This window comes from Onychomys torridus, chromosome 16, assembly GCF_903995425.1.
Source record: "Onychomys torridus chromosome 16, mOncTor1.1, whole genome shotgun sequence".
In the NCBI taxonomy this organism is placed as follows: Eukaryota; Metazoa; Chordata; class Mammalia; order Rodentia; family Cricetidae; genus Onychomys; species Onychomys torridus.
This window is the reverse complement of record NC_050458.1, coordinates 43,160,546-43,220,255: the sequence shown is the minus strand read 5'-3', so window position 1 is coordinate 43,220,255 and position 59,710 is coordinate 43,160,546. Positions and strand designations below refer to the sequence as shown.

General features: G+C 50.8%; 2 protein-coding genes across 4 annotated transcripts; both read left to right on the top strand.

Annotated features, from left to right (window-relative positions):
• The first annotated feature begins 27,569 nt into the window (after positions 1–27,569).
• Positions 27,570–40,132, top strand: Eif3d (eukaryotic translation initiation factor 3 subunit D). Of its 3 annotated transcripts, none has more exons than XM_036208226.1 (15): positions 27,570–27,906; positions 30,178–30,310; positions 30,566–30,611; positions 31,342–31,478; positions 31,985–32,070; positions 32,555–32,627; positions 34,031–34,143; positions 34,817–34,949; positions 35,654–35,801; positions 36,410–36,540; positions 36,954–37,039; positions 37,159–37,288; positions 39,130–39,272; positions 39,373–39,656; positions 40,004–40,132. In XM_036208226.1, exons 2-15 carry the CDS (start codon positions 30,188–30,190, stop codon positions 40,015–40,017), a joined length of 1,647 nt encoding a protein of 548 aa, XP_036064119.1. In that variant the 5' UTR covers positions 27,570–27,906; positions 30,178–30,187; the 3' UTR covers positions 40,018–40,132. The 3 variants fall into 3 exon arrangements, with proteins under 3 accessions (XP_036064119.1, XP_036064120.1, XP_036064122.1); XM_036208227.1 differs by lacking the exon at positions 27,570–27,906 and adding an exon at positions 27,913–28,081; XM_036208229.1 differs by lacking the exon at positions 27,570–27,906 and adding an exon at positions 28,947–29,267.
• A 2,081-nt stretch (positions 40,133–42,213) lies between these two features.
• Foxred2 (FAD dependent oxidoreductase domain containing 2) lies at positions 42,214–59,246 on the top strand. The gene is made up of 9 exons (XM_036208863.1): positions 42,214–42,395; positions 42,805–43,368; positions 45,140–45,391; positions 46,119–46,388; positions 46,541–46,707; positions 50,198–50,363; positions 51,441–51,682; positions 52,955–53,125; positions 57,257–59,246. Exons 2-9 carry the CDS (start codon positions 42,869–42,871, stop codon positions 57,487–57,489), a joined length of 2,001 nt encoding a protein of 666 aa, XP_036064756.1. The 5' UTR covers positions 42,214–42,395; positions 42,805–42,868; the 3' UTR covers positions 57,490–59,246.
• The last annotated feature ends 464 nt before the right edge of the window (positions 59,247–59,710 follow it).

The window sequence follows — 59,710 nt, the reverse complement described above, 5'->3', positions numbered from 1 at the left end:
GGATTAGTGGCTTTACCATGTGCTGCGCAGGGGCCAGTGGGCAGAGACCTCACCATCCTTCCCAGCTGTCTCTGACTGTCACCCCTGCTAACCCACTTGCGGGTCTCTTTAGCAGAAGTCATTGGTTCGAAAGAGCTGTCTTGTGGAAGAGCATGGGCCTTCCTGAACCCTGTAGGAGATAGCTGAGGCAGGAGAGAGGCCAGCTAGTAGAACAGGACTTGGGCTGCAGGCGGGGAGGGGCTGTGAGCTGAGGTCCAGCAGAGGTGAGCAGAGATGAGTGGACATGACTTGAGAGCCGGAGGCAAGCAAGGGGGCAAGGAGCCCTCTCCTGGAGAAGTGTGGTCTCCTGTGACCCAGGAAGGCTGATGCCCTATGAAGATGTAAGCTCCAGACTGGATTATTATTACAGGGCCACCATTCTCTTGCTGTGTGACCTGGACATGTAGCCTAACCTCTCTGACCTTCATTTAAAAAATGGGAGCAGTATTAAGAGCTATTGTGGAACATGGCTATCAGAGCAGACACTTGAAGTGGTTAAATCTGTGCCTGGCACAGGGCACAGTGCAGCAGTTTTGTGCTATAGTATCCCCCCTCCCTCCTGCCCACCCTCTCTCCCTCTTTCCTTTCCATAGGGTCTCCTATAGCCCAGGCTGGCCTCCAACCCTCTACATAGCTGAAGATAAACTTGAACATCTGGGTATTGGTATCACAGATGTGTGGCACCATGTCCAGTTTATATAGTGCCAGAGATCAAGTTCAGGGCCTTGTGCATGCTGGGTAAGGTCTCTGTGCTCTGAGCCATGTTCTCAGTGCCAAGCACTGAACTGGGAATGTTCTTTCACTTGTGGTGTCTCCTCTGAGCATCTGGGCTCCTAATGCTGTATGAGGATTATTGAACCACAGGAAAGGAAGGCTCAGACTGGCTGTCCTGTGTGGACATCACACAGTGCTCTCTCTCTCTCTCTCTCTCTCTCTCTCTCTCTCTCTCTCTCTCTCTCTGTCTCTCTGTCTCTCTGTTTCTGTCTCTCTGTCTTTCTCTGTTCTCTCTCTCTCTCTCTCTCTCTCTCTCTCTCTCTCTGTGTCTGTTGGATCACAGACAGACATTTCTTCTCCATTTCCTTCTCTTTCTTGAATTTTCAAAAGCCAAGAAATTGCTGCTTCTCAAGGACTCAGTTCTCTGAGATGCAAAGACCCTGAGGTGGCCATCAGATGGCTATCTGGGGCCCTCTCTGGGCTTTCTTTGTTTTGGTTTTTGTTACCCTGAATAGTTTCCTCAGGACAAGTTGAAACTTTTGCATCAACGGTCTTGTATACATATAAGAAAATGGTTATTTTCTGTGTTTTCTCTCTTTTGCAGAAAGCTCAACCAGACCGCTGAAAAGTCAGCTTTGATGGTGAACGCGGCAGAGGTCATGCTGCTTCTCCCCCTTCGCCTCTCCTGCTAGGAAGCTTGTACCTTGTCGTGTTGTTTTTCCTGCTTCTGGACGGCTTGTGTTTTCTCCCTTATGATTTATGTGTCCTTTGCTGTGAGCTCTTGCACTCACAGAGGAGGGGAGTGGGCAGAGGCTGAACCGAAGATGGACGATTATAAATCACAAGGAAATGCTTTCAGCGAAACTGTGAGTTGCAGGCACGGGATGTGAGTGTGTCTGCCCTTCCCTCTCTCAAAGTCTGGCTCTGCCTCTGGCTTGCTGAGTCTGCATGGACGCCCCATGGTGCTTTTCTCTGTGGTGTTGTGGGCAACGGCTCTTTTAAGTTTAGTTATATTATTTACTTAGTGTGCGTGAATGTGTGTGTGTGGTATGTGTGGATGGTGTATGTGCATGTGTGTGTGAGGGATGGTGTGCACCCTCATGTGCATGTATGGAGGCCGGAGGAGGATGTTGGGTGTCCTGCTCTATCGCTGTCTACCTTATTTCCCACAGACAGGGTCTCTCACCAAACTTGCAGCTAGGCTGGCAGCTCGTAAACCCCAGTGATCCTTATCTCGACACCCCTCCCAGTGATAGGGTTTATAGGTGCATGTGAGGCCACATGTAGCTGTTCAGTTATATGTACATGTGCTTGCATGTCTGTGGGTCTGGGCATATAAGTGTGGTGCTTGTGAAGGACAGAAGAGTGACAGAAGGCAGGCGGATCTCTGTGAGTTTGAGGCCAGCCTGGGCTACCAAGTGAGATCCAGGACAGGCACAAAGCTACACGAGAAACCCTGTCTCAAAAAATCAAAAAAAAAAAAGAAGAAGAAGAAGGAGGAGGAGGAGGAGGAGAAGAAGAGGAGGAAGAAGAAGAAGAGGAAGAAGAGGAAGAAGGAGGAGAAGGAGAAGGAGGAGGAGGAGGAGGAGGAGGAGGAGGAGGAGGAGGAGGAGGAGGAGGAGGAGGAGAAGGAGAGTGCCCGATGCCCTGGAGCTGGACTTAGAGTTGCTTGTGAGCCTGCTGTGGGTCCTGGGGACGGGCCTGGCCCTCTGGAGGAGCAGTGCTCTTAACTGTGGAGGTCACTTCTCTTGTCCTTATATCCAGCCTTTTATGTGGGTGCTGAGGATTCGGATCCTGATGCTTGCACACTGCCCACTCTTACAGCCCATGTCCTCTCCATCTTGAATCCTCCACACCACCCACACCCTGCTTTGTTCTGGATTGTCTTCCTGACCTTCAACTCTCAGTGGATGGCCAGCAGTTCAGAGCACACCTCGGGTTTCCCCAGCCCCACTGACTGCTCTGCCTTGTGTCCCACATGCAGCTGCTCCTCCCATCCAAAGAGGGGATCTTTTTCTCACCTTCACGGAAGCAGCATCAAACTCTTGATCCTCCTGCTTCGGCTTCCTGGGTGCAGGACTGCAGATGTGTGCCACCATGCTTAGATATGGAGTGGCCTGGCCTGAACTCTGACAGAGGGCTCCAGAATCCACCTTAACCATCCTGTCACTTGGCTTCCTGTAGACTCAGTTTTCTTCTCTGTAAAGGGGTACTAGTGTCCACTTCCCAGAACCATGACTGTAGGTAGTTTGACAATACCTGGCAAGGTGTAGCTCCCAGTAAATCCCAGCTTACTGTGAGTGGGGCTGGACATGGGATCACAATACTGCAATCTCAGCATGTGGAAAACAAGGCAGGTTCAAAGCCAGCCTGAGCTACACAGGAAGAGCCTGTTGCATTAAAAACAAAACAGAGCAAACCCGACACGGGCCGAGGATGTAGCGCTTGCCTAGCACGTGTGAGGCTCTGGGTTTGATCCGATAAAAACAAGGAACTAGTGGTAGAGTGGCAAAGGGGAAGCTTCGAAGGCTGAGCTGCTAGGACACCGGGGGAGCTGCTGCATGCTTTGGAGTGAGACAGGAACTACGGTTTAGTTCAAATCCCACCCTGTTCACTTCCTCCTCATCACCACATCCATCTGCCTAATACTGCTGTGTGTATAACACCCTCACACCCTGTATCTCAGCTCCGGGGCTGTCACAGGAGACCCCTGATGTGTGTGTGTGGGGGCGGGCAGGCAGGAGAGCTGATCTTGGTTGTCTGTCCACTTGACTGGATTTGGAATCAACTAAGAGATCCTTTGCCGGTCCGTCTGTGAAGGGTCTTCTCCAGAGGGCTATCTGAGTAGGGACACCCACCCTCAATGCAGCAGCCCAGACACGGGAGGGAGGTAGCTTGCTCTTGTCTCCTTGCCTTTGCGTTTTGCTGCGAGTTTGCTTTTCCTCTACCATGTCATAGCTGCCTGCTCGACATCTGTTCCCAGCTTCCTCCCACTTCTAATATGGGCTGAATGAGAAGTGGGTTTTGTTTTGTTTTTAGACAGAGTCTCACTGTATAGCTCTGGCTGGACCAGAGCTCTCTATGTAGACCAGGCTGGCCTTGAAGCCACCAAGATCCACTTGCCTCTGCCCCTGGAGTGCTAGGATTAAAGACATCTATTGCAACACCCAGCCCAACATAGACTGAAGACCAGCAGCTCTCCAGGAATTCTCCAAGCCTTCATCATCAGTTTGGGACTACTGGGGCACCCAGCCTCATGAACTGGCCTTTTACTGGCTTCTCGGCCTCTCCAGTGTGAAGACAGCCATTGTTTAACTATTCAGACTGCCACGGAAGCTGATCTAATAAATCCTCTTTCAGTGTGTGTTACTGTATCTTTTCTGTCCTTCTGGGTAACACAGGAGAGGGAGACTGAGAAAGAGGAGTCTCTCTCTCTCTCTCTCTCTCTCTCTCTCTCTCTCTCTCACACACACACACACACACACACACACACACACACACACACACACACACACACGACAGAGAGAGAGAGACAAAGACAGAGAGACAGAGAGAGAGAGACAAAGACAGAGAGACAGAGAGAGAGAAGAAACTAAGAGACAGGTTTCAGCCATCTGCCCTCACGCTGCACACCTCTGTCCTGACAGATTCTAGGAGTGCAACACACATAGCCACATGCCCTTGATGGATGTCCTGTGATCCAGACCTCTGTGACATAGTGAGGTCTCCATGCCTGCCCCCACACACCAGTGTATAGGTGACCTGGGCCACAGAGATGAGGAGTGCTGGGAATCACTAGTGGGGGCCAGGCACACCCTCTGTCCCATGCTAGTCTCCCCTCCTCTCCTTGCCACAGTAAGGGATCCTATGGAGTGAGATCAAGTCTTGCAGTCTGAACAAACAGGCTTCTATGAATGGATCAAATCCCAGAAGTGTGTGTGCATGTATGTGTGTGTAGGTGTAGGATGTACATGCACCATTGCAGGCATGGGTGCACATACATGTACATGTGCTTTAGGGGCATAGTTGTATCTCTAAGGTATATACAACTGAGCCCATATGCAAACATGCCCCTATGGATTTTGGCAGTGATATTCAGGTAAATGTTTAACAACTGGTTCTTCATTAAAAAAAACAAAACAACTCTACTCTTTGGCCTTTGTGGTGTGAACATTTCCATGGGGTCACATTAAGCCGCCAAGGGTGTGTAGTACCTTCTCAGCTGGGAAGGGGAAGGAGATGTACATGTTTGGACTGCAGAGGCTGTGTAAGACTGCTGAATACCTGAGGACTGGATTTGCATCTGTGATGGCCAGTGTAGGCGGGGCCCAGTCCTGTTTGTGGCTGGCAGAGAAGTCTACATGCTGGCCAGGAGATGAAGAACCTCTGTGCTATTGGGGCAGGAGGGAGGTGGCCGTGTACCAGCCAGCTTTTTACTTGTCATTTGGAAGCTGGTCCAGACTGATACTCCTTGTTAGGCTGGCCTCAACACTCTGCCTCTCTGAATTCCTGCCTGAAAGGGCCTGTAAAACTAGCTTATATCTGTACTCTGAAAGGTGAGCTGTTTTAGAAGGGGCTGTTCTGAGAGAGTGTCCCTCAGTGGGAGGTCTCCTGCTCCTGTTGGGTGGAGACGGGGGAACTGGAGGGAGGGGCAGGCTGGGGGTGGAGAAGCTGGGTTTAAGGACTACCCCTGCTGTTACTGAGGCACAGGACCAGGCAGTGTAAGAATTCTCCAAATGAACCTTGAGTTTCCCTTGCCACGAAGATGTGTGGTCAGGACAGAAGAGAACATGTTGCCAGGTTCCCAGTTTGATTTGTAGCTATTGGCATTTGGCTTATGATGATCCCTGAACCTTTTTTTTTTCCCCTGAAGCTGAGGACTGAACCCAGGCCCTTTCGCTTGCTAGGCAAGCGCTCTACCACTGAGCTAAATCCCAGCCCCGATCCTTGAACCTTCTTTGGTGAGCTTGCCTTGAGTCCCATGCTCATTCAGGGTGAACCTCAAAGAGCCCGGGATTTATGGGGGTGGGGCTTGACAATGTGTCCCCTAGGGGCTGAATTGACAGGTCATTCTGAATAGTAGATCTTCCTGTAGACCTTTCTGGGCCTCTGGGTGTGCACCTGGCTCCACTTGCATTGGTGTGGCCCCCATTTCATCCTTTTCCTCTCCAGTCCTGGGAGCTGGATGCTGGCTCAGCTCTCTCCTCTAACATTAGACAGTAGCTTGCCCCACAAAGACCTCTTGGTACTCCAGGCAGTCAGCCACCCCATTCATGTCAGCCTTGGGACCGTAGCATCTGGCACCCTATAGTCCCCAGAGCTGGGTGATGGATGGACTGTGGCTTGTCTACAGTGACTTCTGTCCCCTTTCTCTGCCTCATCTTGACCTTCTAAATGATAATATTAAAATAACCAGGTAGGGCTTGAGAGATGGCTCAGTGGGTAAGACACTGGCCACACAAACATGAAGACCTGAGTTTGAATCCCCAGACCCATGTAAAAGCTGGGCTTGTGGTGTGCTTGCCCCCTTCCAATGATACCAATAAAACAGGCTGGTGAATGCCACCCATTTTAACAAAGGAGTGCTCATGTGTCTCCAGTGATGATGGCTGTCAGTGAGGTAGCTGGAGCTCCAGCTGGCAAGCTAATGGCTCCACTAGAAACCAACTTGGCTCTGTTTTCCTTTTTTGTCACTGTATTCACGGCACATCCATCTGACCCCTAGGTCAAGGGCAACAGATTCAGAGAGGTGACAGACAGGCAGGTGGGTCAAACTGGTGATCAGGTTGGGAGATAGCTTAGTTGATAGAGTGCATTTGGTCCCCAGCACTGAGTAAAAGGGATATGATGAAAGAATGTCCCCAAACCCCAATTGTGTACTAGATGAGCATTTTGGTTTTTTCCAGACAGGATTTCTCTGTGTAGTTTTGGTGCCTGTCCTGGATCTTGCTCTGTAGACCAGGCTGGCCTCGAACTCACAGAGATCTGCCTGGCTGGGATTAAAGGTGTGGGCCACCACCACGTGTCCCAGATGAGTGGTTTTTTTGTTTGTTTGTTTGTTTGTTTGTTTACTTTTTAAGTCTTGATATGATATGAAACCCCTGCTTTCTTCTAAACCTGTCTGGCATCACAGACTTTAATGTTAGAAGTGAACCAAAATGAAACACTCAATTCACATTTGGAAGTGTTAAAGTCCCTCCTTTCATGAGCTGACCAGCCAGGGCTGGATGCTGGGCTCTGTCCTTCACCAACCATCAGACCGGGCCTCTCTCCAAGGTCAAGACCAAACTCTGGGCTGTTTTCCCTCTTAATTTTTTCCACTTCATCAAGTTGAGGGTCATTTACAAGACCCTCCCCATTCTTGTGGCAGCCCCTGGCTCCCTCCAAAGACTCTAGGCTATAGGAAGCCTTCAGAACATGTGTCCCAGCATCATGTCTATTCCAGGCTGCACAGATGGGGGAGGGAGTGGCATGGTGAGTTGGGAGCTGGCTTGTTAAGAGGAGGGGAGAGCTCAAAGATGGTATAAGCTCTGCTTTCAAAGATAGGGCACAGTCATGTTGGAAAGGACCAGTGTTGCTGGAGCATGAAGGGAATGGATGGAGGGTGAGAGCAGGGACTTGCCGGAGAGCTGCTTAGCGCTGGCCTCCGCCACCTTTTGGGGGGGGGGTGCTGCTATCACAGGAGGCATGCCTTGTCACTGAGGAATGCTGAAGAGAGGGGGGTTCCTGACTTTGGAAGTTGGGACACCCCTACTGCATGCCATCTAACCCCTCAACTCCGAAAGTTCATAGCCACTCTGAGAACTGCTTCAAATGGGATGCGAGGAGTTAAAGGAATTCATGGACATGAGGACCAAGCTATACAAAAAATCTTTATTTCATGTACCAGGATTTTTTGTTTTTCTGTCATTTCGTTTTGTTTTTAGGTTTCTTCTTTTTAAAATTTTTTTTTTTTTTTCTGTTAACAGTCTGGAAAAAAAATAAAAGGACCCACCAAGAAAATAAAATGGAAATTGGTTTCTTGAATTGAGCAGAGCTGGGTATGAGCTGTCAGTCATCACAGGAAACATCGTCCCTTCCCTACAGGCCCCCTAGCCCTTTCTTGGTCAGCCAAGCTGACGGTACCTCTCACCCGCAAGTCTTTGGGTGGCCTGACCCCAGGTCTCACTGCCTGGGAACAAGTCCAAATGCTGCTCAAATACTTGGCCAGAGCTCAGGGAGCTGGGGCCACAGTTCCTCCGCAGAGAGGTGCTTACTTGGATGGCCTTCTCCTGTGTCTCTAGGCCTTGATCTGGGGTGGTTTGGAACCTGCTGGGGCTTGGGCAGGGCTGAGTAAGGAGGGATAAGGTGCTGTTTTTGCCCAGTTTGGAAGGTGCTCTGACCTCCCTGCATGTTAATGGGCCCACATATCTGAGCCATGGGCCCGTGGCCTCTCCTGAACTTCTGGGCTGGACTAGCGGGTGGTCTGCCTTGTGTGGACCTGAGAGGAGAATGTTCCTCTTCCAGACACAAGACAGGAAGCTATAGAAGCCTTCCTCAGCATGCCCTCCAATTCTAGAGAGTTCTATCAGGGAACACTCAGAGCAGGCTGTTGTCAGCATAGCAAAGACAAGCAGGAAGTGGTTAATGCTGGAGGAGCAGGACTCTCACTTGGGGTGGGGGGTAGTCTCTCACTGGGGCTGCTAGGAAATGGTTAGCCTGGTTCTCATTGTCTGATCTGGCCCTTGCCACTTAGGAAAGGAGAAGGGGGAACCTGAGTGCTCCCTCAATTCACTCTGGAGTGCAAGCCTAACTGGGCTGACATTTGCCTGGGAGAATGTTCTGCAAACAATTTCCATACAGGGAGATCTTTCACCCCAGGAGACCCGCTTTTTCACTGACCCCAAAGACAGCAGGGGACCCGTCTTTCAAAGAAGCCTCCCCCACTCACTGGGGTTATCACATTCAAAAAAGGAAGAAGGTAAATGAGGAACTTTGGGGACAGTGCGTCTCCCTCTGTCTTCATGGCAGGATAGGTTGCTCACATATGTGAATTTTTGCTTTGACACTGGATGTAGGGGTGGGGGCTGGGGAACACAGTGAGGAGGCACATGGTGTGTGTGTGTGTGTGTGTGTGAGAGAGAGAGAGAGAGAGAGAGAGAGAGAGAGAGAGAGAGAGAGAGAGAGAGAGAAATGCTCTCAGTGTCATCAGAAGTTCTTTGATTTGCCTCTGGCCATTTTTCACTGGATTGGGCTAGTGGCAGATCTTAAAAGTCACATGCAAATTAAGAACAGGCCTTTGGAGTTCAAGCCAGCCTGTGCATGAGCTGACAGTGAGACACACCAAGGCCCAGAGAAGCCACACAGCGATGAAGTCTAGAATACAAATGGGAGCCCTTCCATGTACGAGAATGTGGTGTGTTCATGTGTTGGAGTGTATGCAAGGTACAGTGGGGGTGTGTGTGTGGGGGCGCACAGGAGCACAGAGGCCAATGATGGAGTTGTTGGGCTGGTTTCCATGGCTTTGGAGGGCATAAGTCAGCTGCCTTGAGCCACACCCCTGACTGTGTGTTGGATGGGAAGGGATTTCACTGAGTGTGGACATGAGTGGTTGGGAAAGCACTGAGCCTAGGGGACAGGGACTGTGGGTGGAAGCAGGGGAGTGGTGGTGGTGTCTCCTCTCTCCATCAGCTGCCACACCTCCCTGCAGGCAAGAAGAGAGACCTCTTCTGCAGGCCCCAGGAAGATGGTAGGCCCTTTCTCCTTTCTCTCTGGCTCTGTGCCCAGCTCACATCTCTCCCAATGGGTTTTATTTATTTGTTTTAATGGATTTCTATATTTGTTTTCTGTTTTGACTTTACAAGTTCCCTGCTAAATTTTAAGTCCCCCACCCTACCCCGATTTTTGTTTTCACAGTTTAAAGCTGGAAAAAGAATTAAAAGAAAAAAATACTACTTGATTTTCTTGCAAGTAAATTCACTTATTATATATTTACATTTATTTATAGTCTGTGGTTTTTTTTATTAAAAAAAAAATCACCACTTGTTTTTTCCTTTTTCTTTTGTAAAAAGAAACCTTTTTGCAATGTCATTGTTCGATTCACTGAGCCCCCAGAGGGGCATCAGTGAGTCCGCAGACCCCCAAAGGGTCAAAGAGCCCCCTTCCCAGGGGACTGGGGGCCTGTGAGTGTGGGGGTCCACCATCGCCCCAGGGTCATCTAGTGGCCCTGGGGTGAGGGGTGAGAAGGGATGGCTGCTCTATATCCTTTGGGGGTGGGCGTCTCCTGCCTCCAAGGACAGGAGCTCAAGTTACTGACCCCCAAAAGCTCCCCCCTGAGGATTCCAGGGATCTGGCTTCTCCGGGAGCCTCCCCGCAGACATCCTTTCTCCTGGGGGCAGATTTGATGGCCACACCTGGTAAGGAATTTGGTGACTGCAGGTAAAGCTGCCTGAGACATTTGGGAACCAGGACTTCTGGCTGGGAGATGAACTCACATTCCCTCTGGAGAAAGGCAGTGAGGGTACTTCCAAGTTGTGTACTCGGTGGGAAGCTGAGGGCAAAGAGGGGTTAACAGCAGGATGGCTCCCCAGCCAGCTGTGCTCAGGGAGACACTGACAGATCACAGCGCATCTTTGTACTAATAGCACTGCGGCATCCTCCTCCTGCTGCTCCAACCCCAGTGGATCAATACCAAGAGCCAGTGGATGCAGAAGGGAGGGGCCTGGGGATCAGCTCATTGCCTGGAACTGGTGTTCCTTGGGACCAGAGCTCTGTCCCATCTGCCTTGTGGTGCCATCACAGTGCCCAGCAAGGAAATCCTCTCCAAAAGTCTGCTGGATAAAAGAGCTGACCTCCTGGCCGATGCGGAGACCTCACAAGGTTGTCTACATGGCACCTGTCTCTGTAGCCTCAGGCCCGCATCTCTCCAGGCCCCAGGAAGACCTTGCACGTCCCCCACCCACCCACCAGAAGCCAGAGGTGCTGGTTTAAATCACCGTTTTGACTAAATCCCATCTCTTTTGCTTGTCCTTGGCCTTCTGCTTCCCAATCTCTTCCTCATTGCCTGTTCCTGACCATCCAGTAACCCGAGCCTCACCAGAGAAGCCAAGCCTCACCCTCTGAGCTCTGCCTTAATCCTCATGAGCATCCCTTAAGGGGCCTCTACTATCCTCCTCTCAGAGATGAGGAGCTAGGGCTCAGAGAGTTCAGACAACATGCTCAGAGTCACACAGAGTCAGAGACAGCTTGGACCCCATAGATCTGCCTTCAGGTCCCAAGTGCTGGGACTACAGGCACACACCATCACACTCAGTTTTATGTGCTGCCAGGGATGGCCTTTTGCACATTAGGCAAGTATGCTACCAACTGGGCTACAGCCCTCCCATATCATCTATCTCAGCCTCGGATCTTTCCAGAAAGGACTTAATGGGTCTTCTATGGTTCCATACCCAAGGGAAGCAAAGGACTGGTTCAAGGCCACTAGACCCCAGGGACTGCCTAGATCTGGTATCCTCCTCTTTGGTCACCAGATAGCCTCCTAAGCTGTATCACTCATGGGTAAAACCCAGGACTCACTGGAAACCAGAGAACCATTGGGCAAGGGCTGGGCCGTATCTCTTGTGTCAGGAAAAATAGGAGGGCATTGGGGGAGCAATTTTTATCAAAAAAGGAGAGGTGAGAATCAGGTGAAATATAACATGTTACACTGTGGCTGTGGCACCACACGTCACATGTGGTATCATGCATGGTATCATGCATGTATATGTGTTTGTATGCATGTTGCCTCCCCCCCCCCCCCCCCCCGTGAGTGTGTGTGTGTGTGTGTGTGTGTGTGTGTGTGTGTGTGTGTGTGATGTGTGTGTGATGCCAGGGGAGCCCTGGAAGTCTGTGGAAAGCAGTCCCTGACTGTAGCCCCTTTCAGCTCACAATTCAATCCCTCAGGTTCCCCTGTCCTGTCTCCTAGCCCCTGGCCCCCGACTTCATGCATGGTACAGGAGAAGAGCCACAGGCTTCTGCATGGCCCTGACCTACACAGAAGCCTGGAGAGGGAAATGACCAGCTCAGACCTCCCATTATGCTCTAAGGCAGCCCTCCTGGTTCCTGAGCTCAGAGCTCCAGTGTGTAGCCCAAAATGAGCTAGAACTGCTCCAGGTGTCCCTGTTAGACCCACACCACACCCAGCTGTCCTGGGAACTCCACAGAGGCCTCACCTCTGTATCATCCCTATTCAGTACCTCCAGGCCCCATCAGAGTCCATTCCCACATCTCTATCCTATCAGCCACTAACGCCAGCCTACCATCAAATGCATGCATATGGATCCCCAAACATCCATGCCCCACCCCTGCCCTCCACCCCACCTCACTCCTAAGCTTTCTCCAATCAGAATTTTGCAACAGCACTCTCCAAAAAGCCAAGATGGAAACCCAACAGGCTCTTCCCCAAGGCCTGTCCAGGCCTCATCACTCACTGTTCTCCTGTAACCTTCCTGCTCTTCTCCCAATAAAACTGCTGGAGGGAAGCATAAGAAAGAGTGCTAGTGTGAGGGGAAGGGGGAGGATGCACATGCACACACACGCATGCATGCACGCACGCACACACCAGAAAAATAAAACCAAAGAGGTGGATGGGAAAATGTCTAACACTCTAACACTTTCCATCTATTAGGCTCCATCCCCATCATATCTATCTATATCTATCTATCTATCTATCTGTCTGTCTGTCTGTCTATCTATCTATCATCTAGTCTATCCATCCACTCATGCACCCACCCACGCATCCATCCATCCACCCATCCACCTCTCCCTCTCACTGTCCCAACTCCACCACTGCGAGCTTTGCAACCTTGGACACCTTCCACCATCAGAGCCTCAGCTGGCCATCTATGAAGGGGCGGTGGGACAGTATCCGCTTGCTGACCTTCAGATATATGGCAGACATGTTTTGACAGCTCTTTCCTGAGCACACACACGCTCTCCTCTCTGCCACCCTCAGACACCTTTCTTCACCCGAATGGCTCGCAAATTGGCCTCGCCCTTCCTCTGTGTGCTTCCCTCCTGCTCAGGCACTTAGACCCGCTTGTGAGAAGTCTGTCCCAAACTGTACTGTCAGCTACTTTCCCCCTGTCCAGGAAGCTGCAGAGCACTGGGCTCTGTTGACACCACTATATTCCTACTGCTTAGTATGGAGCAAACCCTGAGAGAATGCTGGTTGCATGAATGAATGATTCATTCATTCATTCACTCCTGGCCACTCCATCACTGGCTGCCTTCAGGGACCAAATTCCGGTGAGTCACCAATGCCCTATAAATGCCACATGGAGAACAGAATGACCTCCTCTTTGCAGTCTTTCCCCAGCTGCAGCCCAGAGGCTGCGGCTCCCAGCCAGCACACTAAAAGAGCCTTCCAGGCTGGCAGAGGCTGCACTGACCCGCCATACTGCAGCTCGGAAAGGCTGAGCACCTGGCAGGGAGCCCATACCTTCCCACCCCTGCCACAGAGGTCCTCCAAAGCCCTTGACCATGAACTGGGTTAGCAGTGGGAACAGTCCTTGTCCTGTGTGTGTCCTGAGGCACATGTGGGCAGAAGTGTGGAGACACTCTGTCAGCCTTATTCATCCACTGAGGACCATGTGCCCTCCACTCTGTGCTATCCTGTCACCTCTGTGTGCCTCAGTTTCCTCCGCAAAGAGCAGTCAGTGAAAAGAGCCGCGTCTAATAGACTTGAGCGGCATGGCAGATGGGAGCAGCTAAGTAGGCAACTGATAAAGCAAGAAGCCCTGAATCAATGCTAATGCTATTGCTCATATTGAGATTATTTATATGTGTTAACACAGCAGTCATAAACAGCCAGTGACTCACTTTTAAAGGGTATCTGATGCACTCACTGAATTGCAGCCCCGGAGCTGGCTGTGTTTTCCTGACTTGAGCAGCAGCGCCATCCTGTGGCCACAGTGCAGAATACAAGGACCTTCTGATGGGCAGCGCTTGAGGTGGCTACCAAGGTTCCATTAGAACAAATACAAAGTCAGTCTGACACCACAGAGTGAGGAGAGACCTCTTCACCCCTGGAGATGGTTTTCATCAGGATATAAGCAGGTATCATAGGCGTTTGAAGCAATATTGAGACCATTTCTCCACCTAGTTTAGGGCAAAACAAGCAACCACGGGGCAGCCTGACCCTGCAGAAAGTGCTATTCATTTTCTACCTAAAGAGACTTGAACTTGTCTCTGACATTTGGACACTGTGTGACCTTGAATACCATTACACTTGGCTCCTGGTTTTTGTTTTGTTTGTTTTTCTTTTTGAGACAGTCTCATACAGCCCAGGCTGTGGTTATCTTGAGCTTCTGATTCTCCTGCCTCCGTGCCCATCACCCAAGTGCTGGAATTACAAGTGAGCATCATTGTGCTTGGCCTCCAGCTCTTACATCGAGCCCCACTGAAGAGGGACTTGGTGGGAGTGTGACACAGAAGTAGAACTGGCCTGTAGTCCTGACACCAGGAGGCTGAGGCAGGAGGATCAATTCAAGCTGGAAGCTGGTGTGAACTACACAGTGAGATCCTATCTAAATACACAGACCAGAGAATGGGCTATGGTTTCACTTCCCTTGTGCACAGAGCCTTGCTTCTTCCCATCTCTCCCAGCACAGCTTTTGACCTTGGTGTCTCCTACAAGAGAGAGCCCTTGGCCTCTGCACCCAGAGCCCTACTCACAGCTAAGCTTAGAGGATCAAACATGCTCTCCAAGGTCCAGGCCTAACAAAGGCCCTGCGTGCCCTAAGACGGACCAGTCAGGCCGATGTGGGGATGGGGCCCTGTCAAGGCCTCTGTTAAACAGATGGCACCAAGTCTGCTAGAGAAGGTGGCTTTTCCAACCATCAGAGTGACCCTCAAATGTCTAGTGTCCACAAGCCACTTTCTCGGTATTTGGCCTTTGCCTATCAGAATCCCAAGACCTGTTGGCACAGGAAGACACCAGTTCAAAGAGAGGAAATGGCTAACCAGAGGTCACACTGGCAGTGAATGACAGGCACAGTCCTCAAGTCCAGGCCCCTAGACCTTCCCATCTCTAAGGAACCCAGAGCCAGGGAGGCAGGGCCCCAGCTGCTGCAGCACCAGCCTGTGTATGGAAGGCTGTGCAGCCACAAATAAGCCATTGGCCTCAGCTCTCCATGCCATCTCTGACTTTCTCTGACTTTGTGTCCTTGGTCCCTCTCCTTGGGCCATAAAGAGGAGGGTGTTCAGCTGCATCTGCAGGTTTTGTGGAGTAGCAGCTGTGGCTTTTCTCCCTTGAGGAGCTTTTCCTGACCGCCCTGGCTGAGTTACCATCCCTGTCACAGCACCCACAGCATAGCATTGCAATTTATCTGCTGATCCCCCAGAGGGCCGGGGGAGAGCATGCAGGGGCATGAGAAAGGCTGGCCTGGAGTGATGGGGGTGGCTGGGACTGCAGCAAATTTGTAAGCCCCAGGCTGAGGGGCAAGTCCTCTTCAGATGTCAGCAAGAGCGGAGCAGTCTGGCCAGACATCAAGGGAATCCCTATCAGGTGTGGTGGCGCACGCCTTTAATCCCAGCACTCAGGAGGCAGAGGCGGGCGGATCTCTCTGAGACCAGGCCAACTGGTCTACAGAGTGAATTCCAAGACATCCAGGGCTATGTAGAGAGACCCTGCCTCCAAAACAAGTGAGAGACAGAGAGACAGAGAGACAGAGAGAGAGAGAGAGAGAGAGACACTAAATTTACATAATTACATAATTTAAATGTAAATTCAATATATATTTCATAGCTGGGAACATGGCTTAACAATAGAGCATTTGCCTCCAATGCACAAGACCTCTGTCCAGTCTCCTGTACCACAAAAATAAACAAACAAAAAGTTATAAAACATATCTCACTAAGTACCTTGCAAGTGTCACATCCCAGCACGACCACGTCTCCTCCCTCGCTCGCGAGACTCTGGGCTGCTCAGGGGCTTGAACTAAGTTACCGGCCACAGATGACCAATGACTGCTTTTAGAGTCTAGCCCCAGGCAAAGCTGCTCAGGCTCCTGTCAGCCCATCGACCCGATCTCAAAGTCTGATTGCCAGGCACCATCCTGAGCAGTCACCATCCTCTGAAGTGATTCTCTACCCCTCCCTGAGCAAGAAGAACTGTGATTTCAAGTGTTCTACAAACAAGGTCCTGAGGACCATGTCACCTGCCCCAGGTCACGTGTCTACCGGAAACCTGGATCCAAAGTCAGTCTGACCCTTCACACATCTACCTGCACTGCCTGAGAAGACCCCTAAGCAAGCCTTGTAGTCACTTGGCCCCAGTGAAAAGACTCCGCACACACTCGTCAGGACAGCTGGAACCAGGTTCCAGATCACAACAGACATAAGACCAGCACAGTGCTGCTCAAGACAGGGCTGTGCTCAGAGGGGCCACTCCCAACCCAACATAGCCAGATAAAGCCAACAACAGCTTGTCTTTGGCCTCAGGACCCTGAACCCCATTTCCAACAGAAAAAAAAAACAACCCTGTAAAGTGAAGGAAGGAGCTATGGGGAGGTCTGGTTATTGCTCACCCCGCTGAAACGAACTCTGTAAACTAGCTAAATGGCTCTGGAAGAGAAGGGGGTTCTATTTTGTCCCCTGTCGTCAGGGCTGCAAATCCTGATATATCTTGGGCAGAGGGGAGAAGTGGATGGCTCAGCACTTGGAAAGATGCCCACAAGGCAGGAAGTGGGGAGGATGGCTCAACAGGTGTCTCTCTATTCTGAGCACGGTCCTATGATGGCTGAGTGTACATCCAGCTGAAATAAAAAATAACTTTCAATACCCGCCACCAGCACAACCGGCCGACAGCCTCCCTCTTCTGAGGGCAAGGAGTTTGCTCCAAGGCTCGGATCCTTTCGGCTCGGCTACTTTGGCAGTTTTGCTGGGGTGGTCAGTCCCCCCTTGAGGCTGAGATGGGCTGGTGAGCTGAAAGTTTCCCCTGGTGTGGATGCATTGTCCCAAAGAAAGGCTAAATGCTGCAGCTCTCTGGGGTGTCTGCCTGGGTTCTGTGTCCTCAACCCTGAGTCTTCATCATCTGAAAGGACAGAGGACTGAACATGGCCTCAGAAGTGTATGGGGGAGGGGAGGAACAGTGTTTCTTAACTGAAGTCCTTGTTGCCCCATTTGCTTTAAAAATTTAAATTCATTCTTAAGGGGTGTGTGTGTGTGTGTGTGTGTGTGTGTGTGTGTGTGTGTGTGTACAAAATACACATGTGGAGGTCAGAGGACAACTTGTTAGGAGTCAGATCTCTCCTTCCACCATGTGGATTCTGGGGATCAAACTCAGGGTATCAGGCTTGACAGCAATCACCTTAACCTACTAAGCCTTATAGTCAGCCCTAGATTGCTCAATTCTTTGGATGGTGAACATTTCCCAGTGGGCTGACCACACCATATATGAAGCTGTGAGCCCCATGCAGACCTCCATAAGCCTTGGGTCTTTTCTTCTGCAAACTATATAAACCTTCACAATCTGTGGGATTTGACTTGGACTCTAACCACTATCCACTTCATCTCAGGGCTGTAGCCAAAGCTTGCCCAGCCTTGTGAAGAACTCCTAGCTTCAGATTCTGGGAACGTTAACGCTGCAAATAAGTAACAGCCTCAGTCCTAGTGTGTCCCACGTCTGTTCCTACTGTGCCCTGACTAGCTGGTCTTGAGCAAGGACATTCTCTCTGAACCTTAGGGTTTTGTTTTTTTCACTGAAAAATGACCCTGTGGTTTTAAGATGTGAAGAGGAGATACAGGCTGGCCTCACTGGAGGTGGGACTGCCCACACCAACAGTTCCACAACATGTTGGTGACTCCATTGTAGAACCTGGCATCTGTCTGCATGCGAGACAGAGCCTTTCAAGTCAAGCAGAGAAGGCTGGCACATAAACAGAAGATCTGTCAGTAACGAAGAAGAAACATAACTACAGGCCAGCCGAGACACTGTCACCCTGACTAGTCCAAGAACCATGACACCCAAAGTGTTAGGAGGTTCCCCCAGACTCCCGGGGCTGAGGAGGAAAGGCGTCAGATTGAGTACTAGCTTTAGCTCAGGAAGTGGTTGTCCACAGGCCAGCATGTGCCCTCAACCCCTGCAGAGGCCCAGCCGTGCCCAGGAAACAGTGGTGCTGGAGCTATCAAAGCCCACATCCCTAGACAATGGCAGCTGGCTCCACGACTCTGAGGGACACCTCCACGCACACTGTATTATTTTCTCATTGTTGTCAGGAAATACCTGACAGCTTAAGGAAGGGAAAGTCTGGGTGTGGCTCACAGTTCCCAGGTGAACCACCACGGGATCCACCACGGGGTCCACCGTGGGGTCGCAAGTCATGGCGGCAGCAGTTCGAGGCAGCTCTCATATTACATCCACAACCAGAAAGCAGAGAGACATAAATGGGGACGCTCAGCTCACTTTCACCTCTTCACTGACACTAGGCCTCCAGCCTAAGGAAGGTGAGTGTCTTCCCATCTCAGTCACCCCAATCTAACAACTCCCAACAGACACGCCCACGGCATCCTGAGGCCCCAAGATCCTGTCAAATCGACAATCAGCATGAATTCCTCTAGAGAGGACACAAGCTAAGTGGCCAGAGCTCCCTGATGAGCCATGGTCCCAGTCCAGGCTCCTCCCCCAGGAGGAATTCTGCTGTGTCCCAAACCACTCAGTCACACATTTGTAGGCAGCCAAACTGATGATTCTTGGGAAAAGCTGTACTACATAACCCTAAGCAACACCTCCCACTCCACCTGCCCTCCAGAGCCTTGTACCTTACCCAACATGACACCGTAGTCTCCTTTCCTGTGATAAAATGCTCTGGCAAAAGTAACTTCAGGGAGAAAGGGCTAACTTCAGCTCATAGTCACAGGTTACAGTCCATCATGCAGGGGAAGTCAAGGCCTCAGGAGCTTGAAACAGCTGGGCACAGCGCATCTAAGGTCAGAAAAGAGCAGTGAACGTGCCTTGTTAACGCTCGGTGCTCTTTCTCTGTCTTCTATAGTCCAGGATACTCAGCCCAGGGGACAGTGCCACTCACAATTAAGATGGGCTTTTCCACAGCAATTAGTGGAATCCAGATAACCCACAGGTGCTACGCCTACAGCTGTGACACCTGTGTAGCTGTAGCAAGTATGCCGCTGCGCTGGGGCCCAGCAGCTGAAGGGTTGAGGTAGGAGCTTCTCGGAGCGTGGCCTCAGGCGGTTCCCCCACAATCAGCAATCGTCATGCAGCCTGAGGATCCCAGGAAGCCCTGGAGAACCAAATGGCCTTGACGACAGTCCTTGTTGGCACTAATCATGATCTTTCTCTGTATGTCTTATCTGTGTCTTCTCCAGTTAACAGCACAACCAGTACAGGTCGGCACCAGCATGACTGACCCAGGTCACCTGTACCTGGAGCACCTCCATTTATCAGACCAGTGTATAAGGAAGCTCAAAAGACTTCCTCAAATACATCTCTGGGGTCGTTCCTGTTTAGAGTATATGTGCTGCCGAAGCGAGCTCTTGTCAGAAACAGCCAGAAAGCCCAAAAATGAAAGTAAAAAATAAAAATGTTACGAGGGAATAAACATAGCATGCCAGACCCTTCTAGAGAGAAAGAGTTAGAGAAAATTCCCCAGCACACACTTCCCGGGGGGTATACACAGTACTTCTTAGGAGGGAGCTGGTGGACAGCCCCTAGGTGGACCCCCGAAGGTGGAAGTTACCTAGAGCCGCTCCCATATACAGGAAGTTATGATGAAGTTGGGAACAGATGGGTAAATTATGAGAGGAAAAAGAACAGCTTTGAAAGCAAATGGGCATATGATAGTAAAAAATATAACCCAGACTGGCAAGAGTTCGGCTCCACACAGATGTGGTCACTGGCGCGAGACAGATTTCACAAAATTCTGAGATCATGCCCTCAGACAATAGCCACAATGTACTCCCGCTGCAGAAGTGATACACAAAAATAGATATGGATGTCTCTTGTTATTGTTTCTTGCTGACTCTGAGTAATTGTAAAAAATAATGACCTGATGTAACCCCCTGCCAAGTTCCTTGATTGTAAAAGTATATAAGCATTGCCTATACAGAAGTAAAATTGCAGCAGCACATCAACACATGTGTCTGTCTGTCATTCTCCTCGCCGATTCCTGACTTCTCCTTGAGCCTTCTCCCTGGTTCTCCCGCAGTGGTGGTCTCCCTCTGGGTGGTCTGCGGCACACAGGGGTGTCAGAGCTCATCTCCCCGGTGACTGGAGATTCTGTCATGCTGACAGTTAACACTAACCTTCACACCACTGATCTTCATTCCTTTCTGTTGACTCTGGAAAAACTTTTGACTCACGTGTGAACTCAAGAAGCTGGGAAACTACAGAGAATGGTAAAGATTGGGTGATGTGGCTTCTGGCTCTGACATCACCAATGCCCACAAAAGTGAGTGATCTAACCACCCAGGCCACCATGTTAAGGAAGCCCCAACTCCCCAACATGGAGTCAATACACACAGGCAGACTCAAGACTAAGTGGAAAGAGAAACATCCATTATCTGCTGGCTATCCCAACTCCATCAAATCTAACCCAGTAGCACCAGAGACCCTGGCCTAGCAGGCAGCCTTCCCCGGGCCCTAACCCACAGGAACTGAAAGACCTGGACAGGCTTGCTGCTGTTTTAATGACTAGATTTGGGGATGGTTTGTTGCAGTGTGAATTTCTCCATTCTGTGACCAAAATCCTAACAGAAACAATGAGAAGGAGAGGATTTATTTAGTTTAATAAATAACTATTTATTTAGGGTCATGGTTTAGGAGGTGTGGTGGAACAGCCCCATCCTCACGTGAAGGCAGGAGTGTGAGGCAGAGGCTCTTCACATGATGGAGGACCAGGAGGCAGAGTGAGCCAGCCAGAGATAGGGGAGGATATGACCTTCAAAGGTCCACCCTCTGTGACCAACACCCTTCAGTTAGATTCCACTTCCTAAAGGGTCCACAGCCTCCCAAAATAGTTGACTAGCGTCCAAGACAAGAGCCTGTGGAGGACCGTTCAGGTTCACACACTCACACACGACAGATAACAGAGCCGAGGCTGACCACGTGCTGTGAGAATTTCCTCCATGGGGAGACATAGGCAAATATCTACCCCCTCCTTCTAATGCCTCAATAACGAACAAAGTATAAATCCACCAAAGTCCACCCCGGGGAACCAATGAGTTCTTTGGGCTTCCTTAGAGAGCATGGAAATAGTAACTGCTTACAGAAGTATGCGCAACCCCAAAGTGGCCACACCACCAGGGATGACAGTGACCCTATAGCTGTATAGATGGCCGACCCCACCCCTTTATCAGCCTTCCAGTCTATATAATCTAGCACCACCTGAGTCCATGGAGCCACCTGCAGTTAGGACAGAATCACCTAGTGTCCGGGTAGAGGAGGAGCACCTGGACTCTCAGGTGACGGTCCAATGACCCTCCCCACCGCCTCCTCCTCCACAGTTAACAGGCAGGACATCGGAGGTCTCTTACAAGTAGTCACAGCTGCTCTCCTGCTCAGAAAACAACACTCTGCGCACCACATCCCACCACTGACATCTCCTTAACACATTCTAATTTGGGTGATACATTATATGGTCACCCTTCATTAGGCCAAGCCATCCCCTCACAACCCTGAATGATAGAATACATGACACACCTTGAACACAGAGAGTTCGAGAAATTGATGCTCTCGGGTCCGCCTCTGTGGTAAGTCCATGTGGGGAGCCTGGGCTTCCTCATAACATGGCAGCTTTGAGTGGTCAGATCACTCCTGTAGGTACTGGCAACTTCAGAGCTGGAAAGTGTATCACCCACTCTCTGCCATGGAGCCTCAGAAAGAAGTCTGTCAGCATTCTGCTGAGTCCAAAAACGAGTTCTGGTTTCTTGAACCTTGGATGTGAAGCAGGAGGGGGAAAGAAAGAGGAGGGTGGTGAGAAAGGGCAATGGGGGTGGATATGACCAATGCATGCTCATGTGGATGTGTGGAAATGTGTGGAAACAAAAAACACACTTAGGCTAGATGGTGGTAGCGAAGCCTTTAATCCCAGCACTAGGGAGGCAGAGTCAGGTGGATCTCTGTGAGTTCGAGGCCAGCCTACTCTACAGAGCGAGATCTGGGACAGGCACCAAAACTGTACAGAGAAAATAAACAAACAAACAAACAAATCATATTTAGGCAAGTAATATGCACTAGTTAAAATTTGAAATAAAAATTTCAAAACAAAAACCAGGCGTGTGATTGCTCACCTCTTGTCATCTCTGCACTCTGAAGGCAAGAAGATTACAAATTCAAGACCAGCCTAGACCTCAGGAGTTGATTCAGTCCCTAAAAGTGTGCAGGATGTCTGTTTCCACTCACCACACATACATGACACCAATGGGACACTCCCACACAAACCCAGAGTCCCCTCCCTTTGTAGTCCCTGAGCCCAGCCCATAAGAAAACAGTAGAATTTCTGCTGATACCCACAGTAAAGCGTCTGTGTGAGAGAGAGAAGGAGAGACGGAAGACACAGAGAACCATGCCATTCAGGGATGGCCTCCTCCATCTTTAAAGTCCATAAAACTGCTATCTAAGCCAGGCATGGTAGTGCACACCTTTAATCCCAGTACTTCGGAAGCAGAGGCAGGTGGAACTCTGTGAGTTCAAAGTCAGCCTGGTCTACAGAGTGAGTTCCAGGACAGCCAGAACTGCCTCAAAAAACCAAAACAGGGGCTGGGGATTTAGCTCAGTGGTAGAGTGCTTGCCTAGCAAGCGCAAGACCCTGGATTCAGTCCTCAGCTATGATGAAAAAAAAAAAAAAGACAGAAAAAAACAAAAAACACAAAAAAACAAATCTGCCATCTAATCCTGCCTCTGCTGCCTGCTCAGTGAGCCATCTTCCCAAATGCCCCAGCCTCCTTCCCCCTAACATTAATAGGAAACTTGTCCATCTTATACAGCTATCATTTAAAAAAAAAAAAAAAAAGTCATTTGTGGAAAGCACCTAGCATGTTGCCTGGCAGAGTCAGCACTCAGTATATGTTATATCCCTCCTTTAGGCACTGTAGATTCTCATTAGAACATGCACTTCTCTTATCTAGACAGATGTTTTATCAGAACAGGACAGTATAGCACAGGATGGGGCCTCTTGCTCCCAGATATGACTTGTGGGGACATGTAGGAGGGCCTAGCAGGTTCTTACAGTCACACACATCTACACAGGAGTTCTCTGAAACAAGAATCAGCTCTGTCCATCATAAAACACGAAGGATCCTGATGCAGGATGAAGCTCTTAGTGATTCAGGAAGAGCGTCTCCTTGCCTGCTGCCTCCAGTCCTTTCATGCCTTTACTTAGTTGGCAAATCCTTATTAAGTACCCTCTCTGTGCTGAAGGGTCCCTGTGTTGCCAGAAACAAACACGTGAATCAAGTAAGTACTCAGGTTACACATCCTAGTTAGGGTTTCTACTGCTGTGAAGAGGCACCATGACCACGGCAACTTTTAACAAGGAAAACATTTCATTATGGTGGCTTGCTTACAGTTTCAAAGGTTTAGGCGGGAAGCAAGGCAGACGTGGTGCTAGAGAAGGAGCTGAGAGTTCTTACATCTTAACTCACAGGAAACAGGAAGTGGTCTGACTCACTGGGCACGGCTTGAGCACTTAAATATGAGACCTCAAAGCCCACATCCACAGTGACACACTTCCTCCAACAAGACCACACCTACACTAACACGGCCACTCTCTTTGAGAGCCATTTTCTTTCAAACCACTACATAGTACAAATGTCAAAATGTGGTGATATATTTGTACCCTAATAAACTTGCCTGAGGATCGAAGGACAGAGCCAGCCACTAGATTAGACACAGAGGTCAGGCAGTGGTGGCACACACCTTTAATCCTAGCACTTGAAATCTCATGCCTTTGCTTGGGAAGCACATATGCCTTTAATCCCAGGAAGTAATGTGGCAGGGCAGAGAAAGGTATATAAGGCATGAGAAAACAGGAACTCACTCTCTTAGGCTGAGGATTTTGTAGAGGTGAGAGCTAGTGGCTGGCTGCTCTGCTTCTCTGATCTTTCAGCTTTCACCCTGATATCTGGCTCTGGGTTTTTATTAAAAGACCATCTAAGATGCGAACAATATATCAAAAAGACATGACATATGGAGATGAGAGTGTCGGGAGAAGGTACCTACCTTGCTCAACTAGGTTCAACTCTTGGTCAAATGTCACTTTCTTTTAATGTGTATAGATGTATGCCCATGCGCCACTTGCATGCCTGGTATCCACAAAAGCCAGAAAAGAGCATTGGACCCCCTAAAACTGGTGTTACAGATGGTTGTGAGCCAATATGTGGGCACAAGGAACCAAAGCTGGGTACTCAGTGCTCTAACTGCTGAGCCATCTCATCAGCCCCCAACTGTTACTTAAGAGACACCTTTCCTTCTACCTCAGCCCCCTCTCACATCACATTGAACACCCAAGGGGATGGAGCACACACCTCTCGGTTGCTACAAGAAACCCTGATGGAGTAGGTGGAGGTCTCTCACTAGCCATGTGACCTTGAGTTAGCTGGTATACCTCTCTAAACTTCTTTTGGCCTTGTGTAAATTTCATATTAAAATACTGTAATCAGGGGCTGGGGATTTAGCTCAGTGGTAGAGCGCTTGCCTAGCAAGTGCAAGGCCCTGGGTTCAATCCTCAGCTCCAAAACAAAAACAAAAACTGTAATCAGTGCTGGATGTGGTAGCACATGCCTTGAACCTAGCACTCAGGAGGCAGAGGCAGAGGCAGGGGGATCTCTGTGAGAAGGAGGCAATCTTAGTCCACATAGCAAATTCTGAGCTATCCAGAGATACATAGAGACCCTGAGTAAAGCAGATGGATGGATGGATGGATGGATGGATGGATGGATGGATGGATGGATGGGTGGGTGGGTGGACAGACGGACGGACGGACGGATGGATACTGTGATCTTGAGGATAATTGAGACACAGGGCTTTATCACATAAACCCTGTGCTAGCTTTAGCCATTACGAGCCATATTACTCAGTTATCCAAGGAGACTTTTGTGTCTTTCTGAACTAGACAGACTGTGAAAACTCTTTTAGTGTAAAGAGCCCTAGTTCCCAACTTCACACTTTCCGACAAGAATGTAAACTTTGAGGGGGGTGATGGTGGCACATGCTTTTAATTGCTGATGCACTCAGATCTCTGAGATCGAGGCCAGTCTGGTCTACAGAGTGAGTTCCGGGTCAGCCAGGACTACACAGAGAAACCCTATCTTGGAAAAAAATAATAATAAAACAAAATAATGTAAACTTCGTTTTGAGACCAGGTCTTATATAGCCCAAGCTGGCTTTGAGCTACAGGCTGAAAATGATTTGTTTTGCTTTTGTTTTTCAAGACCTTGATCATCTGATCCTCCTGTCTCAACCTCCCCAGGTGCTGAGATTACAGGTGTGTGCCTACATACCTGGTTTACACAGAGCTGGGGATTGAACCCAGGGCCTTGTGCATGCTAAGCAAGTACTCCAGCAACTGAACCATATCCCCAGTGAAGAATGTGAGGGGCCTAGGGGAATCTTTTTTGTTCTGTCTTACTGACTCCAAAATCAGGTTCTAAAGATCTTGGGTCCACAAAGCACTTCTCGGGCACACTCAAAAACAATGCCACTGCTCACGAGTGATACAGAACTGCAGAGTCAGAGTCTGGAGGGAGAGGCAGGGGGACCCATAAGAGAATAAACTACATGGTGAGCTGAGAGTGAGGCAGGAGCCTCCAAATCCTCCTTCTGGAGTGAGCAGAACTTCGGGGCCAGAATAGGGGAAAGACGTTTAAACTCTGACACAACGATAGGCTGCAGCAGATGGCCTCTGGGATCCACAGCAAAAAGGGAGACACACACACACACACACACACACACAGAGAGAGAGAGAGAGAGAGAGAGAGAGAGAGAGAGAGAGAGAGAGAAAACAAAAACAGGAAAGACGTGATGGGAGCAATTCAGCAAAGATACATATCTCCTTATATTTTGGGGGTCTTGCTATGGAGCCCAGGCTGGCACCAGGTTTGCAGCCATCCTGCCTCAGGTTCTCAGGTGCTGGGAGTTCAAGGTCAGGTTGGGCAATTTAGTGAAACCCTGTTTCAAATTTTTTAAAAAGTTCTTACTGAAACTGGGTGGTGGTAGCCTATTGTCTTTAATCCAAGCACATGGGAGGCAGAGCCAGGCCGATCTCTGAGTTCGAGGCCAGCCTGGTCTACAGAGCGAGTTTCAGGATAGGCTCCAAAGCTACACAAAGAAACCCTGTCTCGAAAAAACAAACAAACAAATAAGTCTTACTGTCTGTGAGATGGCTCAATTTTCCAAGAAAGTGCCTTTTCTTGGAGCCTTCTCCACTTCACCAGCTCCTGTCTGGCATTATGATCCTCCTGCCTCAACTTCAGAGTACAGGGGTCCCAGGATGTGCAATCGCTCCTGGCTAGAAGCCAACTCTTAAAGACACAGACATGACAGGATCAAAACAGCGACAGTAAACCTCCAGGGCAGAAAACACTGCAAGGTAGGACCTGCGCGGGGGCGGCGCGCGGGGGTGGGGGTGGGGAGGGGTGGGGGGTGGGGGGGTGGGGGGTGGGGGGTGGGGGGTGGGGGGGGGGGTGAGAGCAGGCCATTGTCGCCAGAGCAGAGGTTGTGTACAGAACAGCGGGCACCGGGCACCGAAGGGAGAAGGCAGCCAGGGACATCAGGCCACAGAAAGCTAGTCTACTTTGTATTATGCTTCCCTAGGAAGATGCTAGTTGTGTGTGGGAAGACCTTTGACCATGCTGAGGAGCAACCCATCAGGGATATGAATAGATCAAGTTATGAGTAGAGATGGTCCGGTGAGGGGAGACAGCACTCAAATTAGAATACAGACAGGCTAGTCAAGAATGATGAGGACCCAGCAGGATCCACCAAATCCCGGGAACAAAAACTGGGAAACCGGCACCCCCATCATTCTCATTTTCAGCACATTCAGATCACCTGATCAAGTCCATCCAGGTAGCGCCCACGGTAATGACTAGACAGTGGAATGGACTTTTGACAACCACTTATTTTACGCCTTATTAACTACTATTTCCAGTTTACATAAAAGGAAACTGGCCCAAAGATGTGAAGACTGTACAGCTAGACGTGGCTGGACCTAGAGACATGTGTCTAAGAACAGATGTGTTCGCTAATAAAGGAGACCTACTGGGAAACTAGCAAGGAAACCTAGGCAGCTAGGCAGACGGACCGGCTTTAAATAAAAGCCCACCCTGAGTCTCTTTCCAGGACTCCTAATTGCCGAGCACTCTACGGCTGCACGGGGCAAGAGGTCGCACTGAATCGCACCCTCTGAATCGTAATTATCAGTTAAAACGCAGACTCCCGGACTGCGGCTTGGATAGTCCCGACTCGAATGCCAATCTACGCAAGTGGGAAAACCTAAATTTGCTCTTATTTGACTTTTAATTAGCGACCAGAAATCTCCGTTCAAGAACGAGGCTTGAGATCTGGGGAACAAAGGTTTGAAGCCCTGGCGGCCACCCCGAAGTTCTATCAGCCCGGACCACGCGGGTCACTTGCCACCCCTCACCCTGCGCTGGTGCCCCAGGGAACCGGAACGGTAACGCGCGGGGCCACCCAGCCTCCAGGGGACGTTCAACCCGACCGACAACCAGACTGGAGGCGGCGACAGCCGCGAGGTACTGTGGGAGGCAAAGGGGTCGAGGCGGCCGCGAAGCACTGTGGGACACCGTGGGGGCCGGCTCCTTCCCGCTCCCCGCCCCAGCTTCCCTCGCACCGCGAGCGACCACGTTTCAGCTCTGAACCGCTCTGGGCGTCCCCAGATGCCGCTGACGTAATCACCCCGACCCGTGTCTGGCATCTCAGAGGCCGAGAGCCGTGACGACAGCCTTCCGGTTGTGTCTTCGCTTTACGGCTCGACGTTTTTCCGCTGACTAAGAAGGAAGTGGCGGGGCCGTTTTACGACAGCGCTGGTCGCGGTTTACGGCGCCGGCCCCTGCGCGCGCAACTTTCCTCCTGTCTTGGGGGCCCCGGGAGTACGGAGCGTCTCGCAGTCTCTCACCCACGCCATCTGTCGCCATCCGGGCCTGCGGAGCCCCTTGCAGGTGAGCGGCTTGCTTCGTAGAGCCCTGCGGACCTCGCGAGCCAGCCTGGGCTAGGCCTGGCTTCGGAGAGGGGAGGCCCTCCCGGAAGAGCCTTCCTTTACGTCCTCTGCTGTCGTCGCTGCTCCTCCGCTGGGCGGGGCGGGAATCTGCCCGCGGTGGTCCCAGGCGCGACCCTGTAAGTGCAGGACACCGGACACGGCGTGTGGATCCCTCACCCGATGCTAGCACGGCCGTGGGGGCCGAGTGTCCCCGCTCTGGGGGTTTTGAACGATTTCCTTCTCTGCTCCGAAATGGAAGACTGAGGGGAGTAGGTTCCACTCTGGTCTGAAACCGAGCCCGGGAGTCCGTGGTTCCCGTCCGTAGTGACCACGGTGATAGTGGCCAATTACAGCTGTCGCATCGTCTTAGTTTTCCCCTGCCAGTTACTTTCTGGTTCACATGTGCAGAAGCCAAAGGACTGCAAACCCCTGCCCATCCAGGGAGGTGATGCATGTCGAGCCTTGAGCTATCTGGGACTTGTGACCACTAACATTTTACAGTTGCTTTTGAGACAGTATTGTGGGTATGGCTTAAAGCCCCAGACTGTCGGGCTGCCACCTAACTACGGTAGAGCCAAAGGAGGCCAGGCTCAGGCAGACAACCTGGGAAAGTGTTTAGAGATGTTGGGCGGATGGACTGCTTCAGTTAGAGCCAACTTTGTTTCTCAAAGATGGTCATATGAGGGAGCAGTGGTTCGAAACTCCCTAGCACGAACCAACACTCGCTGGGGCTCTTCTGTCATGTGAACTGTTTGAAGGCCACCACCCTCCCCCACGTTCTCTTCCTGCAGCTTAGGATAAGTTCACCTATGGGGACGAAGCTCCCAAGTTTATTCCTTGTTGCTGTCAACCTAAATATCCTCGGCTTTCCTGTTTTCAGAGCAAGGAGAAGAGATTACTAGACTCTGGACATTGTCAGACTTTTTTTTTTTTTCCAAGACAGGGTTTCTCTGTGTGGCCCTGGCTGTCCTGGAACTCACTCTGTAGACCAGGCTGGCCTCGAACTCAGATCTGCACCACCACCACCTTGCTATGTCAGACAGGTGGTCGATGCATGTTGTTTTGTTTTGCTTTGTTTTGTTGGTGGGAAGTGTCCAGCAAACCCCTGGGTTATACAGCTCTTGGTTTTTACTTTTCTAAAATGAGCTGTAGCATTTATACAGACTGATTTCAAAGCTACACTGCCTGGTTTCAAATTTTTAAATCATCCAACATTGTAACTTTTATTTCACTGTACCTTTATATTTTTACCTGGGAAATGGGAGCAGAACTGGCCTCTGCCCCACAGAATCGATAGAAGGGTCTGATGAGGTGGAGTAAGAAGTGAGTACGGTGCCGTGTGTGTGTGTGTGTGTGTGTGTGTGTGTGTGTGTACGTGTGTGTACATTTGACAGCTGCCGCCATCTCACTGGCCCTTACCCTGCTGGTTTTGCCTGGCTGCACACACTGTACAGGATTTGTGCTGGTGGGAAATTGGAAGAAACAGAAAGTCAGATTCCAGGACCCACTTAAGGCCCTTGGAAATTTGGTTTTAGTCCTTTATTTTTTAAAATTTGTGTGTGTGTGTGTGTGTGTGTGTGTGTGTGTGTGTGTGAGGGGGGGGGGGTGAGTGCCAGCACATGCATGCCATGGCATTCACCTGGAGGTCAGAGGAGCACATTTGGGAGTCAATTCTCTCCTTCCACTTTGGTTCCACCTTTACCTGCTGCACCATCTCAGCAGCCCAAGGGCCTTTAAAGCACTCTGCTGGTGTATTTGTGGGTCTGAGTAGTAATTGTGTGGTGTGGTAACCAATAAGACTTTGACAATGGTCCCATGGTACAGGCTCTTTATTTTAGAGCCTGGGGCTTAGAGAAGTTGGGTGCTTCGGTGAAGGTGTTTTTGAGGGAACTCATCACACCTTTACCATATTTCATGAATCCTGAAACACCTTTATCTTACAGTAGACTGAGAAAGAAAAGATGTGACACCCCGTCAAGTATAAAGCACAGCCTCATTTCAAGGATATTCACCAAAAAAGAATATGTCCTAGAATTAATGAGACACAAGAAAATGTCGCTGCTGTGGGCCATCTTCTGAGTTTGAAGTGTTCTTAGAGCAGTTACAAGGAAGCCCTGTCCAGGCTGCTCCAGAGCCTGCTTTGTGTGCACCTCTGTAGTGCAGCTCCAGTGGAGGTGGGTGCATGGGACTTCGTGGCCTTTGTTCATAGCCGCTCACAGTGCTTGTTTTTTAGGTTTTAGAAGATGGCGAAGTTCATGACACCTGTGATCCAGGACAACCCCTCGGGCTGGGGTCCCTGTGCCGTTCCTGAGCAGTTTCGGGACATGCCCTACCAGCCGTTCAGCAAAGGCGATCGGCTGGGGAAGGTATTGGGTCCCTTCAGCTGGGGCAGTGCTCACAGCTGCCCGTTTCCTCTTACTCTTCATGGCTGTACTTCCTTCGGGGCCACCACCGAGGAAGGTCTGACTGTAGGATGAGTCAGAGGCGGAGTCGTGTGCAGAAGCATCGGAGGCGTTGCTGATGCCTTTCTCATGCAGTCTCCCTTATATTGGGGGTTTCTGGGTCAGCAGAAGCCTACTTGCCTGACCTGTTCTCTTCTTTGTCCTCATTGCACCTAACAGGTTGCAGACTGGACGGGGGCCACGTACCAGGACAAGAGGTACACCAGTAAGTGTTCCTCGGTGGTCTACCCACATCTGGGCCTTGGGAAGACTGTTGCTTTGTTCAATAAGCTCCACACAAAGCTTTTTAGGAAGGAAATCATAGTTACTGGGGATATGTTCTGGAGTGTGTGTCCTAACCATGGTTTTGGAAATAGTCCCAGAAGTTAAAAGTTAATTATTGTGGGGTGACAGCCAGACTCCTCTAAAGTATGTTGAGTGTGCCATTTGATTCTATTGCTTGGGACTTCCTGAAGCCCAGTTGGTGGACGCCAGGCTGTGGGCCCTGGTTTTAAGGTTCTGGTAAGGGAAAACGCTTTTCTTGGTGCCAATTAGATGGTTGGAAGTGGCTGCTTGGAATACTGAGTTAAGGTGGCGGAGGTGGGAAAGAAAGTCTGTCGTGGTCAATGGCAGTATCCATGGCTCCGGTGATTCTTACTTGATGAAGCAGAGGTGAAGTGGGTTGGCTTGAGATTCTTGGGCTCTCTTGTTAAGTTCTTTAGACTCAAGCTCTTAAAACTTAAATGTGTGTATGAATCACCTGGGATCGTGTTTAAATACAGGTTTCCATCTGTCAGATCTAGGCAGGGCAGTGAGTCTGCATACCTCACAAGCTTGTGGTCCTAAAAGGTGCTGCAGGTCCCAGAACCACACTTCAGAGAGCAGGACTCAAGGGCGTTGTGCACATGAGCAGTGTGTAGGGAGCACTTAGCGCCCACTGTCGCCTTTGCCTGCAGACAAGTACTCCTCTCAGTTCGGTGGAGGAAGTCAGTATGCTTATTTCCACGAGGAGGATGAGACAAGCTTCCAGCTGGTGGACACGGCGCGCACACAGAAGACCGCCTACCAGCGGAACCGGATGAGATTCGCACAGGTCAGCCTGAGCGCCTTGGAGCACCCACTGTTGAGAATTTCTGCCCTTAGCAACCATCTTGGAGCACCGATGAAACAGGAAAAGCTTGCAGGCCTCTGGCCAATCCCAAGTAGCAGTTCAGTAACTAGTTGTATCAGAATACCTTCTCCAAGGATATGCTGGAGGGATTTAGATTTCTGTTCATGGTAGGCCAGACAACATACACCTGTGCTGGGAGCCTATTTCCTCGCTTAATTGCAACATGGAGGCTTTATTAATTAGGTGCTTGGCTGGGCGCTACATAAAGATGCAGCCCTAGCTACTCCAGTAAAGCTAGTAAGCCCGCATTGGTGGAAAGAGTCCAAGCGAACACACAACTGCCTCTCCCCTTAACTCAGGTACTGTAGGCGCTGTAGAGTAAAAGGACAGGGACGTGAAACTTGGGGCTTCACACCCTAAACTTCTCTCGAGATATCAATAAGCTATGACTCTTAAGAGGTTAACGTGGGTTTCTTCCGGCTTCTCAGCGGAACCTCCGCAGAGACAAAGATCGCCGGAACATGGTGCAGTTCAACCTTCAGACGCTGCCCAAGAGTGCCAAGCAGAAAGAGAGGTGAGCATCCCGTCCTGCCAGTCAAAGCTGTGTTCACAGATGGGCTGTGTTCAGAAATCCTGCAGCCAGAGCAGGGACTGGCTGTCTTTCCCTGTTGCAAAAGAAACCAGAACCTCATAGCCTATTGCTGACCAAGACTGGGTCATGGTGACAAGTGGGGAGTAACTGAGGTAGAACTGAAGTGGCCTCTGTAGCTTCTGGGTGCCTAGTTCCAGGCAGCACCATGTACACTGTATCCTAAGGTCCTTGGGGCTGAGCACAGCAGCCACCACACCCTAGCCAGGATTGCCAGTAACTGTGGGCTACCTGCACCCCTACAGTTAGTTCTGGGGGTAGTGTGCCTCTGCTCTTGTCCCCGGTGTATGCCAACATGATCTCTTCATGTCTGAGCCCATTTTCTATCCTGGTAGCAGCAGGAAGAACACTGTGATTCAGCTAGAAGGAGCTACTGAAAGCACAGCATTCTGTCTGTCTGTCTTTTCAGAGAACGAATTCGCTTGCAGAAAAAATTCCAGAAGCAATTTGGAGTGAGGCAGAAATGGGACCAGAAGTCGCAGGTAGTGTGTCCATACCAGAATTTTGTTGGGAATTGGGTGGGTTTGTTTTCTTTTTATCCTTAGAGATAGGAGCCATACAGTGCAGTGTAGTCTCTAGTGTGCTCAGTTACTGCAGAAAGCTTTACACCTGCATCACTCTAGTGAAGAAACCTTGTGCCCTTAGGCATGGCCTGTCTTCCCCAGTCCTAGCCAACACTGCTCTTGCTGTCTCTGGATTTCTCATTGTGTGCATTTCATGTAAATGGAATCATAAGCTGTGCCCTTTATTTAGTGTGGCTTTTTTATTTATTTATTTTTTCTTTTGGTTTTTTTGAGACAGGGTTTCTCTGTAGCTTTGGAGGCTGTCCTGGACTAGCTCTGTAGACCAGGCTGGCCTCGAACTCACAGAGATCTGCCTGGGATTACAGTGCTGGGATTACAGGCGTGCGCCACCACTGCCCGGCTTAGTGTGGCATTTTAAAGGTCTGACCCCTGTCGCAGCCTTTATTAGTACCGTCCTTTTATTTTTCCTTCGTGCTGTTAAGGATTGATTCCAGGCCCCCTCAAAGAGACCAAGATTTGTGGGTGCTGACTTTGTTTTTTCATAAAATGGTGTGGCAGTGCATGTATCTTATGTGCCTCCCCTCACAGACTTTAACTCACCTCTGGGCTATTTATACGTGTTGATCTCACGTGATCCTCTTGCCTCGGCCCCCCAGTAGTTAGGACTTTCAGCATGCTGAGTACCTGGAATGTTTTCAGTTCACACATGACTCTGGATTAGAAAACCCGTGGGTGTAAAACCTGCAGATAAAGAGAACTGACTGTACTTAACTCCTTATTGCCAAGTAGCGTTTCTTTGTATGGACTGCCACATTTCTTTCAGCCATTCACCTTTCCGCTTTGGCACTGTTAGGAATAGTGCTAACGCCTTTGTATGGGCTATGAGAATAGCAGACGTGGCCACAGTGGGGTCTGGCAGGAGTATAGCCCAGCAGTGCAGTGGCTGCCTTGCATACCAAAAATTTGGGTTCAATCCCCAGTGCTGCAAGGAGGCGGCGGAGGATGTTAAAATTGCGGAAGTTGCACTGTGGTGAGTTTGGTGCTTGTTGTGTCAAACCATGTAGTTGATACCCTAAGAGGTCCGTGTTGAGTCCCGGATACCTTCTTAAAACCAGCCGGGCCTACACACACCTTTAATCCCAGCACTCGGGAGGCAGAGGCAGGCGGATCTGAGTTCAAGGCCAGCCGGGTCTAAAAAGTGAGTTCCAGAACAGCCAGAGTTACACAGAGAAACCCTCTCTCAAAAAACAAACAAAAACAAAAACTCTGCAGCTGGGACATATGATTAAATGAAGCCCTTCTGTGTTGACCTCTTTTGCCTCCTTGTGTGGGTATGAGTATCTTCCCTGGGTTCTCTACAGAAACCCCGAGACTCTTCGGTTGAAGTCCGCAGTGACTGGGAGGTGAAGGAAGAGATGGACTTCCCTCAGCTAATGAAGATGCGCTACTTGGAAGTGTCGGAGCCTCAAGACATGTGAGTAGCTTCTTCACTGCTGTCCACACACTCGTGCATGTGGACCAGCTGGGATCCATGTCTCCTTAGGCCCTAGCAACTCCAGACTTGAAGCCACTCATGATACTACCTAAGACTAGTGAGTATGATTTTTAATCAAGACCCACCCAAAAAAAAAAAACAAAACATTAAGTTTACTGAAAGTTCCAGTTTGTTTCCACTCTTGGTATCTGCACAGAAGCACAGTGGGTCAGTCTCTAAGCTCTTTGGGCAGAAGAAGCATGACAGATATTCAGGAGCCTCCATTTGGTGCAGCCTCAGACACAGAACAGGGGTGTGGAGCTAAGGCAGTAAGGTGCCTCTGTAATGGGCTCTTCCCAGAGGAGGGTAGCTGGGGAAGGCGTGTTTCCCTGTGAGAGCTAAGAGGACAGGAAACAGCTGGAGTGAGGATTTACCTCCTTTCCAGGGAGATTAATTCCATCTCTTTCATACATACTAGACTTCTGGGTGGTGTTTCTTTCTGAGACAGAGTGCTTATGTGTAGCTGGATCTTAACTCAAATTTGCCATCCTCCTGCCTCTGTCTCTCTAGTGCTGAGATGATAGGTATGCACCCTGTGCCCAGTAGATAAGACTTCTGATTCCATGCTGTAAAAGAGAGAGGGGAGGATCTCTGATTTCCCCTCTTCCCTCAGCGAGTGTTGTGGCGCACTGGAGTACTATGACAAAGCCTTTGACCGCATCACCACTCGGAGTGAGAAGCCTCTGCGGAGCATCAAGCGCATCTTCCACACCGTCACCACCACAGACGACCCTGTCATCCGCAAGGTGTGCTCCCTCTGCCCACTTTAGGAATGTTGCTGAGGCCCCAGAAAGAATAGGGGGTGAGATGTGCGGGTGTCCCTGGGGGGGGGGGGGGGGGGCGTGTTCAGGACCACCCCATGGATGCCAAAACTCACAGGTGCTTCAGTAAGAATGATGTGACTCACCTGTCGGTCCTGGCAATCGTCACATCATTCTGGCTTGCTCACAACACCTAAGACACTGGATACTACTACATAAGCAGTTGTTGGGGAATCGGACAGAGAGAGGGTGTACATGTTGATTGGGCACAGTCTTCCTCCCGCCCCCCCATATTTGGTGGATTGACTGGGTAGACCTCACAGAAACAGCTGACTGTGCATAGCCCAGCCCTTGAATAAGGTTATTCTGTGTCAGACTTAGGATTTGATGGAAGGGGAGGCTCATTGCTGGGTGGACTTAAATGTGCTGAACAGAGGCATGCTCATCCCCAGCTCTGCCAGGCAGACTTTATTGCACTGGAGCCTTAGCTTTCTCACCTGCAAGACAGGGAGGTGCTCGGCTGGAGGCTAGTGAGCAGAGCATGGCGTGTGCCTCCACCACAGCCCAGCACAGTGACTGAGCACCCATTCCAGCCAGTTTGCTGCAGCCTTCTCGGGTGACTATGGGAGTCCTTTCCCTTCCTGGTGACCTCAGCGTCCTCATTTCACACTCTCCCTCCTTCCTTGCAGCTGGCAAAAACACAGGGCAATGTGTTTGCTACTGACGCCATCCTGGCCACACTGATGAGCTGCACCCGCTCTGTGTACTCCTGGGACATTGTCGTGCAGAGAGTCGGGTCTAAACTCTTCTTTGACAAGAGGGACAACTCTGACTTTGGTAAGCAGCCTGTCTAGGGAGCAACTTGGGCACAGGTATTGTTGGTTCCAAACAATTGCTTAGTCCTGAGAATGGGTCATGTATCAACCCCTCCCAGCCTCCTGGAGTCCAAGGGAAGAGACCACTTCAGTGTTTCCCCGCCTCATCTCCGAGTTCCCACACCACTGCTGTGGCTGTGTGTGGTTCACTTGCACAGGACTGGCTTTTTAAGGAAAATACGTATGCGTGTATTTTATGACACACACATATATCCACACCATTAATGAATCACTCACAAACTGCAGTATGAAAACAAAGCCGTCTGATTCTGTTGGAGTGTTGAGCCTCATTTGTTAAAATGCCAACAGAGACACATTCTCTTGAGGAACCCAGAAAGAATGAGAAAGAGTGGCCTTCTTACTATGTGGCTGGTGTTGCTAGGTGAGACAGAAGATTATCCAAGAGCCACCCACCCTCCTCGCACATGCCACACATACACCTGGGAGAGACCCCTATCAGCACACAGCCGCGCCCCTGTGTCTAGGTCTCCATCCCCTGTGCTGCTTTGCACACTGCCAGTGGCTCGTGGCTGCATGAGCAGGTGACCATCCACGCTTGGGCTTTTGCAGATCTCCTGACTGTGAGTGAGACAGCCAATGAGCCCCCTCAGGATGAAGGCAATTCCTTCAACTCACCCCGCAACCTGGCCATGGAGGCCACCTACATCAACCACAACTTCTCCCAGCAGTGCCTGAGAATGGTGAGCACACAGGAGGGGGTGGCACCATCGTGCTGGTTTGTGGTTTAGGAGGCTGCTGCTGAGTCTGCCTTGCACTAGACTCAGGTGAGGTTGGCCACTCCTGGCAGCCCAGGATCTAAGCCATGAACAGGTCTGTGTGCTTGGGCATATTTCCTCTCTCTGGGTTACACACAGATGAGCTGTGGAGATGCCTTTGGCTAAAGTGCCTTTTTTGCCTTGAGGACGTGATATTGGACATTATCCACCTTTTACTCACAGTCCGCCTGGGTGAAGAAGGAAGCAGGCAGGGTGTTCACGGGATGTGTCAGTGTAGTCCTTAGTACAAGTGAGCCAGGCCCTCCGGGATGTGAAGCAGTGCTGGGTCTGCTGACTTGAAGGCACAGCAGCTCCTGAAAGCTCTGTCACTCCTGCAGGGGAGAGAAAGATACAATTTCCCCAACCCAAACCCGTTTGTGGAGGATGACATGGACAAGAATGAGATCGCCTCTGTTGCTTACCGGTACGTCGGCTCTGATGGGGGTGTGGCCAGACTGGAGCACAGGCCCTGTCCTCTGCTCTCTGGGGTGGTCCATCCAGAGCAGCAGATCTTACAGAAAATGAATCTTGCCTTCCTTGTAGCTACCGAAGGTGGAAACTAGGAGATGACATTGACCTTATCGTCCGCTGTGAGCATGATGGTGTCATGACTGGAGCCAATGGGGAAGTGTCCTTCATCAACATCAAAACACTCAATGAGTGGGACTCCAGGGTGAGGCACCGCTGCAGCTGTGTTCCCTGTTGTGTGTGGTGGGGTGGGCTGGAGTAAGCTCACCATGGGAGTCATGGGGGTGGGGGTTAGGGATCCATAGGTATCTTGAGTTTCTTCATCCACTTAAGTCCCTGCTGACAGAACAGTCCAAGGTAAGAAGGTTTCTGCTTTCGACACCTTCTGTCTTCAGGTACTTTTGTCTATTCATTCTGGCTGCCCTTAGCTCCAACTCTATGCACCTGATCTTGACCTTGTCTCGGGAAGCCTGGTCACTTTCTGGCCTCTTTCTATACTTAGCCTCACTGTCACCTTGTGATCCCTTTGTCCAGCTCTGTCATCACTAACCTCAAGACTCTAAGATGGCAGTTCTCAACCTGTGGGTCGTGACCCCTCTGAGGGGCCACATATCAGATATCTACAGTAGGGTTCACAACGGTAGTGAAATGGGAGCTGTGAAGGAACACTGGTAGTTGTGTGGTCGGGCTCACCACAGCATGAGGGACTGTATTAAAGGGTCACAGCTTTAGGAAACTTGAGAACCACTGTTCTAAGAGCTGGAGAAAACAGTGCATGTGGCACACTCTCCTCTTTCCATTGTTACCAGTGGACAGTCCACCAGGAGAGTCAGGTCTGGTGTCATTCTTTTCTCCCTCACTTTCTGTGTGGCATACTGCTAAAGGAAGGGCAGGACTATAGCCTCTGCACAGGAGAAAGTGCTGGTAAGGATGATTCTGGGGCCCAGCCAGCCTGTGATGTTAGCTTGCCATCCAAATGTGGCTCAGAGAGCCATTCTCTTCTGGGGCCAATGGCCTTCTAGACTTCTACTGTAGTGTCTGCCTTCCCTGGTGTTTGTGCTGTTCTGAAATCACTTATCTCTGCCTCCCTCACAGGTGAGATTGACCCCAGTGGAACCTTAGGGTAACCCCATGTGGCTCTTGTCCCAGAGTACCTTATACTTCACAAACACATAAAAAGAAATTTACTGGCCCAAAACAGTGCCTACAACTGGATTTGGTGGGCAGACATCCAGCATGTTGTAGTTTCATTCTCTGTTGAGGTGCCATGGGTGGCAATGACTCTGTCCCTAGAACTCAGTGTGTTCAGAAGAATGTCTGCTAGAAGCTCGTTCAGGGTGTTCAGAAGTCAGGTCCTTGCAGTGATAAAGCTGAGGCCCCTGTTCCTTGTCAGCACTCAGGTACTCATTCCCCAGAGTCCACTATCTTAGTACTCCATTCCTGAGTCTGCTCAGGCACTCTGTGTTCCTTGTGCCTGTCATTTGGCATCTGACTTCTGTCCACTATAGTCAGTTTGTCTCTGCCTGTGATTGTCCCCGGGAGGGTGACAGGGCTCTTCAGTGTCATGGCACTTTGTAGGTGCTACAGCAGGTTTTCAAGTTTTAGGGGAAACAGAATCTGTCAGATACTCATTTTGGAATGGACCAAGAAAGTTTGGAGGGGGGGGGGGATCTCCCTACCCTATGACCTTGGGACTGCCCACACCTGTAAGTCCATAAGAAACATCAGGTGCTGGGCTCCTGGCCTCAGCTGCCCCTAGGGCTCGTCCACCTGCCCCTCAGATCCCAGTCTTCCTTCTCTGCATGTTCACCTTGGCACAGTGTAAAGCCCCTTTTCACTACACAGCACCCTTGTCACTGAGATTTACCTTGTCCATCATTACCATCTGGTTGAGTGGCTACATACAAAGATGGCCATGTCTTTATATCTTGGATGATAATCGGTCTACCTGACTCAGGCATACTCTTCACGTCTTAGTGGGTCTCTGTCTTCCAGGGGCCTGCTGTGGGGTGTGCCCTCACCCAGTAACCAGCTTTCTTTCTGCAGCATTGTAACGGCGTTGACTGGCGGCAAAAGTTGGACTCTCAGCGTGGGGCTGTCATCGCCACTGAGCTGAAGAACAACAGCTACAAGTTGGCCCGGTGGACCTGCTGTGCTTTGCTAGCTGGATCTGAGTACTTGAAGCTCGGGTAAGACTGGGGCAGACCTGGCATTACCAAGGGACTGCACTGCACCCCAGGCGTTGCAATCTCTATACTGCCCTGTATGACCACCATCGTTCTCCCACAGGTATGTGTCCCGGTACCACGTAAAGGACTCCTCACGCCATGTCATCCTGGGCACCCAGCAGTTTAAGCCCAATGAGTTTGCCAGCCAGATCAACCTGAGCGTAGAAAACGCCTGGGGCATCCTGCGCTGTGTCATTGACATCTGCATGAAGCTGGAGGAGGGCAAGTACCTCATCCTCAAGGACCCCAACAAGCAGGTCATCCGAGTCTACAGCTTGCCTGATGGCACCTTCAGCTCCGAGGAAGATGAAGAGGATGAGGAAGAAGAAGAAGAGGAAGAGGAAGGTAGGCAAAGTGGGCCTCTGAAGCCTGGGTGGTCTGAGGGCTGGTGAGCGAACCAGGCCAGTGCTGTGGTCACTTAGCTTCCTGGCACTTCTTCCTGTGGGGTGGCACTGCCACCGAAGGAGACTAGGGAAAGCATGTAGAGAAGGCCCTGGGCAGCTGTTGAGAGGAAGCAAGGCCGTGTGGATCGTGACCGGAAAGCCTCACTGGTGGTTACAGAAAGTTGCTCAGCCTAGAAGGGTCAGGAGGGCTCAGCAAAGAGGAGGCCTTCAGCAGTCCGGTTCCTCAGAGGGAAAGATGTGTTGCATCACATGATGAGGCTCACCTCTCTTGATATTTTTTTCTTTCAGAGGAAGAAACTTAAATGAGTCGGTTTGATGCCCACGTATGTTCACCCGCCGTGCTTGGGCAGCGTGTGTGTGGCTCCTACTCTGTGGCAGATGGAATAAAGTTTAAGTCTGTTTGGTTTCTTTCCTTCATCCTGTGTTTCCCTTGTGACCTGCAGCCCTTCCTTCTCCCAGCAGTTCCTGGAGCCTTCTGGCTGCTGTTCAGGGTTCCTTCCATCCCTGCTGGAGCACTGTGAGAACTGCGTTCTCTGTAGAGGATGAGGTGTTGGTTTAAGAACCCTATGACACGCCCCTTTCATGCAGTTTGAGGTGCCTTATGGAGGGGGCCCTAGCATGACCCAGCTGGTGTCTTCAGAGTTTACTGTCTCCACGAGGAGGGGTGGTGGGATGGTGACCCTTCTTGAAGAACACGGCTTCAGCCTGCTGGGTGGTGATGCTAATGGTTTACAAGGTGGGCCTGGGCTGGAGAAAGTCTCAAGCCAGTCTGCACAAAGCAGTGGGTCACATGAGGACTGCATGTGTTTAAAGGCAGTGTGGACTTCTCTGTGAGTGCTGTGCTGCTGAACACTTCAGTAATTGTCCCACCTGGGTAATCGCCCCAAGCTTTCCATAAATGCCTCACCTGCCCCTTCAGAACTGGAATGTGGGTGGAAGCAGAGCTGTGTAGATAAAGAAACAGGTTCGGGATTGGGATTGCCTTCCTAAAGATGCAAATTACATCAACATAACTGACCTTCAAGAATCCAGCAAAGGATGCCGGGTTGTCATCGGGTATCAGAAAGCAGAGCAGAAGACGGGAGTTTCTGAAAGTCACTGTAGCCCAGGAAAGTCTAATTTGCAGCATCACTGGCTACAAGCTTTTTTTAATGTACGGTGTAAAGAACACGAAACTGGTGTGACAAGTGTCGTGACCTTCAAGAATGGACTAGAATCCAGATCTTTTGCAGAATTCGTGGCCTAATCCACCATCAAGAGTTCCCTATGTGTTCATCAGAAGCTCCCATGGTTCTGCCCCAAGGGTAGTAGATCGATGGTTAGGAACCCAGCTCTGCAGCACCTCAGTCTGGCTTGAGGGTGGGTGGGGTCCTAGCCAGCATTTCATTTCCATCACCAAACCAACTTTCAGGTTCTAGTTCCCTCTGACACCCACGCATCTCCATACATAGCAGCTATGAAAGGACATGTTCTGCCTTATTTTTGGTGCAGTGCTTTGCCATAGCTCCAGTGGACTAAAGTCTCCGCAGTGACTATAAAAGTTTGTGTCTACCCCCAGGGGGCTTTTCTTGCTTTGGTGCAGGCTGTAAAAATAAATAAATAAAGCAGCTGCATTCCTGGCTGTGATTTAATCAGGACAATCATAAAGATATAAATTTACAAGGCAAATGAGGAAAACTTCAAGTGGGCAGAATTCCAAAGAAGGACTCCGGAAGCACTGCTCCCTTTTAATAGGAAGCAGCTCCTGCCATGCAACGCTGTAGAGAAGTCCTCCCCGGCTCTTCTCCCTAAGAACCCTGGGCCTTGATTGACTGCAGTCTGCGTGGGCCTGTGAAGGTAGGTCTCTGTTCTCCACACAGTCACATAGTGTTCTCTCTAACCAGGTGACCCACCCTGAGGAGGCCAGCCTGGAGAATCAGATCAGCTTCCTCCTTCTATCCTTGCCTACACTGGGTTTCAATTGGAGGCTTTGGTTTTAGGATTTTGAAACGATCTCCTCCCACTGGAGGCAATCCCCTCACTCAGTCTCATGACAGTTGGGCTCACGAGAGTGAGTCACCACGCTGTCTCAAAATCCATTTAGCTGTGGTCTTAGGCAAACGTTGTCACTTCTAAATGTGTATTGAGGAGTCAGTTACAATGCGCTGGGAATTGCTTCCCTTGCCCACCCCTCCGACAACTGGACGATCAAGTCTCTGCGGCAAATAATTGGTTCATCTGTCTTGGTCCCATTACTCTCGTCATCCGTCCCACAAAACTGGCCAATTAGCCTTCGGCTACAGTAACACAGGAAAATAAATGCCGAGATTTTCTCATCTCTGGCACGTGGATTAGTACAGATCAAAAGCAGAGGCCTGGTGTCCCATCACAGACCTGCTGTTCCCCTGGGTGCCTCTACCCGCAGGAACAGCGCTCACAGCACGTGCGCGCACTCCGGCCCCGGCCACCCCACCGGTCCCGGCGTGCCGCGCGTGGCGCACGTGACCCCGCCCCCTGCCATTGGCCGGGAGGGGGAGGGGCGTGGCCGCCGTGGCGCGAGCCGGCCGGAGCTTCCCTCCACGGCAGCCTGCCCTGCCGTGGGAGCATCGCTGGGCCACCGGCAGTGGCGTGCGGGTCGGGAGCGCAGCCTGGGCACCGCGCACGCGCCAGGAGCAGCGCGGGGTAGCGGAGGCTGCGGCAGGTGTGCCGGGGCATCCTCATGTGATCCAGGGGGCTGGGGCGGGGCCTTGGAGGCCACACCTCCTCCAGGTTTCCCACCCCACCCCCAGGGTGGAGGGTGGGTGTGCCTCTGAAGGGTCCTAGGTGGGGAGACCCCCAAAAATGTAGGGCACATCCAGAAGGCTTGGAAATTGGGGGAAAACTGCCTCTCCCCTGGGATGGAAGTTACCATGACAATAAGGGAGTCTTGGCGCCCTGGGAAAGAAGACTGTGGAGATGAGCTGTAGGGGTTCAGGATTCCTATGGGCCCTTGATCCCACCTGGATGGGATGGAGGAGTGATAGATGAGCCCCTAGGTCTCGGGGCTCGGTCCTGGCCCCGCCCCAGGTCCCTGGGAGGCTCAGGTGCGCCCCGGGTTTCTGGTTCCTCAGGAAAGTCGGCTGTCACCTGCTGCCAGCTCCGAGGTGCGAAGCCTCCGCTCTGCTGTGCTGCAGAATGGGTCCCTCGGGGCTGCTGCTGGCCCTAGCCCTGCACCTGGCGGTGTGCTCCCGTCCGCACCGGGACTACTGCGTGCTGGGCGCGGGTCCCGCCGGCCTGCAGATGGCCGCCCTCCTGCAGCGGGCCGGCAGGGACTATGAGGTGTTCGAACGCGAGTCCGCGCCCGGCAGCTTCTTCACGCGCTACCCGCGCCACCGCAAGCTCATCAGCATCAACAAGCGGCACACTGGCAAGGCCAACGCCGAGTTCAACCTCCGCCACGACTGGAACTCTCTGCTCAGCGACGACCCACAGCTGCTCTTCAGGCACTACTCAAAGGCTTACTTCCCAGACGCCAGCGACATGGTGCACTACCTGGGGGACTTCGCGGAGCGCCTGGGGCTCCACGTGCTGTACAACACAAACATCACCCACGTGACTCTGGACAAGGATCCACAAGCCTGGAATGGCCATTACTTCATCCTGACCGACCAGAACGGCCAGGCTTACCAGTGCAGGTAAGGACCCTGTTGACGGAACTGGACCTCACCCAGAATCAGGGCCCCACTGAATTGGCCTCGAGATCCGAAAGAATGGGAGAAAGGGGCACCACTTGCTCCCACTGGAGCTCAGTGCCGAGGTTTGGTACAGCCAGCACTTTCTAAGGTATGTCCTTACAAAGCTGTAGCTGAGTATGTCTGGAAAGTTCTAGCAATTGATCCTCTAGCATCTGCCAGGCTTTATTGCCTTCTCTATGATCCTCTGGTGTTGGGTACTGCATATAAGCATAGCTTGTACCCACAAATCTTTGACACTGCAACACTACATTGTCATCTTCATGATTCAAGCTCAAAACATGTAGTCAAGTTATAAAACACACACACACACACATATACACAGATCTCATGTTTTAAATAAGCTTGCCAGTTATGTTGGGCCACATTCACAGACAGCTATGTGGCCTAGAGACCATGGGTTAGACACACCTGATAGTTTCCTAAAATAAGAATCTCCAAAACCCATGCTGAGGGAAGCAGGGTGAAGTGTCCAGCCAGCATGAAACACTGGCCAATAGGATTTCAGAACAGAACCAGAGCAGAAGTCCAACAAACGTGGCTTCCAGACACCGATGTTACCTTGCTTTGGCTAGGAGACAGTATGTGGGCACCTCAAATTTGTTCAGGCCTCACAAGGGACCTAGAGAGGATGTTCCCTAATTCCCATTAGGCAGGGGCAGAGCTGAGGCTCAGTGACCTTGGTCACCATGCTGTGTCACACCGCTAACATGGCGGGGCTACATTTGGGCTGGGATTTTGCTGACACCTAAGCCTGTGTTCTTTCTGATACTCCAGGCTCCCTTCCTGGCTGTCAGCTTCACTCCTGACAAGGGTATACCTTCTGTTCATCTGCTCCTGCAGCCCGGAGAAGGGGAGTGTCCCGACTGGGACTCTGGGATTTTAGGTAGCTTCGTTAGGGTAGGAGGGAGTGAGGAGCAAAGAAAACAAGGGCCTGTTCCCTTTAAGTGTCCCTTCAGTGGATAAGTTCTACATGGAAACCACCCCGTAGTCAAACTATTCTGCAGTCAGCAAAATCCAGGTACCTGGCTACCACCACTCTGGCCATGATGGCACGCATGCCTGTAACCCCAGCATTTGGGAGACTGAGACAGGAGGGATGCCAGATCCAAGGCTAGCCCGTGCTACATTTCAAGGCCACATCTCAACAGCAGGACTTTGGGATCAAGCCCTTCTGTACTCAGATTGTGGTTCCACTGCTTTGAAGAGTTCTGATGCCCTGACCCACAGGGGCCCTGTGTCTCCTCACCTGTGAAACAGGCGGGGACACCAGCTGAGGAGCATAGGAGATCGAGGAGTAGATAAGATGACAGGATAAACACACTGGCACAGTGGGGCGAGAAGGTGTGTGTGTGTGTGTGTGTGTGTGTGTGTGTGTGTAGCCTGCAAGTCAGGAGAGGAGGCTGGGGTGCATGCCCCTGGGAGGGTGGGGAACTGACCTCACTGCTCTGTTCAAAGTTAGGGGAAATGTTTTTGGTTTTATCACAACATCAACTTAATCCCCAAGTATGGTATTCTTCCAGTAAAGCATGAAGGATTGTGGCTAGCTTGGAGAGAGGCACGCTGGGATGGGTCGGTAAAATGGAGGAGTAAATGGGTAAACATGAGTGGACATGTCTTTGAGGAGCCTGGCATCAGGATGAGGCAAGGGGAGCCACAGCGAGAGACTGTGCCGCTGAAGAACTGAGTCATCTTTCTTTGTTCCCGCCTGCAGCATCCTGCTTGTAGCCACGGGTTTGTCAGTCCCCAAGCTGGTTGACTTCCCTGGCTCCGAACATGTGGAGGGTTACGAGTCCGTATCCGTGGACCCGGAAGACTTTGTAGGTCAGAATGTGCTGATCCTGGGCCGCGGGAACTCAGCCTTTGAGACAGCAGAGAACATCTTGGGTGTCACAAACTTTGTCCACATGCTGAGCCGCTCGCGGGTTCGGCTCTCCTGGGCCACCCACTATGTTGGAGACGTCAGGTATGCGCCATCCCTGCTTGTGTGTTCTATACTATACATCCTGTACCCGTCTGTTTCCCGATTCTCTAAGAAGATGTCTGAGGCAGGGTTCCTGGCTTCAGCGGTCCAGCTCTCTAACCAGGGCTCACCAGCACCTACCTCATAGCAGGTGCGATCGCAGCAGCAGGCACACATGCCAGAGAGAAAGATGGCAGAACAATACCGGAAGCCAGAACAAAGGGGAGGCCAGGCTCCCTTCCTCTAGAGCAACCCCCTATCTGGAACTAACAGGGGACACCAGCAGAACTGTCTTAATCTCTTCAAGGGCATTACCCCCAGTGAGCTGCCACTAGGATCTTAAGGATCTACCTCCAAGGGCCTGGAGATATAGCTCAGTTGGTAGAGTGCTCAACTCCCATGTACTAAAGCCCTGGGTTCAATCCCCAGGTCCACATAAGTAAGGTGTGGTGACACACACCTGTAGTCTCAACTCAGCACTCAGGAGGTGGAGGCTGGAGGATCAGAGTTCAAGGTCATCCTTGGCTACTTAGTGAATTTCAGGCCAGCTTGGGCTATATAGGATCTTATCTTTACCAAAAAGAAAAAAAAGGAGAAGAGAAGAATAAAGTTCACCACCTCCCAGTATTACCTACAAAGCCCCACATGAGGGAGCCTCCCCACCCTCCCGTGTATTAGCCAGCCCTCCTTAACCGTCTTTCCTCTCTGGCCTGCTCGTGGGGCCCCCCAGAGCCATCAACAATGGCCTGCTGGACACCTACCAGCTGAAATCACTAGACGGACTCCTGGAGTCGGACCTGGAGTACCTGGCTCTCGTGAAGGACAGCAAGGGCAAGTTCCACATCACCCTCAAATTCTTCCTGGAGGAGGATAACAGCAGCCAGAGTGCCGACTCCATCCCCCTCCCCCAGGATGACAATGACAACTTTGCCATGCGGGTGGCCTATGACCGTGTCATCCGCTGCCTGGGCTGGAAGTTCGACTTCTCCATTTTCAACCAGTGAGTCCAAGTGGGGTGGAGGTGGGGACCCCTCACCAACACCCTCGGAACTCCCTGGGGACTCAGTAGACTTCAGAAGAGCATTGCAGTCGTGGATACCAAGGGCCTTGTCTCCAGCAACTCCTATTCCTAACAACCCTCTCCACTGGCAGGTCCCTCAGACTCTCCTCAGGGACTGAGTTCAGCAAGAAGTACCCACTGATCAGAGCTAGCTATGAGTCCAAAGGAAGCCGGGGTCTCTTTATCCTTGGGACGGCCAGCCACTCTGTGGACTACCGGAAATCTGCTGGCGGCTTCATCCATGGATTCCGATACACAGGTGAGCCTGACTGAAGGACCACTCTCCCAGGGCTTCCGACTTCCAGAAGCATCAAAGGGATGTTTTCACGGTCCGGGGATATGTCTAGGAAAAGCATAAAAGGGGTTGGGGATTTAGCTCAGTGGTAGGTTGGGGATTTAGCACAAGGCCCTGGGTTTGGTCCTCAGCTCTGGCAAAAAGAAAAGAAAAGAAAAGAAAAGCATAACAGTAGGTATCTCTAAGGGTAGCCTGTGACGTGCTTAGTTAGTCTCATGCAGTTTGAACGGAGGTGTGTTCACGGGGATGGTGGCCTCACACATGCCACTTTCACAGGGCTAAGTAAGGCAGTACCCTAGTGTGTGTACCTGTGAAGCAGATCACACAGCGTGCGGGACACCTCGGTGAAAGTTCCAACTACTTATGTCAAGTCTCTTTTGAAAGTCCCAGTACTCAACATGTCACTCTTCTATTATCTTCATAATGTTTGCCTGTAAAATACAAAAAAAAAAAAATTTTTTTTCAGTAATTTGAGGGCTGAGGACTAGCTCAGTGGCAGAGCACTCATATAGTGTGCCTGAGGCTCTGGATTCAAGTCTCAATGTGATGATGATGATGATGATGATGATGATGATGATGATGATGATGATTTGATTTATTGCATGAGAATAATTCCCAACAAGAAACTGATGCTCGTGAAGGAAAAGAGTAAATTGCCAAATGTTGAGTCTGTTCTAGAGGCTGAGTACATGCATCCCTACAGTACCGCTAGCACCCTGCGTGGTGGCTAGAAAGCCTTTCTTTTTCTTTTCTTTCTTCTTCTTTTTTATTATAATTAGTGGTGTGTGCGCGCGCGCACACGCACACGTGCGTGCACACGCGCACGTGCGTGCATGTGTGACGTTTCATGGCATGCATGGGGAAGTCAGAAGACAACTTACAGGGAGTCAGATTTCTCCTTCCACCATGGGATCAGTTCTTCAGTGTGCAGAGCAAATGTTTTTATCCACTGAGCTATCTGGCCAACACAGCCTTTGTTTTTTCTGAGGAAACATCTGAGGGTCAGAGAGATCTGTTTGTGCTTGATTTGGTTTCTGGTTTTTAGAGAGTGTCCTTTCCTGCCCTTTTCTCCCCTCCGTGGAGGAAGCAGGGACTGAAGCAGCTGAGTGAGCTGTTTAGCTGTTACCCACATTTTTTCGGGGTCAGGTGCCATCAGCTTGGTATGGATTTTACTTGCAGTGTTTGCTTTGAGCTCAGTGGATGGAAGGTCAAGTCTATATCCTTCTTACCAGGACTCCAACAGAAAGCTTTCACTCAGCCAAGTGGTGGTGGCGCACGCCTTTAATCCCAGCCATCCCAGCACTCGGGAGGCAGAGGCAGGCGGATCTCTGTGAGTTCAAGGCCAGCCTGGGCTACAGAGCGAGTTCCAGGACAGGCTCCAAAGCTATACAGAAACCCTGTCTTGAAAAAACTAAAAAAAAAAAAGGAAGAAAGAGAGAGAGAGAAGGAAGGAAGGAAGGAAGAAAAGAAAAGAAAAGAGAAAAGAAAAGAAAAGAAAAGAAAAGTTTCATTCAGGGGCCTGAATGTTGTTCTGTGTATCCTCCACCCCGAGCCCAGGGTCCACAGTGCTGAGGCCAGAGAAAGAAAGATGACCTGTAAGAAGTAATGAATGGTAAGGGGCTGGAGAGATGGCCCAGCGATTAAGAGCGCTGACTGTTCTTCCAGAGGACCCAGGTTCAATTCCCAGCACCCATGTGGCAGCTCACAACTGTCTGTAACTCCAGTGCAGGCAAAACACCAATCAATGCACATGAAATAAAATAAACTAATTAGTTTTAAAGGCAGGAAGAGGTAATGGCAGTAAAGCATTTATATTAGGATCAGGGTTTGGTAGCCCAGGCTAGCCTCAAATTCCCAGTCCTCCTGCCTCAGCCTCCCTGGTTCTGAGATCACAGATGCGCACTGCCACACCTGGTCTGTGTTTTGTTTTCTTCGTGAAGACAATAAGGCAGATGATGTGGATGGAGATCGGTGGAGGGGCCGCTGTGAAGATCTCCGCACCCAGTGGTTTTCTTTGTGACATAAAAAGAGGGAGTGGCAAACTCAGCATAGACTCACGGGTCCTCATGCCCTTCTGCATGGGGAGACTTGTGCCCCCACCTCCAGGTTAGAGTGGGCACTGTGGGGACAACAGAGCTGCCCCTGCTGGCTGATGCTTTAGAATGAGTCTCCAGCTCTCCTGGCAGGTGGCAGTGGTAAACAAAGCTCATCTGAGCATCCCTGGAGGTCAGCTGTCAGCCCCTGGTCTACATCTTCAGAAGCAGAAAGGTGTTAGTGAGGGATTCTACTTGCAGCCTCACATCTCCTCAGGTGGTGGCACCTAGCCACCCCTTAGCCCGTGGAGTGGGTGCCATATTATCTGGCCACTACTACCTGGGCCACATCCAGACACTAGGGGCCTTGAGTCCCCATCCTCCTGTTTCCATCTAGTTTGATGGCTTGTTATCCCCTCTGGCCTCGGTTTCACTCTTCCTAACCCTCCCCAGCTGGCAGGGAACACTATGTAGTAAGTCCAAGGCCAGCCTGGGCAACTCAGACCCTGTCTCAAAGTGAAAAGAGATAAGAATGTAGCCTACTGACTGAGCAGTTGTCTAACATGTACAAGGCTCCAGGTCCCTTCCACAGTACCAGAAGCAATGGGGAAACTCAACGTTCTGAGTCTTGTTCCTGCATGACTTCTCCGCCTCCTGGAAAGTCCCACGCCTCCGCACGCTGTCACCCGCTCTGTACAGTTCCTGCCTTCATGAGTGTCAGGCTTGTTCCTCCGCCCCAGGACCCCCCAGGCTCCTCCAGCGTCAGCTCTTACACCTTGCAAACTCAGCTTGACCACCATCTCCTCCGGGTAGCCAGAGGCCTAGAACAGAGGCCCGCCCACCATGGCTCCCTTCTTATGAACACCTGATTGTGGCACATCCTCATTGCACGGGGGTGTTTGATTAACTTTGGAAGAACAAGTGTCTGTGTTAGGCCATTCCACGACAGGGTAGAACAGCCCCGGGTGTGAAGAAAACCACCTTGCTGCTGATCCGGGCGGCCATTGCTTTCTACAGAAGATCTCAGGACAAGACAGGGACAAGTAGATTTGGGCTGAAAAAGAGAGAAGCAGCAGCCTGAGTGTCCACTGGGCTCTAGATAGAAATGGCGGGGTGGGGGTGGAAAGCTCTGTGTCTGGGTTGGATGCACCCAGTGTAAAGGATGGCAGTTGGCAGGGAAATTTCCATGTTCAGATGGCCTCAAGCAAGGGTCGAGCACTCAGACTCAAATCTACCCGACCCATACTTTGCCCGATACCAAGACGGAATCAGAGGGTCCCTGACTGTAGGTGACTGTGAAGAAAGAACATTTGTCCTCGGCCTTTTACACACAGCTCTCCCTGCCCCTGTTCCCCAGGCCTGACCCTCCCTCCAGTGAGCCAAGATAAAATCTTGGCCCTTCCTCCCTCTGGCCATTTCAGTGCGTGCTGTCCACCGGCTCCTGGAAAATCGGCACCATGGCATCGCCTGGCCGTCCACAGAGCACCCCATCACACAGCTGACCAGCTCCATCATTCGGCGTGTAAACGAGGCTTCTGGGTTGTACCAGATGTTCAGTGTGCTGGCTGACATCATCCTGTTGAAGGAGTGAGTGGCCCTTCCCACTCCATCTCCCCAGACCCCGCTTTACCCATATACCCTGCCCCCTGCTTCTGATACTGTTCTGGGTGCTGAGTGGCCCAGTTGTTTCCTGCGCAAAGGAGGCCTGCAGAGGCTAAATCTATCCTGGCAGGGAAATCGGTGAGGTAAATACCTCAAGGGCCGTTATGGATTTCATACTCTGTGGTTTGGGAAGTTAGTTAAGCCCTGTGCTTTCTCGCCTTATCTGCAAAATGAGCATAGCTCCCTTGCATCATTGAAGGGTGGAGATAAGAGTCCCCTCAGGCAAGGACCAGGTTGTCCCTTTTAGATCAAGTGATTGCTGGCAAATCACAGGACACACAGAGCCTGAGGACAGTGCAGGATGTGTGAGGAGAGAGCAAGGGAAGACTTAGGGAAGACAGGCAGGTGAGACATAGAGGAAGACCCCCCCCACCCCGAGACAGAGGACATGCCCTGATCCAAAGCCCTGGCCTCTCCACAGGAAGTTCAGGGACACAGGAAGTCCCAGAGCTCAGCACACCGTCTTGTTTCATCCTCAGCGCCCCATCCATGAGTGCCAGAGCTGTCTCGAGCAGGGTGTGCTTGGCAGGACCCAGTGCTCAGTCGGTATCCCAGTCCTGTCAATCACACTGGCCCAGCAGCCTCCCCCCACAGACAGTCTTCCCTCAGTGCAGCCGTCAGCCACCCTTTAAAAAGAGAGTCACATTGTTGTCCTTGCCCGCCCCCACCCCCGAATCCCCAAAACAGCTGCCCTTCTCCATCCACTTAACCCCACAATCACCCACGCCTCCTTTACTCATGCCCCATGACCTCCCTGACGCCATTGCTCTCATCTCTACCTACAGTGACAAGCTCCCCCCACTCTCCCTCATCCAGAACCTGCCCCAGGTATACCAGAAGGCACAGCTGCCACAGTGGCATTATAGGGTGGGAGATTCCTGCTTGGTCCACACCACTGCACCTGTGGAGAGCTGGCTGCACCCACCCACACCCAGTGAGCCCGCACCCCTCCCTGGTCCTGAGTCGTCCGTCCCCCCCCCCCCCACCGGGTCCCACCCACAGGAATGCTACAGCCTTTGAGTACCTGGAGGAGTTCCCCATGCAGATGCTGGCCCAGCTGGAGACCCTCACAGGGAGGACAGCGCGCCACGGGCTCTTTGTCATCAACATGGAATATGGCAAAAATTTCTCGGGGCCCGAGAAGGACGTCTTCTATTACGACCGGTCCGTGGCACACATAGAAGATGCCTGGCGCTCTAACTTCCTTCACCCTGTCATCTACTACTACAGACACCTCCCCACTGGTGAGCTGGCCTCCACCCTCCCGGAGCCCAACCTCTTCAGAGGGGGCTCTTCTTGGACCACCTCTGTCCATACAGCAGTCACCGCAAGGCCACGCCTAACGTCGGCAGCTGACAGAGGGCACCCCAGGGGACCTACGCAAGCCATGCATAATCTCTGGGCACCATGTCGTGAAAGGGGCGCAGTCATGTTGTGGTGTCTCCAGGTGGGGGAGGTGGGCAAACAAGATGACTGGGTGGGGAGAGGCACTTAACCATGGAAGCCTAGAGACCCAAGTTCTAATCCCCGGAACCGACATAAAAGTGGGAGAAGAGAACCGACTCCACAGAGTTGAACTCTGACGTCCACACAGGCTCTGTGGCAGGTGTGCCCATACAAACAGCAACAACAATAATTAATAATAAACCAGGCAAGGGCTAAGCAGGCCGGCACAGTACAGAAATGCCAGGCCAGATTCCCAGTTCTGTGACCCCACAGCAGTATGGTCTTGGCCATTTTAGTTAAGCTCTCTGAGGCTTGCTTCCTGGTCTATAAAATGGGATGGTGATAATTATTCCATACAGGATCGCAGGAGGATATCCACAAAATGTCAACAGGGCTAGGGCACAGCCTAGGTACCATGCCTTTCCATTCAGAGCTTGAAGGGCCTCAGGTTGAAGAGGGTACTCCAGGCAGGTGCCTGGCACCCCAGTGCTGGGGAGGCTGGGGCAGGTTTGCCACAAACTCAGTGCCAACCTGGGCTGTATAATGAGCTCCTGTCTCAGAACTGAGTGTGGTGAGGCACTCCTCTGTAATCCCAGCATTTGGGAAATAGAGGCAGGAGGTCAGCCTGGGCTACATGAAGCCCTGTCTCAAAAGGAGAAAGGTGGCCCAGCTGGGGATTGTTCCCAATGGCAAAGGCAGCTTCTGCAGATAGAAGGTGGGGTGTGGGGAGTGCAGATCTGTAGCTGGCTGCCCAAACACTAGCCCGCTAGGACTGGTCACCTCCTAGATTCCAGTTTCCAGGGATGCTGGGCCAGTGGTCTGAGCCCTTAGAGGGCAGGACCCACAGCAAGGGGAAGTGAGCCTAGATGAGCCCCATGTAGTCAATGGTTCCCGTGCTACACCCAGAAACCACAGGCAACAGGTCTGGTTCCTCTTCCTCCGGCTACATGAAAGTTGCTGGTGGCCAAGCTGACCACAGCCTGACAGAAGCACCGTAGGAAGGCCACCATGAGAGCAGGGGGAGGTGCTGGTATAAAGGACCTGGCCCTCATGCCTCCCTCCTCCCACAGAGCAAGATATGCGATTCCGGCCTGCACAGTGGCCCCTGCCGCGGCCCGTGGCCATCCATCACATAGTGGAGGACTTCTTGACAGACTGGACAGCCCCAGTGGGGCACATCCTCCCACTGAGGCGCTTCCTGGAAAACTGTCTGGACACAGATCTGCGAAGCTTCTATGCAGGTAACCAAGTTCCCAAGAGGGCAGAGGGTGGGGCAAATGCCTTAGTGTTAGAGTGCTAGTATGCGTGGGTTTGAGCCCTGGCACAGGAAACTGGAAGGGAGGAAAGAGGGAAAAAGAAGGCAGGAGACTATGTAATGGGCTACAGACTATCAAAATTGCTTGTACAATTTTGAAAAAGATGCAGATGAAACTAATGGAAATAAAATATTCTTGAAATGAGTATAAGGAGCTGGTGGTGCACTAGACAGAGGTGAAGAGAGAATTGGTGAATTGGAAGGCAGACCTGACAGGGAAATGCAAAGAGGGACCTAAGGCAAGAACTCAAGTGATCTAGAGGAGAAAGTAATAGAAACAAGCCAATATTTTTGTCCTTTTAAACCCCTGGATGATCCAAATCCAATGCCTTTTCTATTGTTGAGAGGACATGTCAGACACCTGTCAAATGTGCAACACTGTTCATACCAAATCAAGCTAGAGACTGACTCTAGCCGAATCCAAGAGCAAGCATCCTGCTTTATCCTGAGTCTACTTTGAAATGATGGTTTAGGAGCTGATCTGCTACTGAGTGACATCCCGGCTCTGATCATCTAAGTATCTTCCTACCTCGGTTAGCCCATAGAGCCAGAGCTGAGCACCTTTGTCCTAGCAGTCTGTGAGCAGCCAACCTTGATCACACGCCAACCCCTGAAATGCCTAGAAATGAGAGTCCTCGGCTCCAAACTGCCTGCCCATTCCCCGAGGCTTCAGGGGTCCACCAAAGTCCAATGGCACATCTCCACCCCAGTCATGGTTCCACTGATGTATCCTCCCAGCTGTGTCCCTGCACTGAGCTGGGAGGAATCCTTACAGCAGAGGCCAGCTGCCATTTACCCATTGCACAGCTGCTAGCTCTGGCCTCAGCCTCTGCTGGGAATCGGTAACCCTGGGTCCCCCAGAGAGGTGACGTCCTCAGAAGGTCATGCTGGCTAAGTGGCCAAGTGGCTGCCCTTACATCTGTTCTCTTCCCTGGCAAGGCCTCTGTCCTGCAGGTCAGAGGTGAAGCAAGAAAGGATACTGTGGAGTCCTTCTCAGCCCATGCCCCATGAAACCCCCACAGTATCTTTCTTTGTATTGCGCCCCCTCTTTTTTAGCCATAAAGAATAGGGAAAGTGGAAAGTCTTCCCCCAAAGATGCAGAAGGACTCTACGAAGACTCTGACACTGCCTTCCCATCACCTTGAAGGACTGAACCGGTGTCTGTCCCATCACTTGTTTCTCAATTAAAGCTGTGCAAGTATTGCTGTGTTTCCCCTGCACACCATGGAGGATATGATCCAAGACCCCCAGTTGAATGCCTCAATTTTAGATGGAACCAAATTTCATGCTTACAGCCAGTGGCTTGGAGTCACTCCAGGGAATCCTATACTGAAATTGCACTACAGATTTGGCGATTGCTGGCACAACACTTTGATGTCAGAATGTGTGTGTGTGTGTGTGTGTGTGTGTGTGTGTGTTGTTTTTCTCCACAAATTTAATGCTTGTTTGTTGTACATGACATTTATCATTGCCACATGGATTTCTTTTTCCCCTCTCATGAGTTCCCAGGTGGAAGGTGCATTTTACCATAGCATTTAGCAAGTGCACACACAACACAAGACTTTGTATGTATGTGTGTGTGTGTGTGTGTAGTGGTTTGGTTTTTTGGGGGGTTTGGTGTTTTTTGTTTTTTGTTTTTTGTTTTTTGTTTGAGACAAGGTTTATCTGTGTAAGACTTTTTTTTATTATTCTGAATAGAACTATCACCTTTTCACTTTAAGGAAATACTTTATGGTTTCTCTTTGGCATAGCCAATCTTACATTTTGAAGCCATTATTCAACAAGATAAAATAAGACATCTTAGTTTGTTTTCCATTGCTCTGATAAAACACCATGACCAAAAGCAATGTTGGAGGAAAGCATCTATTTTGCTTACACTTCCAAATTACAATTCATCGTGAATGAATGACAGGAACCTGGAGGCAGGAACCTGGGGACAGGAACTGAAGCAGAGGCCTTGAGGAAACACCCTTACTGTTGTGCTCCCCATGGCATGCTCAGACAGCTTTCTATGCAACCCAGGACACCTGCCGACAGTGAACTGGACCCTCCCACACCAACCTCTAATCAAGAAATGCCCCCACAGACTTGCCTACTGATGGCAACTAATGAAGGCAATCTTTCAATTCAGCCAACCTGGTGGCACATGCTTGTGATCATAGATTGGATCATAGTAGAGGCAGGTGGATCTTGAGTTTGAGGCCAGCCTGGTCTACATTGTTGAGTTCCAGGATAACCAGAGATGTGTAGAAACCCTCTCTTTAAAAGAAAGCTTTAAAAGAAAGGAAGGAAGGAAGGGAGAGAGAGAGAGAGAGAGAGAGAGAGAGAGAGAGAGAGAGAGAGGGGAAGAAGAAGAAGGAGGAGGAGGAGGAGGAGAGGAGGAGAGGAGGAGGAGGAGGAAGAAGGAGGAGAAGAAGAAAGAGAGAGGGAGGGAGGGAGAAAGGAAGGAAGGAAGGAAGGAAGGAAGGAAGGAAGGAAGGAAGGAAGGAAGGAAAGAAGGAAGGAAGGAAGGAAGGAAAAAAGAGAAGGTTCTCTCTTCCCAGATGACCCTACTCTGTGTCAAGTTGACAAAAAGACTAACCAGCACATAAAGGTTCCCTAACTCAGGTACATCATGACATTGTGATGGTCCTATTGATGGAAATGGCTAAGTGTGGGTAGTATATAGGAGCATATACAATATGATAACCAAGATAGCTACTAAGTAACTAGTGGGTGGAAAGTATAATCAAAAGTGGATACTCAAATGCAGGAATGACTCCCATCCCTGTTAACCAGATGGCTACCAAGTAACTCATGGGTTGTGTATAGGAGGTGACTACCTGGACTAAGAAATGATTCCCATCCTATAAATCAAGATGGTTACTAAGTAACTATGGATGGCTAGATGATTCCCATCCTGGGTAGGCTGAAACAGAAAGGCTCTGGATTTCATCACACTACTGGACACACGGTTTAAGACATGAATAGTTTATTTCTTGAATTTCAGTCCAGTTGTCAGATGGTTGACTGTGATGAATGACTGAAACCATGGGGTTAGAGGGGGTAGACATGGCACCGGAAGTATGACCACCCAACTTAGCTGAAGGCTTTCTTCCCACCTCCTGACTTACCACAAGGAACTGCCTCTAGCTTTTCCCCATTTTATCTGTTTTTCTTCTCACAGTTGGGAAGAGGAGTGTGTGTGTGTGTGTGTGTGTGTGTGTGTGTGTGTGTGTACATGCGTGCATGCTAGTGTGTGTATATGCAACATCTCTCAAGAACTGAGTCTCTCCTTCTGCCAGTACTCAAACTCAGATCGTCAGACTTGGTAGCGAACACCTTTATTATTGAGCCATCTTACCAGCCCATGAAAAGGACTTTGTGTGTAGTATTTGCAGCTCAGATATCGTTACAGGCCATGCTGAGGGGGCTGACTGCTGAGCTCCCTCCATACAAAGGCCAGCTTCCAGACGGACAGCTGAGGGTCATCTCTGGAGAGATGGCTCCTGCCCTCTGGTTCCCTGCCAAGGTCTGGGACCCATCATTTCTGTGGTTTCAGGTCATATGTGAGACACCAGGAAAAGCAACTGTCTTAGGGGTTCTATTGCTGTGCAGAGACACCATGACCACGGCAACTCTTATAAAGGAAAAGATGTAATGAAGGCAGGCTTACAGTTCAGAGGTTTAGTCCATTATTGTCATGACAGGAAACAAGGTGGGATGCAGGCAGACAGGGTGCTGGAGAAGGAGCTGAGAGTTCTACATCTTGATCCTCGGGCAACAGGAAGTGAATTGAGTGTCACACTGAATGCAGCTTGAGCAAAGGAGACCTCCAAGCCCACCCCCACAGTGATACACTTTCTCCAACTAAAGCCACACCTCCTAATAGTGCCACATTCCATGAGCTTATAGGAGCCAGCTGCATTCACATTACCACAGAAGCTCAGGTTGCAAGGCTGGAAATGACTGTGCAGGGCCCCTGATGAACACTTCCCCTAGGTCCCCAGCATGGCCCACTCCTCTCCAGGCTTCTCTCCACTACCTGACCTGACAGATTCTTTTGCTTTTTTTATAGAGTCCTGTTTCCTGTTCACCCTCACACGACAGAGGCTGCCTCCCTTTTGCCAGCAGGGGTACCTGAAGATGCAGGGACTTTCAATCACCAAAAGCCTTCAGCAACATGGTGTGGAAAGCAGGCTCCTGCAGGACTACACAGCCATGGAGGACAACAGCAGGTGGCTTGGTGACCACCCCTTGGCTCCAGAGCCTCTGACCCAGTCCCTTGACAGTAACAAGGAGGAGCTCTGAACATCCTCTTCCGGGCTATAGAGTCTGGTGCCTCCCCGGGGCCCTTTCCCCAGGCTCTCTCCCACCTTTCAGGCTGCTGAGGACCATCAGAGACAATAGACAACATGACAACCTATAGAGTGTCGGAGGCTGGGACACGGTCACACAGTAGTGTTCCTTCCTGTGCTAGCCCCTGGGTGCTAGATGCAGGGTTAGGAGAGCGGTACCTTCTGTCAGGTATGAGATGCCTTCCACGGCCAGCCTGTGTCCACCTAGGAGCATCACTAAGCACCATGTTGGTATGGCGTGTCTAGTCTCCTTTCCCTTCTCATCCACTCTGCAGATGGGCTTGGATCTGCCTGGGGAACAGCTCTCAGCTGAAATCATTTCCATAACGGGCATGTTAGAATGAAAACTTGGGGTCTTCAGCCATGGGCTAGACAGTTGGGATCTCTGCTCCTCAGTCCAGCTATGGACCCAACTCAGAAGCATCAAGCATCTCCTAGGGTCCTCATCCAGGAGGGCCTGCCCCTATGCCACGCTTTCTTTCACCCTCCCTGGCACTGGCTCTCTGCAGAACTCCAGTCAGGCTGGGCATCACAGGCCCAGATCACTGGTCTAGGGTAGAGACAGCCATACTCCTGCAAAGCTGTCTGCCCAGATGGCTTCTCAGGAGCAGGGCACCTCAGAGCTGTCCTGTCCCCAAGATCACAGTCCCAGGGATCAGCAGCCTCTGTGTCCCTCTCCCACATCGCTATCTGGCATCCTGAGCCATGTCTTCCTTGAGACCTGCCTGGGCAGGTTTAAGGTGTTGCTGTGCCTGTTGCCTTGGGCATGGAAACATTGACACCTGCCGGCTCCTGGATGCCTTGATGTTCTTCTCTTCCTCCTTGCCTTTCCTTACCAGAATCCATGTGCAGCCTACAGATTAGTCTCACTGATGAATAAGCCATGAGGGAAGCATTGCCCACAAGGGCAGATGGTGATCACATGATTTCCCATAGCCCCAGAGCACAGGTACTGTTTCTCACAAGCCCTCTCATTTTTCATGGAGGCCACTCAGACATCCAGGGACATGTCAGCCCAAAGCCCCTTCCTCAGAGCATCCTCTTCCCCACAGAAGAGTCTTTTCTGGGTCCAAGCCCTCTTGACCACTGGACCTGCCTGACCTTCCTCTCCGGTGCTTACCAGATTCTAACAGGGCAATCCAACAACTTCATGTCATCAGGATCAAGAGGGACTGTGTACCCCTGTACCTACTTGGAGTGGTTTGCACAGGGCCAAACCTAACTGGATCATCCCTAACTCAGGATGGCAGGGTCCCCATATTTCACCCAGGTTTATTGGCAAGCCAAACTGGGACCCTGCCATCCCACCCTCTTTTCCAAAGCATTTTTAAATGAGTCATTGATTCAGTGCTACCCCATGAAATTGAATCCTGTTCCTCACATCTCACCCTCCACTTACCCAGGCTGGCTGAGCCACTAGTTCAGTGCCTTCGCAAGTAGCTGGCTGACACCCTTGTATATGACATCTGCTGCTTCCTGTCATCTGCCAGATCGTTGATTCTGCCAAATATCAGGCAGGCTCGTTTGTTTTTAACACGGAGGTTCTGTTCTTGCTCAGTTGACTAGAGATGGCTTCTACTCCCCCCCCCCCCCCCGCTGATAGGGTTTCACTGTGTCCTGGCCTCGTACTTATTACATACCCCGGCCTGCACTTGGACTCATGGTAATTCTCCTGCCTCAGCCTTCCATGTGTTGGGATTATAAGCTTGAGCCACGTAAGCTTTTTAAAGATTTATTCTTAATTATGTGTACTTGTTTGTGTCTCTGTGTGGGTATGTGTACATGAGTGCAGGTGCCCAGAGGCCAGAAGAGGGTGTCAGAGCCCCTTAAAGCTGGAGTTACAGGAGGTTGTGAGTCAGCATATGTAGAGGCTGAGGACTGAGCTCAAGTCCTCTAGAAGAGCAGTAAGTGCTGAGCCAGTTCCTCCGGGCCCCCTCCTCCATAACTGTATTAAAGAAACGATTAAAAATAAGGCTAACTGGATGTGGTACACACCAGTATCCCTGCACTAGGGTGGCCAAGGCAGGAAAATGAGGTTCAAGGCCAGCCTGCAATACATGGAGAGTTCCAGGACAGTATGAGCAACTTAACATGATCCTGTCTCAAAAAGGAAATTTTAAAAAGGCAAAAATAGACTGAGTATGGTGGTACATGCCTTTCATCTCAGCACTCCC

Excerpts from the sequence above, each read along its gene's own strand:
- Eif3d (XM_036208226.1), top strand. The coding sequence starts at position 30,188 with ATGGCGAAGTTCATGACACCTGTGATCCAGGACAACCCCTCGGGCTGG. Across the intron at positions 30,311-30,565 it reads AAGGCGATCGGCTGGGGAAG|GTTGCAGACTGGACGGGGGC; the intron begins GTATTGGGTCCC and ends TGCACCTAACAG. Across the intron at positions 32,071-32,554 it reads AGTGCCAAGCAGAAAGAGAG|AGAACGAATTCGCTTGCAGA; the intron begins GTGAGCATCCCG and ends CTGTCTTTTCAG.
- Foxred2 (XM_036208863.1), top strand. The coding sequence starts at position 42,869 with ATGGGTCCCTCGGGGCTGCTGCTGGCCCTAGCCCTGCACCTGGCGGTG. Across the intron at positions 46,708-50,197 it reads CCATGGATTCCGATACACAG|TGCGTGCTGTCCACCGGCTC; the intron begins GTGAGCCTGACT and ends TGGCCATTTCAG. Across the intron at positions 53,126-57,256 it reads TCTGCGAAGCTTCTATGCAG|AGTCCTGTTTCCTGTTCACC; the intron begins GTAACCAAGTTC and ends CTTTTTTTATAG.